This window comes from Gastrolobium bilobum, unplaced genomic scaffold (genome assembly GCF_033153095.1).
Source record: "Gastrolobium bilobum isolate Gb01-03AN ecotype WA unplaced genomic scaffold, APGP_CSIRO_Gbil_v1 utg12420, whole genome shotgun sequence".
In the NCBI taxonomy this organism is placed as follows: Eukaryota; Viridiplantae; Streptophyta; class Magnoliopsida; order Fabales; family Fabaceae; genus Gastrolobium; species Gastrolobium bilobum.
Window position 1 is genome coordinate 5,837 of NW_026895837.1, and position 60,948 is coordinate 66,784.

The window sequence follows — 60,948 nt, forward strand, 5'->3', positions numbered from 1 at the left end:
AGCACATTAGGATTTTATGCAGATTTTTTTATGTGTTTTTATGCAGAATTTAATTTTTTGTATTTTTTTGTATTTTTATTATTCTTTTTATTTTAGGCGGGCTGGCCCGTAGCCCGCCAACCCACTCATAAAACGGGCCGAATTGCTCAATTCAACCCATTTTTGTTAAAACGGGCCGGGGCGGGCCAGTGACGGGCTGGGGCGAGCTGGCCCGTATTGCCAGCCCTACGTTCCGACATGATGTCCGACACGCGGTCAACATTCCCGACACGTTGACCATTTCGACACGCGAATTGGATTGTGTCTGACACGCTCCAACATAGTCAAATGGCATTTTTCGTAAAAAAAATTATTATTATTTTTAAATTATTTTTTTAAAAAAATTAAAATATATTAATAAAGCTTCCACCTGATCATATCAATTTTATTTTTTTGTCTTTTTTCCCCTTAAGTAGATAAGAGATCATCTCAGCATCATTGTTGTCAATTCCTATTACGCTCTTGTTATATCTCCTTTTTTCTTTGATCTCTCTCTATAATCTGATTTGATCTCTCTATCTGATATTATCTCTCTCATCCCAGTTCCTATTGTTTTAGTAAAGCTTCCACATTTATAACGTGTTGATGAGTATTATTAATTTAGTTTATTTTTTGTTAAATTATTGAATATTAAATGAAATATACGCTATATAAATTAAAAATATTATTTAATATTAAAACATGTCCAAATATGTCGAAATTCATATTTTTTTAGGATTGACGTGTCGGAGTGTCGTGTCACGTGTCGTATCGGTGCTACATAGACGAAAACACTTCATCATATAAAACAATCCAAAGTAAAGACTAATACAGCAACTAAAGCAAACCTAGTTGAGAATAACATTGATGTTAACAACCAGAATAGTGAAAGCAGAAGCACTGAGGGTAGCATTAGAAGAATCACAACCCGTGCAAAATGGAGCACTGCACTTGCTTTGCTGCTCCAAACCATAGACAAACAAAAATTATTATTGAAGAAAAAATTGAAGTGAATAAAAAAAGGTTAGAGTCTGAGAGGAAGAAAAGGCACCTTAAAGATTCTGCCACTTCTAATCATTGTGGCACATCTTGTTCTTCGACGTATATGTTGCTTTGTCTGAAAGTGACTTGAAAAGAATAGAACTTTAATCTTCCTCCAATGACTTGAAAAGTAAAAGTAGGGAAAAAAAACGCATAACAAATTTAGAAGGATAATTGATCTTATATGGGGGGGGGGGGGGGGAACAATCGGTCCTTAATGAAAATATAACACTCAATTTTGATCAATTTAGTTATTTTAATTTTGAGATAGATAAAGATTAAAAATGTTGTTGTAAAAACAAAAATATGATTTGATATTTATAACGTCAAACACCGAAAATTGATTAATAATCAGAATCGGAAATGACAAAAGAGAAAATATTATTCTAAATTTTAATTATTATCATTATAATAAAAAATGAAAATTCTTTTTGTATGTTGTTGGAAAAAAATTATCTCATGCAAAACAAAAAAAAAACTATATACGGGTTGTACATAGTTATAATATTAAAACTGTTTTATTTTTCTCTTTTCTTAGACATTGTTGGCTGACATGGCGGAGTGAGAAAAACAATGTCTGAGAAAAGAGAAAAATAAAATAATTTTAATATTAACTATATAGTACTCAAAATACATATTTTTTTTTCATGAAATAATTTTTTCTAATAGCACGAGAAAAATGGAATACTAAAGAAAAGCGTAACAAACAATAAATGGAGTCTTTTACACTATTTTATACGGAGCACATATGCACGCATGACATATGTTTCTATGTCAATCCAAAGATAGGCAATACTATGCACTCACACGTGATTTAAGTCAATTTTAAAAGCATTAATTTGTTTAAATATTTTTAAACTAATTAAAAAGTATTTGAAAAAAATGAAAATCCTTACCCTATATCACAGATTCACTAAATGACAGTAACAACCTACGCGTGATTTTTTAATGCATGCAACATGCTATGTGAAATACATCTATCTTTTTAATATCCTATTGTTGCTCATCTACGTACCATTCTCCACCTCCCTTTTCAGCTCTTGATCTAATTCTTGTATGCCTAATGTCAGAAATAGTCATTTTTTTAGATAAAATCAAAATATTCTATGTTGTTATTTCTGTTTTCCTCTTTTTTCACCCTTTTGTAGTTTGTATCGTAATATATATATATATATAAGGGCAAGATCCTTTGACACCGGTGACAAGTTTTGAGATTTGACATCAAATCTTAACCGTTGATTTCCTTCAATCAACTGTTACAATTTTTGCCAATCAAACTTATTAATTAATTATTAATTCCCAATAAATGATAATCATTGATTGGAGGAAATAAACGGTTGGAATTTGGTGTCCACTACTAGAAAAGTCTCAATTTTTGACGAAAAATATTCCGTAAAAACTAAACATGGAAATTTTGACAGAAAACATATTCCATCGAAGTTTTCGACTAAAATAATATTTCGTCGAAAGTTTTGGACAGAAATAGTATTCTGTCAAAAGTTTTCGACGAAAAATGAATTACGTTGAAAAATTTTAAAAAAATATATGGTAAAAGAAATTACATTTGTGAATTTTTTGACATAATTGATTTTTCGTTGAAAACCTTTATAAAAAAATAAATGAAAAAATTATATTTTATAACATTTTGACATAATTCATTTTTCGTCGAATATTTTCGACGGAATTCATTTTTCGTCGAATATTTTTGACGAAAAATAATTTCCATCGAAAGCGTTATAAAAAAATAATCATAAAAGAAATTGTATATATGAACATTTCAACGAAATTCATTTTTCGTCAAAAATTTTCGACCGAAAAATAATTCCGTCGAAAACCCTTATAAAAAATAAATCAAAAAAGTAATATTTATGAATTTTTCGATGGAAATTAGATTCCGTCAAAAAATTTTGACGAAAAACAAAATCCGTCGAAAACCTTATAAAAAATTAAATCATAAAAGAAATTATATTTTGAACTTTTCGATGAAATTCATTTTCCGTCCAAATTTTTTGATGGAAAATAAATTTCGTCAATAACTTTTTAAAAAAAATAAATGAAAAAAGTAATTATATTTATGAATTTTGTGACAGAGATTGTTGGGTTTGTGCTCTTTTACTAACTAGTGAATTACACGTGTGATGCCCGGGAGAAAAAGAACAAAATATTTGTCGTCTGCCGTGGTTGGTTAATCACACTATAAACCTTATACTTACAAAAATTTGTGTTGTTATCTTGTTTTATATTTCAGGTGAAAAAAACTACAGCATTGACACAGAACTTTGCAAATGTCAACCATAAATAAAAACTTGTTATCCAGAGTGATCAATATTATGCAAATCAAATATAGTCATCTACTCGATGACTTATGTAAAAAATAAATATGCAATAGTCACAATTAGGTTTTTATATTTTATATCAGAGATAGACTTTCATTTATTACAATCAGATTTAAAAAATAATAATAAATAATTATTTTTTGCAAGAATTTGTGTCGTTTGTATTTGAAATTTTACAAATTTGTATTTAAAAATATTAAAATCATATTTAGAAAAAAAAAATTGGTAATCAGATTTAGGAGTTTAATTATAAAAGAAGAAAGATGAAATTTTAATTTAATTATAAAAATATGTTGGTGGACCGGCCCTCTGGGCCGAACCCAGTTTGCCACTTCTAACTATTAGCATGTAATATGTTTTTATATTTATCAACAAAAAAAGCTATTATAGTTGCGTCTATGTTTTTATATTTTATCTCAGATATTAACTTTCATATATTACAATTAGATTTACAAAATTATAATAAATAATTAATTTTTTTTTTGGAGTTGTGTCGTTAATATTCGGAATTTTGTAAATTTGTATTTACAAAAATTGAAATCTGAATTAGGAATTTAATTATAAAAGAAGAATAGTGGAATTTTAATTTAATTATAAAAATGTGTTGGCAGGCGGGGCGGGCAGGCCCTCTGGGCCAAGCCCAGTTTGCAACCTTTAACCATCAGCATTTTATGTAAATAATTATCTTTTTGCAAGGATTTGTGTCATTAGTATTTAGAATTTTATAAATTTAAATTTAACAAAAATTAAAATCAGATTTAGTAATTTAATTATAAAAGAAGAAGAATGAAACTTTAATTTACTTATAAAAATGTGTTGGTGGGGCGGGCCCTCCGGGCCGAGCCCAATTTGCCATCTCTATCTATTAGTATGTAATATATTTTTATGTTTATCCACACAAAAAAGACTTTTATAGTTGCGTCTAGGTTTTTATATTTTATTTCAGAGATGAACTTTCATTTATTGCAATTAGATTTACAAAATAATGATAAATAGTTATTTTTTTGTAAGGATTTGTGTGGTTAATATTTGAAATTTTATAAATCTAAATTAGGAATTTAATTATAAAAGAAAAATAGTAAAATTTTAATTTAATTATAAAAATGTGTTGGCAGGGGGACGGGCAGGCCCTCTGGGCCAAGCCCTGTTCGCAACCTTTTTGGAAATAATAATAAATAGTTATTATGTTAGTAATAATTATTTTTTTGCAAAGATTTGTGTCATTAGTATTTTGAATTTTACAAATTTATATTTATAAAAATTAAAATCAGATTTAGGAATTTAATTATAAATGAAGAAGGATAAAATTTTAATTTACTTATAAAAATGTGTTGAGGTCCGAGCCCAGTTTTGTCACCTATAACTATTAGTATGTAATAGATTTTTATATTTATCCACACAAAAAAGGCTCTTATAGTTGCATATAGGTTTTTATATTTTTTTCTCAAAGATTACTTTCATTTATTACAATTAAATTTACAAAATAATAATAAATAGTTATTTTTTTTAAGGATTTATGTCGTTAATATTTGGAATTTTATAAATTTATATTTCCAAAAATTGAAATTTGAATTAGAAATTTAATTATAAAAGAAGAATAGTTTAATTATAAAAATGTGTTGGCAGGGGGCGGGCAGGCCCTCCAGGCCAAACCCAGTTTGCAACCTTTAACCATCAACATTTTATGTTAGTAATAATTATTTTTTTGCAAAGATTTGTGTCATTAGTATTTTGAATTTTAAAAATTTATATTTATAAAAATTAAAATCATATTTAGGAATTAAATTATAAAAGAAGAAGGATAAAATTTTAATTTACTTATAAAAATGTGTTGGTGGGGCCGGCCCTTCGGGCCGAGCCCAATTTTGCCACCTCTAACTATTAGCATGTAATAGATTTTAATGTTTATCCACACCAAAAAGACTCTTATAGTTGCGTATAGATTTTTATATTTTATCTCAAAGATGAACTTTCATTTATTACAATTAGATTTACAAAATAATAAAAAATAGTTATTTTTTTGTAAGGATTTGTGTCGTTAATATTTGTAATTTTATAAATTTGTATTTACAAAAATTGAAATCTAAATTAGGAATTTAATTATAAAAGAAGAATAGCGAAATTTTAATTTAATTATAAAAATGTGTTGGCAGGCGGGGCGGACAGGCCCTCTGGGCCAAGTCTAGTTTGCAAGCTTTAACCATCAGCATTTTACGTAAACAATTATTTTTTTGCAAAGATTTGTGTCATTAGTATTTTGAATTTTATAAATTTATATTTACAAAAATTAAAATTAGATTTAGGAATTTAATTATAAAAGAAAAAGGATGAAATTTTAATTTACTTATAAAAATGTGTTGGTGGGTCGGCAATAAGGGCCGAGCCTAGTTTGCCACCTCTAACTATTAGCATGTAATAGATTTTTATGTTCATCCACACAAAAAAGCCCTTATAGTTGTGTCTAAATTTTTATATTTTATCTCATAGATGAACTTTCATCTATTACAATTATATTTACAAAATAATAATTAAAAAAATTTGCAAGGATTTGTGTCGTTAGTATTTGAAATTTTATAAATTTATATTTACAAAAATTAAAATCTGAATTAGGAATTCAATTATAAAATAAGAATAGTGAAATTTTAATTTAATTATAAAAATGTGTTGGCAGGCGGGGCGGGCAGGCCCTCTGGGCCAAGCCCAGTTTGCAAACTTTAACCATCAGCATTTTATGTAAATAATTTTTTTTTTGCAAAGAATTATGTCATTAGTTTTTTGAATTTTACAAATTTATATCTATAAAAATTAAAATAAGATTTAGGAATTTAATTATAAAAGAAAAAGGATAAAATTTTAATTTACTTATAAAAATATGTTGATGGGGCTGGTCTTCCGGGCCGAGCCCAGTTTTGCCACCTCTAACTATTAGCATGTAATAGGTTTTTATGTTTATCCACATAAAATAGGCTTTTATAGTTTCGTCTAGATTATTATATTTTTTTCTTGTAGATGAACTTTCATTTATTACAATTAGATTTAAAAAATAATAATTAAAAAAAATTGCAAGGATTTGTGTCGTTTGTATTTGGTATTTTATAAATTTATATTTACAATAATTGAAATCTGAATTAGGAATTTAATTATATAAGAAGAATAGTGAAATTTAAATTTAATTATAAAAATGTGTTGGCTGGCGGGGCGGACAGGCCCTCTGGGCCAAGCCCAGTTTGCAACATTTAACCATCAGCATTTTATGTAAATAATTATTTTTTTGCAAAGATTTGTGTCATTAATATTTTGAATTTTATAAATTTATATTTATAAAAATTAAAATCAGATTTAGGAATTTAATTATAAAAGAAGAATTATAAAATTTTAATTTACTTATAAAAATGTGTTGGTAGGGCTGGCCCTCCGGGCTGAGCCCAGTTTTGTCACCTCTAACTATTAGCATGTAATAGGTTTTTATGTTTATCCACACAAAAAAGGCTCTTATAGTTGCGTCTAGATTTTTATATTTTTTCTTATAGATGAAGTTTCATTTATTACAATTAGATTTACAAAATAATAAAAAAAAATTGCAAGGATTTGTGTCATTAGTATTTGGAATTTTATAAATTTATATTTATAAAAATTAAAATCTGATTTAGGAAATTTTTTATAAAAGAAGAAGGGTGCAACTTTAATTTAATTATAAAAATATGTTGGCACGCGGGTCAAGCAGGCCCTCCGGGACTAGCCCAGTTTTTCACCTTTAACTATCAACATTTTATTTTATGTAAATAATTATTTTTTTGGAAGTATTGGTGTGCTTAGTATTTTGAATTTTACAAAATTGTATTTACAAAATTTGAAATCGGATCTAGGAATTTAATTATAAAAGAAGAAGTATGAAATTTTAATTCAATTATAAAAATATTTGGTGGGCCGGCCCTTTGGGCCGAGCCCATTTTGCCACCTCTAACTATCAGCATGTAATTGGTTTTTATATTTATCCACAAAAATGGCTCTTATAGTTGAGTCTAGGTTTTTATATTTTATCTCAGTGATAAACTTTCATTTATTACAATCAGATTTAAAAATTAGTAATAAATAATTATTTTTTGCAAGGATTTGTATCGTTAGAATTTGAAATTTTATAAATTTGTATTTATAAAAATTGAAATCATATTGTTTTTCATTAATTCTAAGAGAAGAAATATGTGCACAAAAGTTCATTACCAAATGAAAAAACTCAATAACACATATCCTATTTATACACAAAATATTTGTATTTTTTATACAAAATATTTTTGTTTTTTTAACGATTAGTTTTTAACAAAATAATTTTTTTTATGCAGCATTAATGTGGTTAACAATTACCCATGTAGAAAGAAATGAGATAATAAATGAGCTGTCTGCAACCAATAATTGTCCAAATATTTTTTCACCACTACAAAGTTTAAAATTCAAAATTGAAATTTAAATAAAATTTGAAATTTAAATAAATATTTCAGAAAGCAATGAGTTATTTAATAATTTGGAAATTCTAATGTAGAAAGGAGTGGGATATTATATGAGATGTCTGCCACAAAAAAATGTTTACATAATTTTTATTTTTATTTAGTTACAAATTTCGATTTTATTTTATATTTACTTAATTTAAAATATTTGCGGGTTTTTTACAAAATATTTTTTGTTTTTTTAATGATTATTTTTTGTTAAAAAATAGTTTTTTTATGTAGCATTGACTAGGTTAACAATTACCCATGTAGAAAGTAATGAGATAATAAATGAGGTGTCTGTCACCAATAATTGTCCAAAATTTTCCACCACAACAAAGTTTAAAATTCAAAATTCAAATTCAAAATTAAAATTTAAATGAATTTCAAAATGTAAAATAAATATTTCAGATAGCAATGAGTTATTATTAATTTGAAAATTCAAATGTAGAAAGGAGTGCGATATTAAATGAGTTGTCTGCCACAAAAAATTTTCATATAATTTTCCATTTTATTTATTTACAAATTTCAATTTTATTTTATATTTATATAATTTAAAATATTTGCTTTTTTTCCAAAATATTTTCGTTTTTTTAACAAAATAGTTTTTTTTATGCAGCATTGATATGGTTAACAATTACCCATGTAAAAAGTAATGGGATAATAAATGAGTTGTCTGCCACCAATAATTGTCCAAATATTTTCCCACCACTACAAAGTTTAAAATTCAAATTCAAAATTGAAATTTAAATATTTCGAAATTTAAAATAAATATTTCAAATAGCAATGAGTTATTATTAATTTCCGATTTTTTTTTTGGTAAAATAGAGGGGAAAACCCCCGAAAACAATCAAGTCAAAACAACCCTACGAAAATTACAAACCAAAGAAAAATCTGTCAAATACAAAGGCAAAATAGCAGGGGGAGGAGAAGGAAAAAAACATAAATTACTCTCCATATGATGGTCCAATGGGAACTTGGATAGCCAGTCAGCACAACTATTGCATTCTCGATATGCATGTATCAAATGAACCTCCCAATCCTTTTGTAACCATGCTCGAATGCGAGTCACCAAACGAGACTCTCGAGCTACTCTACCATTCTTGGTGAGTAAAGTGATAACTGAGCTAGAATCACTTTCTAATAAGCAACGTCTCCAACCACCAGTCCAAGCTGCTTCAAGACCTTTAAGGACACCCCATAATTCAGCAACAAACGTTGAACATTGACCTATGTCATAAGCCAATCCCTGAAGCCAACAACCAGATTCATCCCTGATGACCGCACCACAAGCAGCCCCACCACCAGCACCCCTAGCTGCCCCATCAGTATTAATTTTTATCCATGTTGACTCCGGGGGAATCCAACAAACAGAAATAAATTCATGTGTCCTTCTAGTCTTAACACCATAACAGCTTAACCACGCTTGATCGTACTCCTTAACTCGCTGAGTTATATTATCGGTTTTATAAAAGTACCAATCAAATGCACCACCATGTATAATATTATTTCTCCACAACCAGGCATGCCAAACAGTCACAGTAAATACCAAAGACCAGGGAACATTAAAAATCCTCATCGAATCAAGGCTCAAATTTAACGAAAGCCAATTTTCAAATTCAGCAGTAAAGAATTCACTTACCATATCAGGATATAAAAGATCTAACCAGACATTTCTGATTCTTCTACAATCTCTGGCCATGTGTAATATGGACTCCTCAGCACCGTTACACAATGGGCAGGAAGCAGCAGACTGATTTAACATTGACAACATCTTCTTGGTTGGCAGACGATTATGAGCTGTCTTCCATATAAAAACACTGATTCTATTTGGTCCTTTAAACTTCCAAATCTGAGACCACACGTTGTTCTCTTGAGGAATTTCCTCTGAATGATTTGCCAAAGTATTGTACAGTTGCTTGATTGTTACCCCACTTGAACTAGGAAGATCCCACAATAATCTATCAGGCCCATTAGAAACATGAGGTGGCAGGTGACCTCTAATTACCTGAATAGTTTCCTGTGGAAGGCAATTGGACAATTCGCTGCAATCCCAAGATCCATCCTCTGTCACAAAATCCATAACTTTTCTTCCAAAACTTGCCTGGGGAATAGGAGCAGTAGCTTTACTAGCTAAATTACCTTCGTGATCTAACCAATTATCTTCCCAAAAATCAATAAGAGAACCATCCCCAACATCCCAAATCAGTCTTGGTTTTAGCTTATGCCATATAACACACATGAATTTCCACAATCGAGAGTGGCCAATCTTCGCAATGAATCCCTTATGAACATTATCGGTATGGATATACTTAGCCTTCAAGACTTTTGCCCAAAGCTGATCTGGATCATTAAGGAAAAACCAAATTAATTTTCCCAAAAAAGCTTCATTCATGATAGACATTCTTCGAAGCCCCAAACCACCTAAACTTTTTGGTTTAGTAATAGTATCCCAACTGATAAGGATGCATGTGCTTTTTATTCACCGAGTCACCCCAAATAAAAGACCTCTGAAGATGTTCCAGTTCATTGCAAATCGATTTGGGCAGCATGCTGCTTTGCATATTATAATATGGAATAGTGGACAAAACTGATTGTGCCAAGGTCACTCTGCCGGCTTGGGAAAGAGACTGAGCTTGCCAACTATTCAATCTCTCCTTCACTCTATCAACAATACTAGCAAACAGATTTTTAGTCACCCTCCCATGGTTGATCATTGCTCCAAGATACTTACCAATATTTGAAACTCGCTTAAACCCACTTCCTGCTGTGATTTTATTAGCTACATCCTCAGGAGTGTTTTTAGAAAAATACACACTGGTTTTTTGATCACTAACTTTTTGACCAGAAATTTCACTAAACAAATTCAGACAGCAGAGAAGGATATGCAATTGGTCCTCACTAGCTTCCAAGAATAACATAAGATCATCCGCAAATAATAAGTGAGAAATTTTTGGACCACTTTTCCCAGCTCTTATCGGTTTCCACAATCCTCCATTGTCAGCAATGTCTATAATATGGGAAAGTTTCTCCATAGCAAGGACAAAGAGATAAGGAGCCAAGGGATCTCCCTGTCTGATGCCTTTACTAGGCTGGAATTCATCTGACAAACTACCATTCCAAACCAAACTGGTTTTAGGGGAGGTTACAGCCGACATTATGAGCTTAGATAAATAGTCAGGAATCTGGACTTCTTCCAATACTAGTCGAATGAAATTCCAGTTGAGCCGATCATAAGCCTTCTCAAGGTCCACCTTCACTACCATAAAACTCTTCTTCCCTCTCATCTTCCTCATGGAATGGACTAATTCCTGAACAATAATAATGTTATCCTTGATATGCCGTTGAGGAACGAAACTAGTTTGAGCAGGAGAAATAACTTTAGCCATAATTGGTTTTAAACGGCTAACAATTAATTTGCTGATAACTTTGTAAATCACAGGGCAAAAGGAAATTGGCCGAAATTGGCTGATATAAACAGGCATATGGATTCTGGGGATCAAAACAAGAAGAGTAGAGTCTATAGATGCCAGAAGCTCAGGATAATTCCAAATCTGATGAACTAGTGAACAGAATTGACTTTTAACCATTTCCCAATTTTTCTAATAAAAAATTGCAGGAAAACCATCAGTACCTGGAGCTTTGAAGCCTCCCATGTTGAAATTTGCTTGCTTTATTTCCACCTCATTTGGAGTCTTGCTAAGATAAGTTTGATCACCAGAGGGAATAGATGGCCAGAGATTCCATGACGAAATCCATCTTCTCTCACAGACATCTTCAGAAAATAAAACTTTGAAAAAGTTACACGCCATATTTTTAAGCTCAAGAAGATCCGACACCCACACTTCACTATCATTCTTGAGTCTAAAGATTTTGTTTGAGTTTATCCTGACCACAGTACTTAAATGGTAGAATATTGTGTTTCTATCCCCATCCATTATCCATTTTTGCCTAGACTTCTGAAACCAAAAAAGTTCCTCCTCGTGAAGCACTTCTAACAACAAACTTTGGCATTTTTCTTCCAAATTCTTCAAAAAAGAAGTGTCATTTTGTTCTCTGTCATGCTGAATATTGGAAATTCTCTTCATAATGGAACTTTTCCTTCTATCAATATTGCCAAAAATTCGCTTATTCCATTCCTTAATATCCGGTACCAACCTTTGGAGCATATACGGTAAGTCAAATCCATGATCCCACTTAGTCTGCAGGAAATCTTTAAATAAGTGGTGCTCTTGCCAAGCAGCAAAAAAACAGAAAGGCTTCTTACCATTATTTCTGTGGTCCTCAAGCAACTTTGATAAAAGGGGATTGTGATCAGAAAACAATCTTGGAAGAGATGAGACTCTAGCATCATCAAACAGAAACCTCCACTCAATGTTGGCTACTACTCTATCTATTCGTTTATAAATTCTTCCCGTATTACCCCATTTGGGGCCTTGCCAAGTAAAGGGTGAGCCATCACACTCCAAATCAGCAACCTGGCACTCATTAAGAATAGAAGCAAACTTAGCACACTTTGAAGGATCAACTGCTACACCCCCTTTTTTCTCATGAGAGTAAGCAATTTCATTAAAATCTCCACCTAATATCCAAGGACCCATTATAGTATCACTAAGATTACGCAATTCATCCCAAAGCTTTTCTCTTAAATTCTGTGTAGGACTTGCATAAACAGTCGTAAAATCAAAAATCTTACCAATGGGAATTTTGATCTTGCAATGGATGGATTGAGAAGATGGAGATACAACTACCACTTCTATCTTCTTTGAGTGCCACATAATCCATATCCCACCAGAAAACCCTTGTGCTTCTTCAACTATGAGACTATCAAACCCCAATTTTTTCATCAATTTTCTACACACTTCACTACTAGTTCGAGGTTCCAACAGAACAACAACATCAACAGAGTACTTCCTTATCATAGTCTTAAGAGCACCACCAAGTTCTCTCTTAGCGGCCCCTCTAGTATTCCAGATGATAAAATTCATCAATAACTAGGTTGCATATCTGCAGGGTTTAGGGGAACCTGCACCACCTTTTCCTTTTGCAAAAAGCCTTCTTCATCTACACTAAAATCCAGTTCATTTACCTCATCATATTGACTTCTGTCCTCAACCATTGGATTTGGTGGTTTTGGATCCAAAACACCACCTGCAGATTTATGAACAGGTCCCCCTGCACTAGAAATCTGCCTCTGAAAATTATTGTTGGCAGAGATAGGAGGATTGGCCACATTACCCGAAGTTACTGTCTTAGTCAATGGCCTTTTAAGAGATGGACGAGTCTCTGTCATTGCATTCTTCATAGAAGATTTAATTATCCCACTCCCATTACCAATTGACTTTTTTCCAACATTGTTGTTACCAGACTTCACACTTTTGCTCTCTTCTCTACTTTGATCACCAGCAAGTATATATCGTGATTTTGTTTCCACCAAAGCCTCTGGTTGATGAGAACTCTTCCTGTTTTTTGGATTGAATGGAGCTCTGCGAGGGTGATTGGTACACCACCATTGTTCCTGGTTGAACCCCTGCATCTTCTTCAATTTCCTGATCTTTCAACATAATAAATTTGTTTGATGTCCATGTAATGGTCTTATCTTGTTTCTCTTTAGCAATTTCATTTTTGAACCCCTGGTTGCTCTTACTTCTTTTTCCCCTTACCACTTGCATCCAAGGCCCAAATTTAAGAGTTTCCACTTCTGCTCCCGAAGGCATTTCTCGTTGACTATATTGGACACCCTTATCCCATTCACTTTCAAGAGATCCTTGATTTGGCTCCTTAGTAGAAATGACCAGACAATTCTCCATTCTATGTCCATATTTGCCACAACCGTAGCAGATGAGATTTAAGCCCTCATATTCCACCCTCTTTATTTTTCCTTCCACTTTGTACTCCCCTTGAAGAGGTTTCGTGAGATCTAACTCAACACACAATCTCGCAAACCTTCCCCTCGCAAGAGATGTGGTAGCTGCATCAATCTTCACAAATTTCCCTAGCCAGTTACCAATACTTTTAACCAAATCCGTATTCACGTACTCAATAGGAAACTCAGGAAGGGGAATCCAAGCCATGACCCTGTTGATCGAAGCATGAAAAGGTTGGAAGTCTGGCTCCCAAGATCTAATTGCTAGATGGTGGTCAAAGATTACCCATGGCCCTGCCGAGAATGCAAACTCCATATCTTTTTTTTTCTCAAAACGAACAAGGAAATATTCATTCTCCAAGTCAGTCACAAAAATCCGACCCTCCCTTCCCCACATATTTTCCATTTTTCTCTCATGAAAATTAGAGATACCTTCTTACCCAATAGCTTCACGAATATAGCTTGATGCCAATTCTTCCAAACTCTTTTTTTAAATTCAGCCGACAATCTGAAATTCATCCTGCCATCAGCAACTTCCTCACACATAACCTCTGTATTGTCCTTCAGCTTTTCAGAATTAGGCTCTTCTGACCGTTCCTCCATTTTCTCTTCATTCTCCTTTACGAAATCATCTTCCCATTCTCCATTGTGGCGCATAAGGATTTCCTTGAAAGATGCATCTCCAGACATCCAGTCTTCCTCTCTTGGGACCTTGGTCTGATCCTCGCAGAAACCTCCATCTCCCCCCTTTAAAGGTCAAAATACTGATCATTTTAGAAAATGAATATTAAAACAAAAGATTTTATTGAATGCAGGACGTATAGTGATATAGTTGCTGCAATTACCAATACGGAACGTATAATGGTGTAGTTGCTGCATTTTGGTTCGTTTTAGATCCAATAAATATAACAATAAATGCCCCCTTTTATTTTTCAAATTAAACATGTTTACATCATTAATTTACGTAATAAGTGCTAATATTTAACAAATATTAAAAAAGAATTTAAACCTTGATCGTCGCAAGTATAATTACGTTACTAACATTTTTTTAAAGTCAATAGAGTTGTTACTTATTGCTTTGCTGGTCTTGCAGGATAGTTGGGAAGTTAATGGTTGAGAAATTAACGTTCATTCGTTCCTTCTATGTGCGCATTGTTTTGTCACTTAATTTCTATATTAGTCTAACTCGGGTTCAAATATTGCCTGTGTGTACTTTGAAAAGTGGTATAAAAATGGGAAATAAGAGGAAAAGTGTGCTACAATTAATATTTTCTCTTAATTAAAACAGCTCGCTATATTACAACTGAACAAACCAAAAAAGATGAAAAGAAAAACACAGAATAAAAGAATGATTTGAGATTTGTAGCAGATCATCCAATGATGTGGAGCGAAAGTGAGGAGCTTATGAGAATAAGGTCTTTAACGTGACATAAGTTCATGTGAATTGATTTCAACCGTTCATATACAAATTAATGTTTATGGAAAGCAAATTAAGATGGAGATTTACAAAATCATTTCATATGAATTTGTGTCGGGATCTATTCTTTCAACTTTTGGCATATTCCAATATAGATTGGAAAGTTATGGTATCTTAAAGATCTGCAGAGAGTAAAATATGTTTGCTCTCTGCAAGTAGTTCCTTTCATATGTTGTACATAACATGTGCTTGAAGCAACAAAACCGCAACCCATTGAGCCTCTTGTCCCACCATCTCAATTTGAGGGGTTGTATTTCTCTCAAGCTTCAAAAGAGATGTGCATCGGCTACCCAAGCTCTTCATCAATATTGCCTTTCCCATTTATTGGCAGATCTTTCAAGCTTTGCTTTATATGCTCTACATCAATTGTTACTGCTTTATAGGTTTCTCTAATCTCTATAGGTTTCTCCAATCTCTGGTCGCTTGTATAGCTCTTCCAAATTTCCTGATCTATATATCATCATGAAATAACTTAATGAACAGAAAAAGAAAAATGGGAGTCTTTGGAAGAATAATTTGCACTTTGGTTAAGATGCATACTCTACATGATGCATGCATATTTTGAAGTATCAAAACTTTCTTTTGTTTGTGGCAGCTAATGGTATTAATAAAAAGGAAAAAAAAATACTCACCCTTTGAGATAAAAGCTGAGATTGTTTGGTCACAGAATTCAAACTCATGTTTGACATGTCCTAGTCCTTGAACAGTTTTTAATCGTTTCATGCATTTCTTTTTCACGTGTTATCCGAGCAATCAAGCGAAAAGTAGACAATCTAAGGAGAATCCATAGTACATGCCATAAAGTGCAAAATAATCTCAGAAATGTGATTATACAATATATAAGAAAGTGAGCAAGAAAGCGTGAAAAGGAGAATCCTTGAAATGGTTGTGGAGACGCGAATGAGAAGCTTCGAGATTCTTGAGGATTTCAGAGTGAGAACGATCGATCCAGCGCTTAAGATCGTCAACACCTAAAAAGGCAGGGATCTTGAGGTCTGAGATGTTGTTCGGAGCCCTGTGATTGAGAGGTGGAGAAGAGCTGCTGACCATAGCGTTAGTTAGAACAATATTAGAAGACAAAGAATATAAAAAGACAGAGAATGGAAAAAGAAGACGAAGAAGATAAAAAGACAGAGAATGGAAAAAATATGTGCACGATTAGCAAAGGAAAATGTCCAGTAAAACATCCTATTTATATACAAAATAATTTCGTAAATTAAACTTAATTTTGCGTATTAAAAATTCAAAATTATTTTTTAAAGCTTCTAACAATTAATAGCTTATCACTACAAACAAAAGTAATAATATACAGATACAATGAATGAACCATAGAGCACAAACAAATACATGACGTACAGTATAAATGAGGATTTAAGAAAAATAAAGGTATGGAGGGGAAGTTACCTTATCCTCAGCAGCAAGTAAAAGGAAGATTTTTTAGAAGAATATCAAGAGGCTCAGTGTCGGGTGCCATCAAGAGGAGAAATGCCTCTGTTTAGTGTCTTTTTTGAGCTGCAAATACAAATAGATGTTTTATGGTCGCTGAAACAAAAAGAAAAAGAAAACGCAATGACACTTAAAATGGTACAACCAATGAAATAAAAAACAGAGGCAAAGTAGTGATAATACCTTCATCAACACCCTTTTTGAGTTGAGTTGCTTGTAGTTGGCAGCTTGTTGAACAACGACCTCAGAAATGCCTCTGCTCAGTGTCTTGGTCGCTGAAAAAAAAAAAAAAAAAGAAAAGAAAAAACGCAATAACACACTTAAAATGGTAGAACCAATGAAATGAAATAAAAGCAGAGGTGAAAGAAAGTAGTGATAATAATACTTTATCAACATCCTCTTTGAGTTGAGCTGCTTGTAGTTGGCAGCAATTTAAGTGATAAAAACGCAATATTGTCATTGTGAGTTGAGCATCGGCCAAAGGTAACCATTTTTGTTGGGGGAGTCGTTGATTTGATTGAATGAAAGAAAACTTGAAGAAAACATTCAAGTCAGATTCAATGAATCGTTCAGAAGGAAGATAGGATAACGAAAAGGTTACCATTTTTATGATTTGATTGAAGGGTGAGAATAGAAGAGAAGGGGCTAGGGTTTTTCGCGGAGAAGAAAAGGTGAAAGAATGAGAGTTATTAAATGAATCCCGCCCAATTACATACATCTTATTCATAGGCAAAGTCGTCATTTATTTATTTTATATAATTTGAGTGCTTGTAGAATACACTTCACCATTACTGATGCAGCAAAAAGTGGAAAAGTTATACAGTTGTCTGCCACCAACGAATTTTGATATTATCCCACCCTTTTTACAATTTTTTTTTTTGCAAAAAGTAAAAGATTTCCAAAAGAGTTAACTTTTCAAACTCTTCTCAAGTGTGAACACAAAGTTGAGGATGAAGGACAGAGCAACACGTTAGCAAAGTTTCCAATGGTGGGTTTAAGATTATATATATTAAGAAGCCCAAGTGGGCTAAGAGTATGAGAAGAACCCAAAAAACCTAGAGCCCAATGAGCTTAGGGCTAGGGTTTCTTGGAACCTTTATAAATACTATCACTTAAGTCATCAGCCTCATAGGTCAAATCGAACATAGAGGTAAGCGTAGATCTGAAAAACGTGCACACACTTCTCCTTTTCCTTTGAGAGATAATTTGGAAGGTTTACCAGAACATAAGAGATCTGTTCGTGCTTTGACACAGTAGTTCGTGAGTTTGTGCTGTGACGCAAAGAATCAAAGAGTGTGGAGCATCATCTCATATCCGCGCTAACAAGAGGTAATAATAAACTACGATGATCCTATACATCTAAACCACAATGGTCTTAAACCACAATGGGAAACAAAAGAAAGACAAAGAGAAGAGGATAGAGAGAGAAATATAGGAAATTGGAATAAACTGGACTGTTTTATTGATTTGGAAATACCCTTTAAATATAATTTCCATACTATATATCTCTATAAATATAAAAAGTAAATAACGATAAGCCTAACAATTCTAATTTAAAATAAATAGATAAAACAAATAGATAGACTCCTATACTAATAATTATAAGGGAAAAGTGTGTATAATTTTAAAGGATGTAAAATTGTGTCATTTTAAGAGAGAGAAAGAGATAGATAAAGGAGGAGAGAGAGTTGAAAAAAAAAATAAAGTTGTGGGTCCCACCTCTTTGTGAGAGTGAAAGGATGTAAGTTGTGTAATTTAAAAGTATAGACATTTTTCCCTAATTATAATTCAAGTAATGGATAAGGTTTCTAGTTTTATTTCATTAGATAATCCTTATAGCTTGAGAAGCATCCTTGTACGGTTGGGTTTGCGGGCCCAATCTTTACTATGGGTTGGGTTATAGGACTTGGGTCGATCGAATGTGTAACATTATATAGATTGGGGTTTCAATTCGTCACGTTGCATCAAAGAAATTTGGTCTTACAAAAAAATATAATTATGTATTATAGATAATATAATCATAATATTAAAAATTATTTTTTTTCTCTTCAAAAGGTTGTCGGCTAACGTGACAGAGAAAAAATAATAATTTTAATATTATAACTATATATTACCTGTAATAATAATTATAATTTATAACATAATCAGATTTTTATTCCTACAATATAACTCTTATATTTCTCATACAACTGCGACAAAAATGACGATAAAAAAAATGTTTATCTGGACACAGTAACATTCCTAGTTGCCATTGGGTTTGTCCTCCTTTATCATTTATTATTATATTATTTACATGTTGATCGTGATTATACCCGACAATTTAAGATCCAAAGGTATCACCCACGTGCTCTGAATGGCCAGACCGCATTCAAAGAGAAACTGTTAAACGTTCATTAATTACTAATTAATTTAATAATTTTTTTTTGGTAAGGAATTTAATAAAATAATGTGTTTTTTTTAAATTGTTTTGAATATAAGTTTTAGAAATTAATTTTGGGTTTCCAAAAAAAAAAAAACTGATTCTAGGAGTAAAAAAATAGTAAAACTTGTTTGAGTATAGTAAGATTTGAAGTTATAAAGAAATTGCATTATTTACAAAAATGTCATTAACGAAATTTCATAATTATGATATTGTCACCGTAAAATAATTTAAAATTTCTACTAAAATAAGTAAGTAATTTAAAATTAAAAAGAAATTAAATTTATTTACAAAAAATTCATTAACGATTTCTCATATTTATAAAATTGTCACCGCAAAAAAAAAACTTTTGAAAACATCCTTGGGTTATTCTGATTTTTTAATTTTATAAAACAAACAAAAATCATGATTTTTAGAATCATAACAACTCTCTCCAAACAAGTTTTCTTGTTTTAAATATGGGAAAAATGTTTCTGCAGTTAATGCAGATAATTTATCTGCATTTATTCCTAAAACGACGTCGTTTTGGTATTGAAATCTTAAAAAATTATAAATATAAAGACTATTATAACCCTGAAATAAATTAAAATTACAAAAACACCATGATTTCCGCCTCAAAACGACGTCGTATTGGGCTTACTGCAGATAACTTATCTGCAGTAACTGCAGAAAAAGTGAACCCTTTAAATATTAAAAAACTATTTTTGTCTATTTAATCAATCAGGCTCCTCTTCTGTTTGTCTGCAAATCAGATACAAAGATAGTAAATTTTGATGAGGTTTCAAAGCCTAAATTTTTAAGCTATTTTCCTTCATGGTGCATAATAGGAAATCTAATGGAGTCATTTGGAGTCTGTTTGATTGTATTCTGATTTTTTTTTGTTTTTAAAATTATTTCTAGAATAGTTAATGAAACAATTGTTTTCTATGTTTTTGTTTAGAAAATTAAAAGTTAAAATATAAAACAAAAACTCAGACATATTTTAATTCTAAAAACAAAAGAAAAACAGTTACAATTTTTTTTTATTTTTTTTTATCTTTTTTACAAAACAAGTCTTATCAAATAAGTTGTTTTATTCTTTGTTTTGAAGATAAAAAACCGTTTTTGAGAATAAATCTCAAACAGGCCCACGTTATTCACGCTGATCTGGTCTAGATTTTGTACCCGCCCCATTCGTTCCTATTTGTTGTATTCGTAAAAGGCATCCATGTTTTTATTTTTTTTGAATTATAAGGAAAGAACTAAATATGGTTACAAAATCTTGGGCTTGCTATACCCATACAGTCCTACTTAACGAGATTATTTTCTGTGAACTTGAATATCATTTTTTATGTGGTCCCTTAGTGTAAATAGAAAGGTAAAATTGGAAAAGAAAGAAAATAACAGAGATAAAAAAGAAAGAAAAAATTAATATTGTGAGAGAGAATACCAAAAAATTTAGTGATCCTGAACCATATAAAATATTTCCCTACTCAACAGAGTCTGATACTCTGGAGGTTCCTCTAACATATGGAGGTAAAGGCGTCCATATTTAAACTCTATCTTTTATATGTTGAGTGTCTTTTCTAAGCCTTTAAGATAAACCAAACTCGCAGGAAAGTGCTCTTTTGAAACTCCTGTTATTGAAGATAGTGGGTGATATTAAATCACTAAGAGGCTTGAACCCATGAATAAACCAGAAGGGAGTAGATGATCAGAATTATCAGTGTGCAATTAAAAATATTAAAAACATACTTACTTGATATGTGTGAAACAGACAGAGTCAGAAGAATGAAAAATGCAGTATCAGAGGAATAAAATCCGAGCCCACAGAACATGTCTCCTTAAGACAATTTGCCCCCTCACTGATGCCAAAGGTTGATGGACACTTGTCTCCCAGGATAGAACGGATTTCGTCTGAAGAATGATGGCACTACCAATCAACAGCCCAAACGAACACAACTGAATGCCAGAGGAAACTACACCGGAGTATGAAAAGGAACATGCAAAACCGGAAGGAGAAAAATTCCGGCAGAGTTTCAGTGCAGAAAAATTGGATCCATTTTCTGAAGGTGTAAGTGTCTATTTATAGACAACGTAAAGTCACGTTTCAAAAGGTACCTATTCGACGACGAAACAACACATCCGTTGGACACGAAAAGACACATTCGTTCAACACGAAAAGACACCCATTCAAGGATGAAACAACACGTCCATTCAGATGAAACAACACATCCTTTCGGATGAAAAGATACGTCTGTTTGTCAACGAAAAGACACACCCTTTCACTACCAAACTTCTTATTCATAACCAATATATTGTCTACACAATTTTTATATATATATATATATATATATATATATATATATATAAATTCCAACAATCCCCCACATGGATAAGAAGTCAAATCATCGTGACAAAAAATGCATAAGAGTATAAATGCAGAGTGTAATTTCCTCAACGAGAAACAACTGTATCGAGATAGGTGGAGTTACCTTTGAACCTTCTCTAGTGAAAACCTATCGGATATACTCGGTCAATCGGTGGTCTAGGTCGACTTGAACCGTCAACCTTTAGTGTATACCTAGACAATAGGAGTCACACAATTGCTTATCTAGCATAGTTGGTTCTTTGTTGTGCCCATTTTGGCCGTGGGACACCTGCCTGGTTCTGCGAGTGTTTTAGAGAATCGGCCTTTGAAAAATTCTCATAGAAGCGGCCCTCACTTCACACTCACATAGGTGATTTCTTTTGATGTAACTCACTATACATCATCTGAACACAACAAATTAAGAAATCATTAAAAGCCTAAATGCTTACCCTCATAATACACTGTCTTGTCTTAGGAATGAGTATGAGTTTAAAAACTCCACAGTGTTTGAACAGTCGACCATCACTTAGTTGTCTCTTTGAACCTAGTTCATGGGATCTCCACTCTTCTAGGTAGAGTTACCGCAATGCTCAACAATTGATAGGCCTTAAACACATTCCTTTTGACAAATTTTCGACCAACTCTCTAGGAATCCCTTTGGTTAACGGATCCGATATGTTCTCCTTAGATTTAACATAGTCAATTGAAATAATTCCATTCGAGAGTAGTTGTCTTACGGTATCATGTCTACGACGTATGTGTCTAGACTTACCGTTATACATGACGTTCTTGGCCCTTCCAATAGCTGCTTGGCTATCACAATGTATGCATACGGCTGGGACCGGTCTTGGCCAATTAGGAACATCCTCAATAAAATTACGAAGCCATTCGGCTTCTTCACCGGCCTTATCTAAAGCAATAAATTCTGCTTCCATGGTTGACCTTGCAATGCAGGTTTGCTTGGACGATTTCCAAGACACAGCACCTCCACCAAGGGTGAACACATATCCACTTGTGGATCTAGTGTCATTAGAGCCGGTGATCCAATTTGCATCACAATACCCTTCTATAACCGCGGGGTATTTCTCGTAATGCAAAGCATAATTCTGAGTATACTTCAAGTATCCCAAAACTCTTACCATAGCTTTCCAATGATTCTCATTTGGATTACTGGTAAAGCGACTTAACAGACTTACTGCATAAGCAATATCAGGTCTAGTGCAGTTTATAACATACATAAGGCTTCCCAACACTTGAGCATATAGCTTTTGTGTTGTAGCTTTACCAGTGTTCTTTAATAAACTCAGATTAGAATCTACAGGGTTCCTCACAGGAGTTATTTTCAAACTCTTGAATTTCTGAAGAACCTTAGCTACATAGTGAGCCTGTGATAAGGCCAACCCTGTAGATGTTCTATGGATTTTAATACCTAGGATAACGTCTGCTATCCCCATATCTTTCATATCAAACTTACTTTTAAGTAATTGTTTAGTAGCATTAATCATTTGATTATTACTACCCATGATTAACATGTCGTCTACATAAAGACAGACAATGGCAAAACCTTTTTCAGTATTTCGAACATAGACACATTTGTCACATTCATTAATTCGAAATCCATTTGACAACATATCTTTGTCAAATTTCTCATGCCATTGTTTTGGAGCTTGCTTTAACCCGTAAAGGGATTTTATTAAGCAACAAACTTTCCGTTCTAGTCCTGGAACAACAAAACCTTCAGGTTGTTCTAAATATATCTCTTCTTCCAGGTCGCCGTTTAAGAAGGCGGTCTTAACATCCATTTGATGTATTTGTAATCCATTCAATGTAGCTACCGCGATCAACATCCTAATGGATGTGATCCTTGTAACCGGTGAATAAGTATCGAAATAATCGAGACCTTCACGTTGCCTGTAACCTTTTACCACAAGCCTTGCTTTATATTTATCAATAGTGTCATTCTCTTTCATTTTTCTTTTGAAAACCCACTTACTCCCTAAAGGCTTATTGCCAGTAGGAAGATTTACCAATTCCCAAGTGTGGTTGGACAAGATAGATTCTATCTCACTATTGATAGCTTCTTCCCAGAATGGTCCTTCCGGAGACGTTATAGCTTCCTTATATGTTCGAGGCTCATTTTTCTAATAAATATGTCATAAAATCAGGTCCAAAAGATGTGGCGGTCCTTTGCCTCTTGCTACGTCTAGGTTCATCTTCTATATCCTCTACAGGATCAGTATCAATTGTAGCATCCTGAGGTATCACAACCTGATCATCATTATTACCACTTGATTCAGGTATCCTCTTATACGGAAATACGTCTTCAAAGAAAGTAACTTCCTTTGACTCAATAACCGTATTAGCATGTATATCTGAGACATCAGATTTATACACTAGAAACCGATAAGCACTACTATTAAGTGCATAACCGATGAATACACAATCAACGGTTTTAGGTCCGATTTTCAACCTTTGGGGTTTAGGAACCGCAACCTTAGCCAAGCACCCCCATACTCTAAAGTATTTCAGGGATGACTTCTTTCCTTTCCATATGTCATATGGTATGTTATTTGTCAAACACCCCCACACTTCAAGATAATTCAAGGTAGGCTCCCTACCTTTCCATATTTCATAGGGGCTGTTCTTAATTTTCTTGTGGGGTACTTTAGGGATTATTTATAATTTGTCATTAAATGACTTTCCCCCACAAACCAGACATCAACAATATCATTTCATTTAATGTCTGGGTCTTTTTCTTAGCAATCCTATTGGATTCTGAAGCATAAGGAGCCATCTTTTGGTATGTAATACCAAACCTTAAAACAAAATTTCTCGAAGGGGTAGCATACTCTCTCCACTAGATTGCTCCTTATGCCTTTAATTTTCTTACTGAACATTACCATAAAATAGTATACAATTATCATGTCATTGACAACATTTAAAGTCATCACATTGACTTTGATCATGCCATCACTACGATAGCTCTTTTGAGTTCACATAGTATCAAATATTTCACTAGATATAAGATTTTTTATATCCATCAAAGCACATAGTGCATTTTTTAAGCAATAATTATTACTTGCCTAAATCATAAAGTCAAACTTTCACATTTATAAGTCACGAGTTAATGGATATCGAACACCATCATATACCATCAAATCCATTAAGTGTACCATATACCATTGAATGGCAATAAATGCATGACATTTCACACATAATAATTAATATAACAAAACATTCATGTCATAAAATTTCTCATTTTCATACTATATACCATTAAATGGCATCAAATTTCACTGCATTTCTCATTGAACATAACCCGTGGCTAAAACACATATATAGGTCATTTATATCAATGCCCCCTTTAGAAAAAATTCCTTTAAGCCGTAATGCATCAATCAGTCATATATATACATATCAAAGTTCGACAGCCAAGCCCGCCCAACCTTGCATGTTCTCAAAATTTATAGACTGATAACAGAACCAGTCATTATGCGTATGCGCAAGGGAAGTTATTAGCAAGAGTTTTCCACTTCTAATGTAGAACAACAAACTAAAAAATTATATGATTCAATCTCAAACCAATTGAAAAGAATCCTTCCACACACATGAAATTTTTTTATATATAAAGTTATACACGCAACATGGTAAATCCTGGACATATCTATGTCTTTCATAGAAACCATTTTTTTTTTTTATAAGATAACTGTCACTTTAATATGTAGCCGTTAAACATGATGCTTATTTCAGCCATGAACATCCATCCCCGATATCAGATATAAAAGACAATGAATGAGACCAACAATGGATTCATCAAGTACAAATTAGCATTCGTACGTGTTTTGTAATCAAAAAAACAAAACTGATATCAACATGTTATGATACAAACATCAATGCATATATATATATATGCATGCATAAATTGATGCCACCATGGCCCACCACACATATTGATGCAAAAATTCCACACAGTATTGCATCCATGGCTGCCAAAATCATATCATTATAACAATAAAATAATGCCTCCAATAAAAGACACCAACAATGGATTAACCGTGAATAAGTGAAACAGGAAAAACACATATACACGGTTTCCGAAACCTGCCAAACGGTTTCTTTCCATCCGAATTGAGGCATTGCTTTATATCTTCTGATTCATAATATTGGAACATTTTTTTTTTTTGATTTTCGTAACATCAAAATCAGCGCATTACTTTGAGAAAAGTTTCAAACTAATATACAGAACCAACACTGTAGAACAAATTTCAAATTCTATTTGAAGGCAATTGGCACGACAATCGAGATGATATTGTGAAAAGAAATTAACACTGTTGTTCACGGTTTCAACTTTCAAAGGCCATGCAAATCATTTGGCACATTTACCGAGAAAAGCCAATAAAAACTTTTCAAGTTACGAATCAATATGGTATATATGCAGGAAAATCGCTATTCAAGTATCAGATTAATCCTATATTATCAACGAAAAATCTATACTTTCGTAATTAGATGCAGATTAAACGCATCACTTCCAATATTCAAACACAGATGAATATTCAAGGAAAAATCGATACTCATAAAAACTAAAATATATATTAATATTTATAAAATATCAAAATAAATATTTCACCATTTGAATGTTCACAAATCAAACACTCAACACAGATTATAAATTACATTTCTGTTACACAAACAGAAACTCCGATCAATCACACAGATTAATCTTTTAATTATATAGTAAATAAAAACAGTATATAAAACAGAAAACAGAATATACTGATCACGGGTTCAAAACACCAAATTGTCTTAAGATTGTTATTGAAGATAGTGGGTGATATTAAATCACTAAGAGGCTTGAACCCATGAATAAACCAGAAGGGAGTAGATGATCAGAATTATCACTGTGCAATTAAAAATATTAAAAACAGACTTACTTGATATGTGTGAAACAGACAGAGTCAGAAGAATGAAAAATGCAGTATCAGAGGAATAAAATCCGAGCCCACAGAACATGTCTCCTTAAGACAATTTGCCCCCTCACTGATGCCAAAGGTTGATGGACACTTGTCTCCCAGGATAGAACGGATTTCGTCTGAAGAATGATGGCACTACCAATCAACAGCCCAAACGAACACAACTGAATGCCAGAGGAAACTACACCGGAGTATGAAAAGGAACATGCAAAACCGGAAGGAGAAAAATTCCGGCAGAGTTTCAGTGCAGAAAAATTGGATCCATTTTCTGAAGGTGTAAGTGTCTATTTATAGACAACGTAAAGTCACGTTTCAAAAGGTACCTATTCGACGACGAAACAACACATCCGTTGGACACGAAAAGACACATTCGTTCAACACGAAAAGACACCCCTTCAAGGATGAAACAACACGTCCATTCAGATGAAACAACACATCCTTTCGGATGAAAAGATACATCTGTTTGTCAACGAAAAGACACACCCTTTCACTACCAAACTTCTTATTCATAACCAATATATTGTCTACACAATTTATATATATATATATATATATATATATATATATATATATATATATATATATAAATTCCAACAACTCCATCAAAGTTACAAATTTTATATTGATTTGCAGAAAGAGAGAGGAAAGAGCATAGGTTCCTCATTTTCTAAGTTTTTTTTTTACGTACGAAGTAAAACCACATTGTTTCCAGGGAGATAATATATTATCTCACGTGACAGATTAATCTTAAAAAGTTATTTTGATAAAGTTTATCAAGTAGAATAGTAGATCTAAATCTTAAAATACTAAATCAACTGACATTTTTTAAATATATTCATTTCATAAATTATATTCATTTAACATGTTTGTTTTTAATAAATATATATTTTAGACGTCATTTATCTCTCAATAACCTTTTTTTCACAATTGATACTAATTAATCTCAAATGCAGGGTAAAGTAAAATATAAGTCGCATGTTCGTGTGATGTACGAGTTTTCATGCTATATTTTACTGATTAATATATTTACTACATTGAGAAAGTTATATTAAAAAAAAAAAAAAAAAACTGAAAGGCAAGTTTAACTATTTTATATATATTTTAGATGCTCATAAGTCATAAGATACTTTTTAGTGAAATTCAATAATTTGTATGACATCTCCATGTGCTGTCTACGGAAATATAAAATTAACTGTGACTGTTTAACCTTTTGAAATAAATATGGTATCAAAGCTATTACAATTAAATATAAATTTTTATATATCTTTACGCTATTCATGCTCTGAAATCTATAAAACGTGTTCAATATAAAAAGCCAAATTATGTAATATTCACAAAACAACAAATTAGAGGTGGTTGAATGAGAGTTTTGTGTCATTGTTCAATGGATTAGTTGCTTGGCGCATAAAGCCCATTTTCCATTTAGCGTTAGCAGAATTAGGAGTCTATTTGATAAACCATGCATAAACATGCATAGAGAGAATAGCTCAAAATACCAAATGGTGGTAGCTTAGTTGGTGCATGGGAGCTGAGTAGGTGGGGGTAAGAGCATGTGTTCGAACCTCCCCAGTACCACCTTTGGGAAGGGTTTAAAGCCTTAATCCTGGACCCACCCCGAATCGGACTAATCGCGAAGTGATGAACCGATGGAATATTTCCAAAAAATAGAATAGCTCAAAATTAACTAAATCATTTAATCATGAAATTATTTTCATATGTACGTATGATTGAAGTTGCATAAAAATAGCAACTCTATATTTCTCTACAATTCTGTTTCTCTCCCTAATTAATCCTCTCTATAATCTTCAACCTATAGAGATACAAAATATTATTAATTTCTTATCTATATAGATTGATCAACTTGCAAACTTATTCGTTAAAAATTTAAAGAATCAGCTATATATATATGCTATATCATTTTCTTTGTTGCTTCGAAGACACGAGTCGTTGAACCAATATATCTAATGCTTCCTTCATCCACCAATGCTGACAAGCTTCTCTGGCTTGAGCAACAGTCATCTGCAAACGTGATTACAAAGAAAATTAAGCAAAATTGCATGTATACAAATTTTTAAATATATTAACATGCAAAGTAACTATAGAGCCTGAGCATACCCATATTCTTCTACGCAGATTTTTCTCAGGCCACAGATCAAGTTGTTCTTTGACAAACAAGGGGAACATGTGCCCTTCATAGTATATACCATGTCTTTTGCTAATGAAACTCCATTGCCCCAATTTACACTGCAATATGAATAGCAAAATTGTATATCAGCATCATTTGAAACCAAGTCCCTTTTAGTATTGCATAAAATATAAATCTTTTGGCAGCAAAAAAACAAATAATAATGGAAGAAAATATTAGAGAGGGAAGTGCCTAAAGTATTTCAGAATTGAAAAGTATCCAATACCTCAACGATTCCTAAGACTCCTGCTTCTTCAAGGGATTCCCTGCAAGCTGCTTCTTCAACAGATTCATCAAGTTCCCATCCTCCCTTTAATCAGAAAAATAGGATGTTAACTATTATATATGATGTTTGAGCTAACCAATGGATACCAAAAAGAAAATTCATATTGAACTACTATTAATTCAACGAGCAATTAAAGTACCTTAGGGAACATCAATCCTTGACCTTTCTGTGAACTAACCACTAATACTTCCAATTCATTGTTCATATTGCCATCTATCTCTTCTTTATATCTATAAGGTATGCATCTGCGCAAACAGAACATTATAATAACCGAGTCAATTAGTGAAACCAACAAACAATATAATGATAGAGTCATCAATCTTCATCTATTATAGATGACTAAGAAGGACCCTTTAAATTTCAATGAATGTATGCCTAAACAAATATCCTGCAGAGCTATATATATTAAGGGAACATTTCTCAGACACAAAATAAGACCTGAAAATGAACTCACCCAACAACTTGGCGTCCACCCATGTTGTTGTATCTCTGCAATTCCCTTCCTGAACGAGATACCAAGCAAACCATCTCTCAAAGACTCTAAATTTTCACTCACAGCAAAGACAAAAATTGAAGGAAACACAAACAACCAACAAAGAAAACAGGAATAGAGAGAAGATAGTTTAAAAAGAAGAAGAAAATAGGATAGCTCTCGGTGATTATGATCTATGATTAGTTGGAGATGTAAAAGAATAAAGGGTGGAGAGAAAGAGTGGCCAAGACTAAGCTATATATGGAAAACCTTGAGAATTTTGGTTGTTGGTTGTACACATCTTTAACATATCAAACGCGTATAGAATATAATAATGAAAAGAGGTCAGGATATGGAATATAGAATATTATAATAATTAAAAAAATGTCATGATATGGAATATATAGAATATAATAATGAAAACAGGTTAAGATTGAGGCTTCTGTGTCGTTTCGCCAACAAACTATTTTATTTTTTTTGCATTGGCATTGTGTTGTTAAGTCAACATTAAATACTTGACACTGCATTGTTGAGTGTATGATTAGATCAGCTAGCCAAAATGAACATTACTTAGTAGTGTGAAGTTTATTTTCTCCTTTGGGCTACGGAGTCTACACATCAGTATACACGGCCTTATAGAATCATGAGGCTCAAGTTGACTCTGGACAACACGCTCCCTCTCCAATATGCACGTGCACGCACTCTGCCTTCACTTTCATAATTGCACCCAGGAAGATTACTCACTGCGGTTTTGGGTCGAAAAGTAGTAAGGAAAATCGAAGGCAAGTACATAAAACAACAGGCGTGTTTGGTTGAGGTAATTTTTTTTTACCAGGCAAATGTAATTACTAGGGATCTGCAGAGAAAATGAGTTAGATAGGAAAGTTTTAAAAAAGTTGTTTGATTGGGCAAAATTCACCAACAAAATTGAGTGAAATTCTTGAATGTGTGTTTGATTGAATATAAAATATTGATGAGAAAACTTATTGAAATTACAAAATTATCCTTTTAAAAATAACCCTTTACCCTTTACAAAACTTATTGTGCAAACTTTACTCGGAATAGGATATTGTGACACACAAATAATGTTACGCACAATATTATGACCACTTCTTAACCGTTGATTTCCGCCAATCAACGGTTATCATTTTTCAAATCAAACTCATTAATTAATTATTAATTCGCAATAAATGATAACCGTTGATTGGGGGAAATCAACAATTAAGATGTGGTCGTAACACTGTGCGTAACATTATTTGTGTGTCACAATATCCTATCCCACTTTACTCACCTGTGAGGAATAATATTGTCAACGTATTGTATCACTACATTAACTTATTCTATTTTTATAGAAATACCATGTTCAAAGTAGCATTCAAGAACAGTGTTTTTCTTCTTTTTTAACATGTAATTGTGGATAGCAGAGGTAACTGACATTCATAGGTAAAAATTGAGAATCCGTGAACCGAACGTAGACAATTAACAAACTCAAAATCACTTGACTGGAAATATTCACGGAACTCCTGAAACAAATACTGCCTAGTATTTTTTTGTATATGTCTGAGTTTTGACACTGTAATCTTATTTAAACTACTCAAACCTTTCACTGTTAACTCAATATTTAAAATGGGCTATCTGTAAATTTTTTAATATTCATTTAACATCTAGATATTCTTAAAACTTTTTGTAGGCGGTGTTGTTTTAACTTTTGAATATATATCATTTTCTAATTTGATTAGTTAAAATCTGATTTTACCGCTTGAATTCTTAAATATTTAAGTTCTGATATAAATATTTACGGTTTTAAAAAATTATTTAAATGTACAAAATGCATATGAAAATATTAATCAGAGGTAATTTAAACAGGCAAGAATTTAATTGATAAAAATTAAATAAGCATGTATTTAATGCAAAAATAATTCTTTTTATAACAAAAGTATAAATCAAGTTGTTGCTTTTTCTTGTTTGGATTTGACAATAAGAGAATTATGCTAGTTGAAGCTAAATTAAGCATTTGAAAAATTAAATGCAACAAATTTAAATGTAGACACTATTTCTTTTTCTTTCATGCATTCTTAGTGCAAATGATCCAACTTCTAAGCTTACAAAAATAAAAATATTAAATAAATAATAAAGAATGAAAAAGGTCGGCTGAAATCTAACTTCTAATGTAAAAAATTTAAATTTCCGACCAATAAAATTATCAAATATCTATCTTTCACTCATGATATTAATTGGCATGATTTCTATTCAAATTTAAGAATTCTTCATTGATATAATAATATGTAAGAAGTTTTTTTTTTTTTGGATACATATGTAAGAAGTTTTTCTCAATGGTATCTTAACGACAGCCAACTTGTTTGGAAAACACTTCGTCTTGTACTCAATCTCAGGTAAATTTCAAAACACGCGTTTATTCCTTCATTTATTCATACAGGTCAACTTATAATGTGGTCGGCACTAGCATTCTAGGTTGACTCAAAAGTCAAATTTGATCAAAGAAATTTAAAATTATTTTAAAAGTTAAACTTTATTCTGTAAAAAAATACATATAAAAATTAATTGTTTGTTTTTATTAAATTTATATAACTACATAAGTGCGAGGATGAGTGTTAAAATGGACTCAATTTGATAGGTTGACCTGAATAAATCAACAAGATATGTAGATTAGGTTAACAAAATTCATGTTCAAATATAGTTTGATTCGACTCAACTTGTGGCAATATGATGATTCAATGTCAATTCTTTTATTAGAGAGCATGTAAAGAGTTTTATGCTTATCCTATTTAATGCAATTAAGTGATTATTTGATCACAAATCTAGTTTATGTTATGTTTGTTGGGATTTAAACTATAGAATAGATAAAGAAAATAAGATAGCGATGAAGCATAAGAATACAATTTTAAGCCTTGGAAGAGTGAATATTTATTTTTCTCCTTTAAATATATAAATTTCATGATTTTTTAACTCGGAAAATTTATACAAATAATATAAAATAATACATTTGATTTCACCTAATATATTAAGTTTTTGGAATAATTGATAACTTGACATATATAGTAAATGTTATAAAATTTTGTATAATACAGGAACTTTTAACATTCATGGAATTGAATGATACATATTATTATCATAAAGGATTATAAATTTAAAAAAAGTAAAGTTTTTTCTTGGTTTATTGTTTCTTATTTTTTAGGAGATAAATTTATCTATTACATACATATAAAAATATGCATGACTCATATTTTCTCTTTTCTTCTCAATTGGGCTCATATCCCATACACTTTTATATATGTATAGTGATAAATTTATCTTTTACAATAAGAAAATTATTATATTCATTTTTTAATTACATTATGACAATTTAGGCCCAGCTCGTCAAAAGTTTAGAAAACGCTGCATCATCGAAACCCAAACTTTGAAGGCTATTCACAGGCCTGTTGAGTTTGGAGCGTATTCTAAGAAATAGTTTCTGTTGGGTTGGTTCGACTTAGCCTGACAATATTTAAGAATGAATATACACGACTATATTTTCTTTAGACGATTTAAAAAAAAAAAAAAGTAATACTAATTTTTTAGTTTGAATCATGAGACCAACCCATTCGGCTTTGAATAACTTCTAGCCCAGCTGGTTAAGCCAATTTTCGTTAATACCAAGCCAGCCCAACCGGACAAAAGTATTGTCAACGAGTCGATCAATTTCACAACCCTACTAGTAATTAATAATAATACAAATATAATACCTTTTTTCTTATTTCCTTAATTACGAGCCCTCATCTACGAGAGTATATCTTGTCGATGTTAAAATTTCACATGATTTAATGGCCGACCCAGTTCAAACCCATTGCATGAGTGTTTGAGGAAAGACAAATACGAGTCAAGTCTTACTCTTGCTTTGCAAGGAGGTCGAGTCGAACCTATTATGTCTATCTTTCTTTTCACATGTATTAAATAAGTGAAGTTCAATTATTATTAATAATAAAAGAGATAGACATAAAAAAATTCACATAACCCTTTATGTCAAATTTTAACATGAGAAAACTCATTCTCCTCATATACTATTATGGTTATCCTACTCATCCTAACTTAATTATCCTACTTTCTTAATTCAATTAATTATGGAAAAAAGATTTGTTACATTACATGAAGGGGAAATATTTTTGCCTGCACTAACAAAAAAATGTGGATCCCATAATAGTTTAAAAACAAAACAAAAAAAAATGTTGGCACTTGGCAGGGATGTTTTCTATCTGTACAGGACGAGATTGATTTGTCCAGTAACAGAAGAAATACAATCTCCTTTAATTATCTGATAAGTAAATAGTAAGATATAATCAATAACAGACACGTTAAATATTTATATTTGTAGTATAAGGAAGATGTAAATAAATCTTAATCAAATATACCTTCAATTATTGGTAATTAAATCTCAATTAAATTAAGACAAAGTGATATTTTTATAGACATCCCCACCTTTTAATAAATATTCATACCATGCTAAACTTGTGTAATTTCTATATTTTTTCAGTTTCTCTTGAATTTTTTGTTGCCCGTGTTCAAGATTATACTAGCTCCGCCTATCTCTGATTCTCATCTTTATTTTCTTGCTATTATCATTGTTAAATTCCTACTATAATTTAATTGTCCAATTATTATGCTGTATTTAGATAAGGTAGTATATGTTGTACTTAAAAGTGAAATATGCAAATTAATACGTATAAGGTTTCAATCACATGCTATAATATTTTTTTTAAAAAATTAACATATATTTTATTCCAAATAGAGTTTGATTTTTTTATTCAATTTAACAAAAATAAAGGAGTAAATAAAAAAAGATAAATAACCACTTGACTACTTGACATAATTTTAAAGTTCACAATTTTTTAAACATATCAATGATGACTATTTGAAGATGAAGTAATATAAATTATTCAAAAGGCACTAAAATTATTAATTAGTTATTTATAATATATTAATTATATTTTTATGTCATCTCATACATGGTACGTATCCCAAGGTTCTTTACATGATATCAGAGCTTGACTGACTATAAGGTCACAAGTTCGATCCTCACCGTCCCCCACTTTAAAGTGAAATTAAAATAAAAGTACAAAAAGGTAAATCAAGAATTGGACCTGTGTAATATCCACGCTTCTAGCCCAATGGGTCTCGTGTGAGGGGGCATGTTGAGATATATAGTCTCACATTGGTTGTATGTGCAACTAATGTGGAGTTTATAAGACTTTGGACACTCTCACCCAGAGTTTTAAAACTCGGCTCGGACCGGCCGGTCGACCCGGGACTCGGTGACCCGGTGGGTTCCCCGGTCCGAGCGGGTAGTTAGACCGGTTATGCAGTCAGCCCGGATTGGACCGGTTGACCCGGCTGAAACCCGGCGACCCGACGACTCGGTTGACTCGGGTTAAACCGATTTTTCCTTCTTCTTTTTTTTGGTAAATTTTTTTTGTTGATAAGAACTCTTGAATTAAATCATATTCATATTTTATGATGAATATGATTAAAAGTAAGGTGAAAATAATAAGGTATTTTAGATTAGTGTAGTTCGTTTATGTAATTTAGTTGCATCTTATAATGATCTCATGAAGTTAAGTGGTGATAAACACAGATGGTCTCATGATCTCATCTCAACGGTCTAGAGCTAGAAACTTAGAAGTATATAATATTTGCTATCATTGAAAACCAATTTATTTTTTGAAGCTCATAGATAGTTTTCTTATGTGAATTTTTATTAATATAAGTAATATTTTTATATTTTTAATATGTGAACAGTAAAACCGGTTGAACCAGTGACCCAGTACCTTGACCGGTTCGATGACCGGTCCGAGTTTTAAAACACTACTCTCATCTTTTGAACTAGCTTTTGAAGTGATGTATCCCAAAGTTCTTTACAGTACAAGCCGGTATTAGTCGACTTAATACCGATACAAGTATATGACAATTTTGCTTATTTCCTTACGAGCCTTCATATGCTATTACGATACTTTTCCAATTTATTTCCTTCCAATCCCAAAATAATTATCTGATAAGTAAATATTAAGATATAACCATTAAAACACAAATATAAGTGTCCTATGCACAAACTACTATAATATTTATATTTGTTACTTGTTAGGGATGTTAAAACTAAACTAAAAATAGTCAAAGTGAACTAAATGATGGTTCAGTGCTTTTGGTCAAGGTTCAGTAGCAAGTGTTGGATAGAACAGGTGATTTGATTATGTAGGTCAACTGCTTTTATCTATTACCCATTTGTTTTTCTTTTACAAAGTTTTTTCAAGTTGACTGGTCTCCCAAATGAACCTATTACACGTTTATGAATCATTAACTAAACAATTTGATGAATGTTGCAATAGACCATACAATTTAATTTAAGCCCTCACAAATAACAAAGAATTTTGGGAGTCATAGCGGCACTACCGATTTGGCAGCCTAAGATTACTAGTTGCTGGCACCAAGGAATATAAAATAGGACAAACTATTTGAAAAAATCTTTAATGATTTGACCCAATTTGATATTGGAAATAGAAAACAAATTGCCAATCCGAACAACACTAGGAAAGTTTAAGCAAATTGAGAATGATTATATCATAAAATACAATTGAATGAATCAGACCTGTTTAGTTTCTATTGGGTGGGGTGGCTTCCCTCCTTGTCGTTTTTAGGTATCCTGGCAATGGATGGAGAGTGGTACAAGTTTGATTTGAAGCATTTTTATGTCGTGGAAACCATTCCTCCCTGTTGAAAAGGAACCGCTTATTAAGCGTGGATGGGAAACATATGTGAAATTTGCTGAGTTTTCATTGTCATCAATATTAAATGGATTGATATCTATCATTTCCATTCTAAACATGACGGGTTTCCTCCACGTGTTTCATCTACTTTCAATCCCAATCTTACGTGATTGATTTTTTTGTTGTATTTAGCTACCAAAAACGTAATATAGATCGAGGATCGTGATCAATTTTATTGCCATAATTAAATAATTGAGAGCTTGAAAGATACCTACATTAATTCTTTTTAAAATTAAAGAAAAGGCCTTGCACCTATATCCTTCTTTATCACATTAATTTTGCATATACCTTGTTACCAAAAAAATAAATAATAAAATATTGCATATACCATTCTAAAGAAAGAATATACCAATTAATTTATATATATGAATATATATATATATAACAAATCTAAAAAGATCTCAACTTAAAATATGGAATATGGATTTTTATTTTCTTAACTCTTATATGTAGCATTGCCAATTTACCATAAAATAAGATTTGTTAATTATGATTGCATACTGGAAATCTGGCGTTGAATCAATATTACATAGGTGAAAAGAATGAAGTTTGTTAATCATGGTTGTGTTGGTATTTAACACTTAACAGGAATGAAAGCAACATAAAATGGGTCATTTATATATTTAAAATATATCAATATATGGAAGGTGGTCGTTTTGGTAGGAACTAGGAAGTTATCTTATAATAGTATGATAATATTTGGGTAAATATTTTTATAGCCATTTTAATAAGGTTATCTACAGCTATTCTAAAAATTTCGTTGTTTTGATTAATGAGGGTGTTTCGATAATTTTAGGTGAATCAATGAATGATGTTTCTGTAATTTTGTTTATTTTTTTATCATATATATTTTAATGAAATATCTTTCATTAATTCACCTAAAATTATAAAAACACCCAACATTAATCAAAACGATACAATTTTTGAAATAACTATAAATAATCTTATCTAAAGTAACTGAAAAAATAGTTTTTGCAATAATATTTTTTTTTGTAGGTATGGATACAAATGTCTGTTTCAAATCCATCCAAATGGAGAAGGTAGGAGCCCTGAATAAACTTCCTATTTAAAATAAAATAAAAGATTATTTTCCTTATTTAATTTCTTTGAAAATCTGATATAATTTTTCCATCCGGGGTATATATATATCCTTCAATAGGTTTTCCTAAGACCAAACAATTTCAGTGAAATTTTCTTCCTGAAAGGGGAAAGCTTCTGTTTCAGACGTTGCAGGAGAAGATGGAGCACAAGAGCACTACCATCAGCAACAGCAACAGCAACAACGAGAAGCAGATAAGCAAAAGTGATAGAGAGGCCAATATGGGTCTTGCAGTTCACAGCCAAGTGATCAAAATTAAGCAAGAAATAGAGAAAATCAAGCACCCATCACTGCAGCTACACATGAGGCGTGTTAGCAGGCTTCGCTCCCCATCACCCTTGGGATTGTCAGAGAGGGCTATCTTAGTTGGTAACTCTTAGATTAGATTAGATTAGATGGATACAGACATGTGTATGTATATATGAATATATATATATATAAGATACTCCGAGTTTTCTTTTCTATATGTTGTTTCTTATAATTTTTGTGTTCCTACTCTATAGCTTCTATGTGCTTGTGGACTTTCTTAATTGTTCATGTTTTTGTTGGCAAAGTTTGGGACATGGTTTCTCTAAATTAATTAAAATAATTTCCATGTGCATGTGATTTTGCAAAAGACTTAATTCAATTCATGGTTTCGGTCTTCCCCTTTAGCCGTAATCGAGTATATGCAAGTCACAACGGATATAAACATGCAATTCATGGTTTCTTTTTGGTCCAAGAGTTTTTTTTTTTTTTTTTTTGTTCCTTCTGTGTGTCACGAGGTCTTGTAACTAACTATGCGGATTTAAGCCTCGTCCGAAGGCAGCGATTCGGTTGTAGTGGCTAAATTTGGAGAGGTTGGACCTCTCTTGGCGTGTGATATTTCCAACCTGCTTCCTTTTCTGAACGAAGATTGAATCTAACACGGAACATCACCGTTAAGCAACACACGTTCTTATGCCACGTCAATAAAAATTAAAATATCAAGCTCCATCCACGTCTTATTCGTGTGAGACTAAGAGAAAGAGAGAAGGACGAAGTGTAACTTTTTTTATTAATATTTGTTCAGCTGCAGTATACACATAGTATGAATCTGAACTACAAAACATTCCAATTTGCTGATGCAATTTAGAGAATAGATTATAAATAATAATTGCTGGTTAAAATGACTAAGAGCAAATTTTCACGTGTTAATAATCTGTTAGTCAAATCAAATTGTATTTTATAAAATTTTAAATTATTATTTGTTCATCGGTAGTTGCTGACATTTTATTTCCTAAACTACCTTTCTCGCTTAAAAGATTAAACATTCAAAACAAAATATTCAATGCTCAAACGTTGGAATATTCTAACATCATAATATTTCTCACTACAGAGAAGACGACTTTCTAATACTTTTTCATGCTTCATCTTAATTAGTAGAAAACTAACAATTCATATATCAAATGATTGAGTGCAATGGAATTGAGCAATGTAAGAGTAAAATATCAGGACTAACTTGACAGAAAACATAATTATAGTTAATAGTAGATTCTAATAGTTCAGTAAAAGATGGCCAAACCACGGAAACACATGCAGGATGCTAAATAAAGCAAGAGGATAGTAAAGAGGCAAGAGAATATTAAAGGGAGAAAATGAAATCCATTTTTAAAAGAAAAATGAAAGAAGAAGGAAAAGGAAGATGTAGGCGGTGGGGAAAGGAACAAGATACTCTCAATCACAAAGTGTTCACTATCACTTAGCATTCGGCAGTCGCTGTTTCCTTTGATGAGAGAAGCTTTACCCTCCTTGAGAGATTTCTCATTACATCTATAATCACAGATTTCTTTTGGATTCTGAACTGAATGGCTAACTCGGTTGAACCAGAAGCACCCTGCTTCAACAGTGATTCATCATCCATTATTTTGGTTGGAAAGTGTTCCAGTGCAATGACACACACAGCAATTAGGGTACGAAATACAGCTATGTCATTTGCAACACCAAGAGGAGCCTCAGCATCTAAAGACTTGAGTGTGTCGAGGTCATACTTCTGTACAGTTTCCATATTACTTGCTAGGAGTACTCTCAATGCAGCCAACAAGCGGCCCTCTACTATTTCTTGACCACCTAAGCTCACCTGTTACAACAAAACAAATAAATGAACTTGTGCTATGGGTGGGATGAGGAAAACCTTATGGTTGTTGTGATAAGATCATCAAATTATCATGCAAGTTGTTATTTATTTTGGCCAATATTTTACTAAAAAGGCATTTACGAACTGTGGGAAAAAGGGAAGACAAAAAATAATTGGATGTGATATTGACACATCAACACAGTAAACTTTAAATCTTTGCTGCAATATACATTAAGCTCATCCAAAACAGCAGGACACTTATGTAAACTGCAGTAGTAGTTTGATTTTGTTTTTATTTTTATTTTATTTTTTTGAAAAAAATAGTAATAATTAAATAGGAGTGGAGAAATTCATGGAAGAAACCTTGAGATCTGGAGCTTCTCCAGCCAGATTTAACTGAGATAAGATCAGTTCCTGCCATGGAGCAGGTGACGAGAAGCTTGGTGAAGAAACTCCAGCTGCCATGCTTGCAGCATCCAAAAGAGCACCATCATATTTGAGCTCAATACAGTCATATGGGTTTGAGTGTATCACAAATCCGTAATCAAGAAGGAAAAGATCATTGCTTAAACAGCCATAGCAGAGTAATAAAGGATCATTTTCTTTAATTGCTGTCTCAGCCACAACCTGAAGCAAAGAAATAATTACCCCGGGAAAGATAAATCCAGATTTAATTTGTCTCTTAAAAAGCATGATTGGGGAAAGGGGGGGAGGGGGTATATAGGAAAGGGTACGAGAAAACATGCCTTCACTTGCATCTTCATGCTATCAGTATCTTGTTCCTGAACAATTCTAGCATTGGGATTGAAACTATGATTGCACATATCAATTAGAGGGAGCATCATGGGTATGTCGGTGTGTACCCCATTTGGATGCTTGTTACCATATAACCGGAATGCTCTAGATGAGACTGCTGACATCGCCCATCCGATAGAAGATGCATCTACTTCTTGGTCACCAAAAGGATGCTTATCTGGTGTAAGACTGACTAAGGCACGCTTGACTTCTCGATCAAAATCAAGAAGAAACCGGCATCTTTTGTTTACCTGCCCCATGAAATCGAATTTTATTAACTGTCGTACTGCAGGTCAGCAAGGTACTCAAAATATTTGATAGATGACAAGACAGGCAATTTTCAGCTTCTGGTGTTGGTTACAGATATGTATTCAAGATTTCAAGTATTAGCTAAAGGGCTCAAATCAAAGTGCATATCTCTCATGTCCCCAACAGCAAAACAAAAGTAGATGCATTGGCAGAGTAAAATATGTTGGCTAGGCAGTTCAAATGATTTTTATATATCCACTTTACAAAACCAGAAAGTTTGAAATATAAGAGACAAACAGAAATGCATCTCAAAATTTATCAGTATATAGTTATATACTATATGATGCTAGAGCAACATTTTATATTGGAGATCAACAAGGTATGGTATGCTCATTTCTCTTGTCAAAATCGACAAAATCAATTCTTAGACTAGTAGTCTGCGGCGAGCTGAGACAATGAAAAATTCTATTGTTTCATCAGTCCTAAATGGCTTTATGTAATTCTAGAGTATAGTACCTGGTGAAGAAGAGGAGCGTACTGCAAGTTCTTTATGTCTTCCCCAGGAAAGAAGATAGGCACACTGTATGTTTCTGGGAGATTGCCGATATATGGCCACCAAAATGATCCAACTTTTGCTCTTTCTTGCAGAAGCTTCAGACCCAGTTTCATCGCCCATAGTTCCTCTGCCAAATGCTACCATAGTGTCCAATTTATTTACATTGAAAACTCAGTAGAGCCTCATTATACTGAGTAGGAAAGAGATGTCTACGTGCTAATATAAAATAGTTTACTCACAACACTGACATATGTAAACAAGGACTTATATTTGTTATGATCTATCTTATAGGTTTTACCATTACATTATAGCCAAATATTATTGGTGATATTGAAAACTTAGAAGATTGATGATACACTTCTAAGTTCTAACATCAAACGCAATTCTGACTTGCTCTCTATGCTTTAATTAGATGCTTCAAGCACATCCTTAACTTCTCTTGTATGACTCGGTGAAAAATGCATATCATATCTTTAATTAAGAAAAAATAAAAAAATAAATACCAGGAATTTGGCGCGCCAATTCAAGTAAGAGAGAGTCTTGAGAGGTAAAGTGCAAGGGAAGGTGGTGAGGGAGAACAATAAGGTCACTGCCCCTTGGGATTTCTTCCTTAGCGACTAGTCCCAGACCAAAACCATTGGAGTCATGTTGTGCTATCTTCACAGCACGGTGCACGAACCCACCTTCTCTCGTTACCCACTTTATCAGGTCAGGTGGCTGCGGCACTAGTCGTGATGCTGATGCCGAAGCGGCGCATGTTAGCGGACGCAAGTGGGTCAAAGAAGACATTACTGCCTTCGAAGTAGCCATAACCCAATCCCCTCTCTTCGCTGCTCTTGAAGACAATATCAGCCAAAACGATATCGTATTCAACCCTTTTCAATTTTTTTTTGTTGGTTTGTTTATGGGAAAAATTTGTGTTAAAGTTGTGTTAGTTATGAGTGAGAGAGAAAGAGATATAGAAAAAAAATAACGTGGACAAAAAAAAATAAAAAGGTGTGCCTCTTACTTTTTGTGAGAATGAAATGATATAAATTACGTTATTTAAAAAGGGCAAACATTCTTTCATTTGTTTATGAGAAAATTGTGTGTCATGTTAAATGATGTAAAGTTATGTTATTTTAAGAGAGAGAAAAAGATAGATAAAAGAAGAGAGAGTTGACAAAAAAAATTAAAGATGTGGGTCTCACCTCTTTATGAGAGTGAGTCATTTAAAAAGATAAACACTTTTCTCATTGTTTATTGTTATTTTTTCTCAAACAAATAACTTATAAACGAAAATGGTAAATTAAAATATAAACATTTTTATTTAAATAAAAAAAAAATACTTTCAAAATTATACTTGCTAAATTGTCTCACTGGCACCGCTTTGTAATTAGACTTGTGCTAGTTAGGAGTCCTCGTGAAAGACGAAAAGTATAAAATCATGGCAGGTGTATAGAGATAAAATTCATGACCGTTATGATGGAAAATTAGTGGAGATAAATTAAATTGTCAATATAAATATACGGACGTATATACTAGTAAAGAAAATAATTTTTAAATTGTGTTATAGCTTAAATGACTTTATGCTTGAATTCATCGGATAAACTTATTTTTCATGTAGTGTGTGAAATTCACATGCGTTACATATCAGGATCATTTGAGCTTGAGTTTATTTTTTTATAAATTTTCAAGTTCTTTTACATTAACCCCTTTTATTATTGTTATGGAATATTTTTATATCCTAATCACTTACTCAATGATCCCTTAAAGGATAATTGTTCAATTATCCTAACAATATAAAACAATAAGACTGCTAAGAATAGAGTCTCTATCCTGACAGAAAGGAAGTTAAATCCTACTACAATTGGGAGTTCTACACAAGCCCAAGAGGTAACTCTTATAAATAAGAGGTTAAAGACCCCAGGTACACACTCTGAACTTATATACTAATTCTGCCCACACTTTGCACACACCCACGTCTCGACTATAAGCCTATTGCTTGTGCGCAGTGATGGGAATATTGGTTATAAGCCAACCAAGATACCTATCCATAGGATATCTCTAAGCGCATACCCTTGAGATATCATTATACGGTTCAATAGAACCGAACATTGGCGCCGTCTCTGAGAATCGACAAATTTCGACTCCCATCCATTGTGGACACGCGTGGCATAGTACGAAGCCCCAAATGGCAGGCTATCTCGCGCGCGCTAAAATTGCTGAAACCACATATATATGAGGAGACAAACCCTACAGCAAAAGGGGCTTTTAATCCTCCGAGAGACTCTAAAATGGAGTTCTAGATCCAAGCAAATGACGATTTGACAAAGATTATCGTCGTCGCAATTCTTGATGGAGCAAGTGAAGACCTGGAGGTCATTAAATCATAAGGAAAAAGTTTTAGCCCAACTAAGGGCTTCAAATTTATTAGCTCGGACTCGGCCTTGAGCTCAGCCCAGTGGAGGGCTTCAAATTTATTAGCTCAACCTCGACATTGAGCTCTAATTCAGCCCAGCGAAGGGCTTCAAGATTAAAAGCTTGGCATCAGCCTTGAGTTTCAACTCAGCCCAGTTAAGGGCTTCAAAATTAAAAGCTCGGCATCAGCCTTGAGCTTCAACTCAGCCCAGTTAAGGGCTTCAAAATTAAAAGCTCGGCATCAGCCTTGAGCTTCAACTCAGCCCAGTTAAGGGTTTCAAATTTATTATCTCGGGCATCAGCCTTGAGCTTCAACTCATCCCAACTAAGGGCTTCAAACTTATTAGCTCGGCCTCGGCCTTGAGCTCAGCCCAACGAAGGGCTTCAACATTAAAAGCTCGGCATCAGCCTTGAGCTTCAACTCGGCCCAACTAAGGGCTTCAAGTTTAATACCTCGGCTTTAGCCTTGAGCTTCAAATTTACTAGCTCAGCCCCCAATGAAGGACTTCAACATTAAAAGCTCGGTATCAGGCTTCAACTCAGCCCAACTAAGGGTTTCAAGTTTAATAGCTCGGCCTCGGCCTTGAGCTCAAACTCAGCCCAATGAAGGGCTTCAAGTTTTCAAATTTATTAGCTCGGCCTCGGCCTTGAGCTCAGCCCAACTAAGGGCTTCAAATTTATTAGCTCAGCCTCGGTATTGAGCTCCAATTCAGCTCAGCGAAGGGCTTCAAGATTAAAAGCTCGGCATCAGCCTTGAGCTTCAACTTAGCCCAGGTAAGGGCTTCAAAATTAAAAGCTCGACATCAGCCCAGTGAAGGGCTTCAAATTTATTAGCTCGGCCTCAGCCTTGAGCTCAGCCCAACTAAGGGCTTCAAATTTTTTAGTTCAACCTCGACCTTGAGCTCAACCCAACGAAGGGCTACGAGCTTAAAAGCTCGATCTCAGCCTTGATCTCCAACTCAGCCCAGTGAAGGGCTTCAAAATTAAAGCTCGGTCTCAGCCTTGAACTTCAACTCAGCCTAAGCCATAGCTTCAGGCTCCGATATCAAAATAAAGACAGAAAAGGAGAAATGTGATCCTAAGAAAAGTATCACACCCCAATCTAAGATAAAAATGAAGACAAAATTGGAGAGACGTGATCCTAGCAAAAGGATGACATCCCGATCCGAAAAAGAAGAAGAAGAAGAAAGATAGGATTGGAGAAATGTGATTCTAGCAAAAAGGATCACACCCCAATCCGAGAAGACGAATTTGGAGAGATCGTGATCCTAGAAAATGATCACACCCTAATTTAAGATAAAATAAAAATCCAGGCGGCATATGATGTCGAGCTCATATTCAAGATTTTGGCAACAAAGCCAAATGACAAAGTTTATGGCCTAACAAGTCAGCCTCAAATTTAAAAGTCGTCCCTAATGAGGAGTTGCTTAAAGTAGAAAGCCACGGTATGCGAAGCCGGGCTCAAACAAAATATGGCAAAAAGTCTAGTCCAACAATAAATCCACAGTACGTTAAGTCGGGCTAAAATCAGAAAGGCAAAGATACTGCCTTCAAAAATGTAGACAAGGCAAAAGCCAAGTCAATTTAAAGAAAGCTACGGTATGTGAAGCTGGGCTCAAAATGAAGAAGGCAAAAAACTGCCCTAGTAACTTAAGACTACAACAACAAAGCCAAGTCGTTAAGATTTTGGCCACAAAGGCCTAAAAGACTGGCCTCAAAATAAAAAACCATTGCGAATGAAGCGAGACTCAAAATAAAAGCCACGATATACGTATCCGGGCTTAAAATCGAGGAGGCAGACTCGTCCTTCAATAATCTAAGACTATGGCAAAAGAAGCCAAGTCCGTCAAAAACAAAAAATGTCATGGTATTCGAAGCCGGACTAATCGTTCAAGAAGGCACGAAAGACCTTCCCAAAATTAAGATTTAGGCTGCAAGTCAAATCCAAAAAAGGAAAGTCGTAGTAAGAAAATCTGTGCTCCCTAAAGTACAATACACATTTGCAAAAGGTAAAATCCATGCTAAAAGAGATCTCGGTATGCGAAACCGAGCCAAATCTGGAACCACGACACTTAAAGCCAGGAAGTGCAAAGTCAGGTTAATTTTTAAGGAGGCACGAAATGCCATCCTAAAACTTAGGCGAACGCCTATATAAAAGACTGGCTATAAGCATAGTCAAAACTAAAGAGCCCCGGCAAGATAAGTTGAGCTCAAAGTCAAAAAAAGGCCAATACTGCCTCACCACTCAGAGACTTCAAGAGAAAAGAAGCCAATATAAAAAGCTAAACCAAGAAGAAGTAGTCGCACCAGACCCAAGGCAAGATCATAGTACCTCGGTAGGGTCGACCTATCAATCAAACTTAGGCACCCCAGCAGTCCGAGCTTCCGAACTTCCGGGTTGGGGGGCAACTGTTATGGAATATTTCCATATCCTAACCACCCACCCAAGGATCCCTTAAAGTATAATTGCTCAATTATCCTAACAATATAAAACAATAAGGCTACTAAGGATAGTGTCCCTATCCTACAGAAAAGAAGTTAAATCCTACTACAACTGAAAGATCTACACAAGCCCAAGAGGTAACTCTTATAAATAAGAGGTTAAAAACCCCAGGTACACACTCTGAACTTATATACTACTTCTTCCCACACTGTGCACACACCCACATCTCGGCTATAAGCTCATTGCTTGTGCGCAGTGATAGGGATATTGGCTATAAGCCAACCAAGATACCTATCCATAGGATATCTCTGAGCGCATACCCTTGAGGTATCATTATACGGTTCAATAGAACCAAATAATTATTAATAAAACTAATAAATAAAGAAAGAAAACACACCGGAACTAAGAGATTGTATTGGATAGAGATTTTAAAGGATTTTAATGAATTTTTTTTGACAAAAATATCTATTGGTATTCAACTAAGATTTTAAAGAGTTAAAAAAAGGTCACGCGGTATTCGATTAGGATTTTAAAATTTGTCCAAATGCAGTGATATCGAATCAATATTTTAAACAAAGAAAAAACAATCTTGTGATATTTAAAAATATGACAATTTTAGTGGATTTTCTATTAGTGCATACTTCGTGAGATTTTTTAATGAGAAGTATAAGTAAAATGCCTCTATCACAGTCTCACCCTAAACCTTAGAATTTCTTGAGATTTATCAATTGCAGTGTCTTCTTCTTCCTTTGGCGGATCGACCCGCTTGAAACTGGGTTACGCCATGAAAGCTTTGTCAAAGCTCAAAAACAATAGATTTTTGAGCGGTTTTCATCACAAAAACAGCCCGGAAACAATCTAACAAGATTCTAATATATAAACAATGCGGAAAAGACTTCTTATATTGCACGAGAAGCCTCATCTCCTACCACTCTCACTTCGATGTCTATGCTAATTACTTTTTTATTTTTTATTTTTTTCTTTAAGGTGGACCCCATCCCTTTCTCTCTCTGTATGAAAACTTGAATTTCTCATGCAACATAAGAAATTGCAAGCCCATAAACAATCTCAAAACAACATATTTTTTAAAGCTTTTGGAAGATAAAAAAATGATTTTTTAAGCTATGAGTCGCAATTTTTTTGACACAAAAAGATATAATTTTTGTATTAAAAACAATATAAAATAGTGGAAAAATAAGAGGAGAACAAAATCCCCCAAACCAATTTTTGTTTTACATCAATAAAATAATATCGATTTAAAGAAAGATTGAAACTCTCATAATATGAACCGTATGTTACGTAACACTGCATTCATGAACGAATTTTCTTCGCTATAGGAAAGAATCTCAAACAATTTTTGTGTCAATATATCATTAGAAACTTATTTTTCAAAATCAATTGAAAATAATTCAAGAAATTTTTTAAAGTTTCATGTAATAAAACCCAAAAATTCATATTCGAAAATTTATTAAAATACTCAATGAAAATATGCATATGATATATGGTTAAAAAACTATCATCACGTAGAAAAAAAATCACAAAGTTTCGAAGATCAATAGCAAAAAATTCCAAGCAAAATTTTATCATGAACTTTAGGTTCTATATGCAAATTTTGAATTATTTTAATAAATACAAAAAACTATGAATCTTATAATTATATATGCATAGCTCTAATACTAAATGAAGAAAATAATTTTCAACCCATTGTTAAACCTAAGAGCAGGGACGAGAAGATGCTAACGCGTGGAGGGCTAGTATAGGTATGTGGAGAGCTGCTGCTTAGTAGGACATTAAATTACTGATTGAGAAAATTATGTTAGGTTTTGGTTTTTATTAATATCATTGCATTTTTTTATTGACTCTTGTAATTTTGAATGCTAGTTAAAAATCCATACGATTTTTTAAATTTTTTATAAATTCATATTGTCCTTTCAAATCTTATAAATTCTATTAAAAAAATTTAAAATTCAATCTTATAAAATCTTAATTGAAGTCACTACAATTCTATATAGTCTTTTAAAATCTATAAGAATTTTTTTATCTAAAAATAATCTTTTAAAATCCTAATTCAATACACCCCCTAAATAATTTGTTCAACATCATTTTGAACTTGGTACATTTTTTTTAAACACGTTAGTAATACATAGATGAAGTACGTAATTATGTTATTTCTTTAAATATTAAAATAATTAATTCTAAAAATTATAATACATCGATTATATATTCTATATTATCCAACATACATCTTAGAGCCTATTTGGATCATCTCTTTTTTTTAAGTTAGAAACTGCTTATAAGCTAAAGTTAAAAAAAGAAGCTAAAAGCTGTTTGATGATTACATAAATTTTTAGCTTAAAAGTTACTTAAAAGCACATATATCAAGAAATCTCTCTCTATTTATATAGCTTTTCATTTTAAAAAAAATGCACATAATTCAAAAAAGCTGATAAGAGCTTAAAAAAAAGTTCTTCGTAGGAGTTTTTGACTTTTAGTTTTTTTTCTTTATTATAAAAAAAAATCTTTTCATTAAAATTGTTTTTCTCAAAATCTGTTTAACCTAATTTCTGTTTATAAGTAACTTCTAGCTTCAAAAGAAGATGATGCAAATAGTAACTTAATCTGGTTCAAAAACAAATCGAGGTCATGTAAATTTATAATTCCATAAATTTTTTGTATAAATTTACAAAGTTGAATTCAACCATGATCAATTTTTAAAAGAATTTTACCAATTTCTAGGAAGTTATGACATGCTACAAACGAGTTTGGTATTGTTCTCAAATTTTCAAATATCCATTTTCTGTGATATAGGTGATTGTATCATTGAAATTCTAAATTGTTCAATTATACGAACTATTCTCTCCATAAAAAAACAACAAATAGTGAATCAAACAATAGAAAATAGAATAATTTATGTACATTAAGATGGGAAAACAAAAAAACAAAAGTTATCTGGGACAAACATTAACGCCAAAAATTATGAAAAAGAGCGATGGATTTACTGTTTACGTTATACAAATTGGATCCCGAAACCTTAAAATCTATATGTCATTAGCATAAACAAAAGCCCTCGTTCAACCGATTACGGTTAAACTTTGGCATGTTCCCTACGGAGAAAGAAATGGGATATGATAATGGCGAATAGAGGCAAAGAATGTGTCAAGTACTTTCAGGTTTAACTCTATCCGTTGTATCATGGCGAGAACCCATCATCATCATCACCTTGAACTCCTCGAAATCAATCATGCCGTCGCCGTCGCTATCGACGCCGCCGATCATTTTCCTGCATTCCGCCAACGAGCACTCTTCTCCCAGGCTCCTCATGACCGTGTTGAGCTCCTCCGCCGTGATGGAGCCGTTGCCGTCGATGTCGAAAACGGAGAACGCGTCTTTCAGATTCTCCAAAACCTCATCGGAATCGACGCCTTTGGTGTTGAGCTCGATGAATTCTTGGAGGCTGATGCATCCGTCGCCGTCGCCGTCGACCTCGCGGATCATGTTGTCGAGCTCTTGTTCATTGGCGGGTTGGCCGAGGCTTCCCATGATGGATCCTAGCTCCGACGCGGAGATCTTGCCGTCGCCGTTGACGTCGAATTTCTTGAAGACTTGTTCGAGCTCCGCCGTGAGATGAGCGCGTGAACGCACGGAGAGTGACGTGGATCGGGAGGGCGTGGCTGATGGGATGAGATCCTTGTTGCGGTTGAAGAGGGATTTGAGACCCATGGCTTTGCTTTGAAATTGAACGGAAAATTGTTAAATGAAAGAAAGAAAGCCTTCGCTTTTCTTATTGTAGTTGTTTTGTTTTGGGTTGGGAAGAAGAAGAAGAACAATGAAGAGATTGGGAGAATCGTTAATGGTAGTGTTTAGTGGTCACGGATTCAATTTCGTATCTGATATTTGTCAAATATGAGATTTTTCTATTTTCGGAAGTGAAATTTAGGCGTGATTGCAGCATCGGAATCAGGACGTTACGTTACAAATTAGTTAACACTATTCCATATTTTCTTCCTTTTTCTTTCACATTTTATTCCCCCTTCTAATTTTGCCATTTTTTTTCTTTAAAGAATATTTTTAAAGAAATCTAGCCCTTTTTTTAAATAGCAGCAAATATGAAAATTTTATTTTATTATTATTTGTAGTTAACCAAATCCTAATTATGTCTTTGAGTCGGTTATGAGACTAATGCAGAATGCGAGACATGTCATAAATATTTAAATCTTTTCTAAAGGTGACACATGAAACGAGTGGGAAGAAGAAAGGATACAAATAGATATCTGTGAAAGCTTCTTTTATCAAAGTTTTCGTGATTACTTGATTTTTCAGCAAGACCATGATATGTTGCACCGATACTGACCCGAGACACGAGATATGACATGATACGACACTCTGACACGTTAATTTTAAAAAATATTAAATTTTGAAACGTTAAGACATGTTTTGATATTATTTAATATTTTTAATTTATGTAGTGTATATTATATTTAGTATTCAATAATTTAACAAAAAAAAATTAAGTTAAAATTATAATACCCATCAATTTTGCAAAGAAACGTAATACATCTCAAATGTTTGTATTAAACTCAATAAAATCGTAATCGTAATCTAACGAATATAATAGTTGGAATTCAAATTGCAACGCAACATAACTTTTGAATCTTTTTTGAGTCTTTGCAAGAAGTGTCGGAGTGTCGGTGAGTGTCGGACACGACACATCAGAATTTTTGAAGTGTCGATACTTTGTATGATCTTCCTAGTTTCGAAGTGCTTTGAGTGTGTTACATTGTGTGTGTGTTTGTTTGGGTGGATGTTTGTAAATTTAACTTTGAATTATTTCAATTTTAAGAGAAATTATATTTTATCACTACAGGCGTAAGTGAGTATGTAGTCTAACATTAGTCTACGACCTAGTCTATATAAAGTTAGTCTTGACATAATACATATAATTAAATAAAATAGACTCAAATTTTTTAAAAAATTTATTTAGGAAGTAGATTATAGATTTTTTTTCACATGCCAGACTTTTAAGACTACAGACTGACCTATATTATATTATTTAATTTAAATAAAATATATAAAACTATTATTTTAATAATAAAATAACATTACTTCAATTATTTTTAATTATTGAATATCTAATTTAAACAAACTAGCAGGCTTAGGTCAAAGGCTTTTACTTTTTAAATATAGGTCAGACCAGACTTATAATTTTGGGCATACACAAAATTAATAGATCATGTTAGACATAAATATTTTATATAAGCTTGACTTATTTAAGTCAAAATCTAACCCAACACAGTCCATTTACACCTCTACTTACACTAATAAATTTACCACCTCTTATTTCTTCTATTATTACCACCAAGAAATTATTATACCTTTACTCTTTGAGCTTCTTCAAGATTTTGACCTTAAACAAAATAAAAAGTAGAAATTTTTAGATATTTTCAGCGGTTCTACCGCCTCAACGTTCATCTACCCATGTATTTCTATTTTTCTGTTTGTGGTCTTTGTTTCACCTAAAAGAGAGTTTGGACTAACCTAGCAAAAGGACGTCATGCGAAAATTGGGCTTGACCCAAAAAATACTGGGCCAGACCAGTGAGCCAGGCCCACATTTACAACTGTAGGCCTGTTCTCAAAATTCACAAACCTTTTCTTTATTGAGTGTGTTTGGCATCTTCTGTGATTCTCGAATTTCTATTCCCATTTATCAGGTTCCAGAACAAAACAGAACAGTAGCTTCGGTTTGGCGTCCCACAGCTGCTGGTACAACACTCTTCTTTCCTTCTTCTGATTTTCCTATCTTTTTTCCTTTCACGATGCGATTTGTAGAAATCTCAAATATCGGCATTTCGAAGAACGATTTCGATTTGAAAACAAATATTGTTCATCTAAAATCTGATCTCTTAGGGTTCCGGTGATAAGTTCGAATCCTTGTGAATGTTGATTAACTTAAAACTGAACGAAACTTAATTGTTTAATTTGAAATAAATAGTATACTGCGTGATTCTCTAATGTTTTTCATTTCCAGGTTCCAAAAGAGTAGCTTCTGTCTTTGCAGAAATGGCTGCACTCTTAGCTCGGAAATCACTTCTTGCTCTTCGTACACGCCAGCTGGTAAGATTAATCTGATTTTAGATTCTCGGTTATTTGTGGAAAAGTGTTGGAAATGAAATAAAGAAGAAAAAACTCTTAATTAGATGTTGCTGATGGAGTTGAGAACACCAAAATTTATCTGAATACACTATATTTCTTCCCCTCCCTTCCCTCTTTTTTTCCTTTGATTCCAAGATTTGAACTGGATTCATTTTCTCTTTTTGTTTATATTGCCTGTTTATGTAGTATGATTTCTGACTTCTTTTCTTTTTACTATGCATCATTATAATTTGTGACGCTCTTAATAATTCTCAAGATATGAAAGCTTATTTGAATATACGGATAATTTTTATTGTAGGATGTCTAATGTATAGCTTAATACTTTCCCTCATTCTTCTGCCTGTTTAGGCTTTAGCAGGTCAAGGGCTACACAACCCCCAAAATTATAGCCTGCGATTAAGTGCACACTCCTACTCTACCAAAAAAGGTCTGTCATTTCTCTTACCATCCTTTCATACATATTTTTCTGTATTCTTATTGAATGGTTAGCAAGCAAAATTATCGAGAAATGTCTCGGTGAATTTTGATTGATTTCCTCACCAAATTGTTTATTGCATGTACAATGACAATCATGATCCAGTTTTTGGTTCTATGTACTGTAAAATAAATGAGCTACATAAAAGGTGATAATGAGATGGGTTTGCATGCACTAATACAAAATAAATAATAAATAAAAAAAATCCTTTGAGACATCTCAATTGGTTGAGCCGTAGGGCATTCAAGGAGAGTGCGTGGGTTCTAATCCCATAATGCACTCCACCTCCTTTTCTCCCTTCTTCCACACCGTGGGACTGGCCCTGTGGGTATCCCAAAGGGCCCACCCCAGTCCCCTTAATCACCCCTCCAAAATGCATCTAATTAAGTGGGTCAAGGAAATGACTTTTCAAAAATGGTTACAATGTACAAACATGACATCTCTTTAGCTTCACAAAACAGGATCTCCATCTGCTTTTCGCATGCATGTGTTACGTATGTATGTCCACATGATGCATATCATAATTTTGTTGTGTACAAACTGCAGAGGATGAAGAAAGGGAGCAACTTGCAAAGGAGATTTCGAAGGATTGGAGCTCTAGTATTTATTTGGGAGCCTTTCATTTTCAGTTTGATTTTTTCTTCTTTTATAATTTAACTAAATCATTGATGATGCTTTTGGATGACAGTTTTTGAACGTAGCATCAACACACTTTTTCTCACTGAAATGGTTCGAGGTCTAATGTTGACACTGAAATATTTCTTTGAACCAAAAGTTACAGTAAGTGTCTTCTTGATCTGTTTGCTGGTCAAGACTGTTGCAGCTTCTAGTTAAATGCATCACTTCTTAATGCAGATCAATTATCCATTTGAGAAAGGCCCTTTGAGCCCTCGTTTCCGTGGTGAACATGCACTCCGACGATATCCGACAGGAGAGGAGCGTTGCATTGCTTGCAAACTCTGTGAAGCTGTAAGGCTTTCATTCTTTATGCAATTAGTTTAACAACGACCCTTGAGAGTTTGCACTCTACCAAATGGCATTGACTGCTCAACAGCATTTTCCAGTTGTTTTAATGAACCGGACTACTACTAAGCTTGCCAACTTTTTTAAGGCTAATTCCTATATACCAATTGTATGTAGATGTTATGAAATGTAGCTTGTTGGATAATGTAGAAATAAATTTCTAGCTGTTTTTGACTTCAAACAACACATTGCACAAAGTGTAGTAGATAATGCCTTGCTAGGTCTATGAATCTATGGTAATTAGTTGAACCAGGTGTAGGAAAATGTGCTTGCAATCACTAAGAGATAGAAATCCGTCTGATTAAGAACTTCCTGTGAAACCTCTATTTAAGGACCCAGTAAACTGTCCAAAATAGAGCTGTTGAACCCTCTCATCCTTGTAGGCTGTAATAGGTAGAATTAACTATGCAGCAATAATAGTGGTTTTATTTATTATGAAACTTTGACATCTTTTCTTTATAAGTGGCACTACTCCGGCACTATCCCTCTGATGTAAGACAACCAGATCTAGTAGAGAGTAGGTATAAAAAAACAGGTATTTTTATAAAGGGAGATTAAGGAGTATGCATGGGTAAATTCAGTCTCAAAATATAGTTAGTGAGCCCAAACCGTGTATTAGTTACTAGTCCGTAAATAGTTATTGAATGAAGAGGAAACGGGGGGAGATTGAATGAATTCCGTGTGTTTTTTTGTTATACTACGGAGTAATGATTATATAACAGAAGAGGTTCAATGAACCTAGACACTACTTTCACACTTTGCTATTGACTTCCTATTTACCCAGTATTTTTCTTGATTATCATAAATGAGTGGTGCCTGCACAACTTCTTCATTTTTGAGCTCTTTAAATAACTTTCAAATGATTTCACAAGTAGCTGATGCCGTAGCTCGATGCTTTGTTTCAACACTTGAGCTTACAACCACATTTTATTTGTTACTTTTCCATTTAGTCCCTAACTCGAGTTAGGTTGTAAGTCCAAACCATGTAGTAGTCCCCGAATAGTGAAATCTAGTTAGTGCAAGTAAGTACTACTTGACTGACAAGTGATGCAAATTTTAAATTAAAACTCTCATTTACCTGAAATACTAAATTACCAGCTAACTCCAAATAACTTAGCTTTTCCCTGAATACCCTAAGTAATAATTACAACAAATGATCAATCTATTATATGTTTCCGTTGTCCTAATATTCCTTTTCCATGTTCTATTTCCCCTTCTTCATACTTTTTCTGTTTCTCACCCTCCTCTCAGTAGAGCCAGCAGCTGGATCGTTATTAGTGATGCAAATTTTAAATTAAAACTCTTATTTACCTGAAATCCTAAATTACCAGCTAACTCCAAATAACTTAGCTTTTCATGAATACCCTAAGTAATAATTACAACAAATGATCAATCCATTATATGTTTCCGTTGTCCTAATATTCCTTTTTCATATTCTATTTCCCCTTCTTCATACTTTTTCTGTTTCTCACCCTCCTCTCAGTAGAGCCAGCAGCTGTATCGTTATTAGTTTGTCTAATTGGATATTTTTTTATCAGATATGTCCTGCACAAGCAATCACAATTGAGGCTGAGGAGCGAGAAGACGGCAGCCGCAGGACAACTCGGTGAATTACCTTCCTTGTCTGCCTCCTCTTCTCCTTCCCATGTTTCTCATTCTTGCTCTCTTATCTGTCAAATCTTTCAGGTATGACATTGACATGACCAAGTGCATCTATTGTGGATTTTGTCAAGAGGCATGCCCTGTTGATGCCATTGTTGAAGGGCCAAACTTTGAATTTACTACAGAGACTCATGAGGTTCGTTTTCATTTCCTTCATATTGAATTGACTACTATCTGTTAAGTGCATGCCAGTAATTGTTTCTTTGCTTATTCATTTATTACTAGTGATATGTTTAACTGTTGCAGGAGCTTCTATATGACAAAGAGAAGCTGCTTGAAAATGGGGACCGATGGGAAACTGAAATTGCTGAGAATCTGAGATCGGAAAGCCTTTATCGCTGATAATTCCCATGTGATCCTTGACTGTTGCTTGTAACGTCTTATTGAGCACTGATAAATAAAATGATCAGTGAATGGTCTTAAAGAATTGTGTGGATTCGCGGTCGTTACATGAGTTTTTTCTTTTGTCAATTGTTGTATCGTTGGAAGTATACGAGGTTGATGACGTTTATCTTCTTGAAATCTTGAACCTATGTGGAAATAATTTAGAAGTTCAACGAGTAGATGCACTTACAGCTTACTAGCAACTTGTATCTTTAATTGATCTTATAAATGCGCCTGATTGTCCTTTTACTTCATTAAAGACATCTAGTCTTCAATGATTACGAGCCTGTATTAATTCTTGAGAATAGCAGAAACTTTTTTTCTTTTATTTAGGAGAAATTTTTAGACGGGTTAGGTGAAGCACAAAGGACGATTGCTTCATTCCATTTTCAGAGGCGTTGATGGCAGACCTACGGAGCTAGGCCTGATGGTAAGCCTATCAATATAGTATAGTTAAACAACTCTAAAAAATAAATGTTTGCGATCGTATACATGAAGATTTATTTTTTCTCAAAGAAAGTCGATGAGTTTAAGTTGAATTTACAAGACTTGGGGATTTTAAAATCAAGTATGATGTTGGGCTCGATGTTTAATCTTTTACAAAACAACTTTTTTCCCCAAGCATCTTTTGGTGCTTGTACTTCCAGAGTAAGCAAGTAAAAAAAATAAAAAAATCAAACTAAATAGAGATGATTTGTCAAAAATTAAAATTAGAGAGATCTGTAATCAAGCACCAGACTTCAACTGGGTATGTAATCATGGTTGATTGGGCTCGTATATAGATGTTAGCTTTGAGTTCTACCATAAAGCCCAACAATTGTAAATATATTTGTGCTTATGTTCGATTCACAATTATAGAATTACAACATAAACCATCAATTTCATGTCTCTTTCACCATATATTTTTTTGTTCTTAAATTTTAACCATGTATCTAACCAGCATAATGGGATAAAGGATTGTTAATTTGTTTGGGCCAGCTGAGGGCCGAATCCATGCCGAGCCCAAATCATTGGCATTTAGCAGAGCATAACAAAGCGTGCGCGATACGCGCCGAAGCAGAGGTCTTTTCGGTTGGGTTTCCCCTTGTGCAATCTATTCCATTCCATTTCATTTCATTCTACAGATATTTACCTAGTTGTAGTACCTTGTGCTCCAGTTTCAACTCGCGCTCCTCGTTGGCTTCTCAGATCAAGCATCAGGTATTTCCTCTTTGCGTTCATTTTCCTTCTCCCTAATTCCAATTCAATCTCGTAAACTATCAACGTTCTATTCTGGATCCTACCAAATCCTTCTTTTGACTCATGTTTTTTTTCCAAGTTCACTTGTATTTGGTTCAACTACCAGTTGTTTTCCCTTTTTATCCAATCTTCTCTTTCCAAATAATTGAACGATGATAGTGTTTCTACCTCAAAAGTGCATCTCCTTGTTGGGTCTTAGGGTTTCCTCAATTGCTTTTTTCTTTTTTCTTCTAATTTTGATTCAACTGATCGAGGTTCAAAAGTTTCGCGGATAATATTTGCTAAGTTCAGGAATTCCTTTTTTTTATTAATTAGGAATGTTGTTTCGTATTATATCTTTGTCTCTTTGCAAAAAGCTACTCAGATGCACATTATTATTGTTGTTGTTGTTGTTCTCTGCTCTGCACTATTAATTTTATGCCGTTGTCTCATCAATATCTTTTGGCTACCTTTGTTATTTGAGGCATATGATTTTTTACTCTTACAGGGAGCTTGGAGGGTTGATTCTCTGGTGCAACAATCAGTCAATAGAAAATGGTATGCTTCCCTTTTAAGTTAATTATCTTTTTGTTTTAGTTCCAACTGATAATTTATTTCAGCTGCTTTGTCTTTCCTATAATCTATTTTTTTTCCTTGTCTCATCACCGTTTATTGTACTTTTACCCCTTCTAACATGCTACTTTAATTAGTTTCTTTTATTCTTTTTAGCTATTCTAGTTGTATGCGATGTTGTTGATGATGATGATATTTGATATTTGTTGCTTATTCCAATTTTATGTTCTGCCTGCACACTTGTCACAGTTTTTTGATGGATATGGATATCATGGGACATCATTTGAGCAGACATATCGATGTTACCCTGCTTCCTTTATTGAAAAGGTTAGCATTCCCTTCGTGCATTCATTTTTATTCTTGTGCAGAAACATAGAATGTTAAACCAAATATTTCATTTTTATTCATTTTTCCCCCTCTTAATCCTGCAGCCCCAAATTGAAAGTGGTGACAAAAGTAAGTTTCCATTTCCATGCTATATCTGGTTTTTGGAATATCATGTTCTATTTGTTCCTGTCTAATGTCAAAATTAATTTCTTGTCATGCTTCAGTTATAATGCCTCCGTCTGCTCTTGACCGTCTAGGTTAGTTATGTCGCTGTTGAACTGTTATATATTTTGCTTATTTTTTTCCAGGTAATAAATATCTAATTTTTGAGTTTTCAATACTAATATCAGGTTTAATTTGCAGCATCTCTGCATATTGATTATCCAATGTTATTTGAACTCCGGAATGATGCTGTTGAGCGGGTTTCTCACTGTGGGGTTCTAGAGTTCATTGCAGAGGAAGGCATGATATACATGCCATACTGGGTAGGCATTCAAAAGTAATTGTTTGTGAATATGCTTATAAGCTTGTTTCACTAGCATGGTTCTTCTTTGAGTTTTGAGTTCTTTTAATTGACGCCGCATCTTCATGAGTACTTATACAGATGATGGAGAACATGCTTTTACAAGAGGGTGACATTGTTAGAGTGAAAAATGTGACACTTCCAAAGGGGACATATGTTAAGTTACAGCCCCACACAAAAGACTTCTTGGATATTTCCAATCCAAAAGCTATGTGAGTTGATGTTTAGAATGTTTTGGATATAAGTTTGATAAAGATATGATATTTCCCAACTGATGAGTATCTCTCGCAAGGATGAAATTCTGTGGCTAAAATGTGTTTCTCCTTCCAAATTAATATGTATGTGATTTGTGATGTATCCTTTCATATCATCTTTTCAAGAAATTCATGCTGCTTGATGTTATGTCAATTTTTTTATTGTGATCATGGCTGTTCACCAGTTGCACCCAGAATCCTGGCTTAAACTTTGATACGATATTAGATTTGTTTATAGTCAAGACGTCTGCAACCAAATTAAATCAACTTGGTAGCTAGTTGATAGCCAGAGCAAAGTGAACTTGAGGGAACATTTGACCTTGTCTTCACTGCTATGCCCTGTAATATACATTATTATGCAACTGCAGTGTGTTATAGAATTTTCTGTGTGTTGGAAATTTTTTTGTATTCATGCTCCTTAATATGTGGTATGTAATCTTAAATGTGTTTAAGAATTAATTATTTCATAGAATAGAACTATATTTAATATGGTTTAGAGCTAGATCTCAGTATATGAATTCTTGTCCACAAGTGGTCCAGGGACGTAGTCATTTCTCGTTTCTTCACATCCCAATTAGTTATGTATTTACTTTCACACACTGACTGGGGTAAGATCTTCATGTAGATATTTGACTGTATTTTTTCATGCAGATTAGAAACAACATTGAGGAATTTTTCCTGCTTGACTACTGGAGATAGCATTATGGTGGCTTACAACAACAAGAAATATTACATCGATATTATAGAAACTAAGCCTGCCAATGCTATAAGCATTATTGAGACTGACTGTGAGGTAGACTTTGCACCTCCCTTAGATTACAAGGAACCTGAAAAGCCCATTGCACCACTTTCTACTGGCAAGGCACCACAGGCTGGTACGTAATTGACTGGCTAATGTTTGTCATTTTTGTCTCTTTTCTCACTGTTTTGTGGGACGGATTTCCTCGGCTTTCTTTTTGGTCTTGTTGCTATATATGGTATTGAAAGCTTTTTTATGCAGTTGAATTTATAAATAAATTATAGATAAGGTATCAGAAACTCCTAATAGAGAATGGCTGCTGACCTTTTGTCTGCAAGTTGGTTATGACTAGGTTGCATTTCTTTTGGAACTTGATATTCTTAAATGATTACTGTTAATGACTATTGATTCATATTTCTGTAGAGTTGACCAATATTGGTTCATTATTTTAGTTGGCTTGTCTTTTAATTGGGATTCGTCCAATCTTCACTGAATGTGAATGTTATGTTTGTTTTTATAAGTAGGAGCTGATTCTGTTTGAGTTTTTCCATGGTATTGTGGATAAAGAAATATGTGACTTTTGGAACTTTGGAATGCGGAAAATGTAATTATCAAAAGTATCATTTGGTTGTTGAACATATACTGAGATTTGAAAATTTTGCTGTAAAAATATGTTATTGAAGTTGAAGGTCGTGTTTACATTGCAGTGATACTCCTCAAGGCCATGTTATTAGTGCTTTTTTTGTTATGAAGAGTGACAACTCTTTTTTTTTTTTCCTCCTTACAGTTGAGGAGACTCCTGCTGAAACTGAACCCAAGTTCAACCCATTTTCTGGAGCTGGGAGACGCTTGGATGGAAAACCTTTGAATTATGAGCCTCCTCCAGTTTCTTCTTCAGGGTCTAAGGACAAGAAACCTGATGTTCCAAATGTCAATTCACAGTCTTCTGCAGCTTCTAGTTCACAAAGTAATGCTCGTCAATCTCAGGGAAAGCTTGTGTTTGGGTCAAATGCAAACCGCTCTAAAGAGACAGAAAAGGTAATTCTGCTGCTTGACTGCTTTTTGCTAATATTTCAAATCAAATGCTTACTGTTACCCTCCCGATTCCCCCTATCCTTTGGATGGTAAAATATGGACAGCTAAGCTCTACATCTTCTGCCTTTGCAGGCGAAAGAGTCAAAACCAGAGCCACCCAAAGAACAAGAAGAAAGTAAATTTCAGCCTTTCACAGGGAAGAAGTATTCTTTACGGGGCTGATTAATATCAATTAAATGCTTTTTAACGTTTATTGTAAGTACTTAGAAGTTACCGTAATTACTTGCGAATGAAGCTCTTCAAGAGGTTTGCAATCGTGTCCGGAAGGTAACACTTTATCGGATTCTTATGTTGCCTATTAGGAGCAAAGGGATGCAAAAAATAACACTAGATGAAATAGCATGAAAAAATTGGCTTTATATTTATATGAATTAATGTTTTGAACCCTTTTTTTGTTCGTTTTCTGAAGTTTTAAGTCTTGAAGCTGGATATGCTGCTATGCTCAAGTCTTTTTTTAATGGTTTGATTCCTCTGTTGTAATAACAGTATTGTTGAAACCCTTTGCAATTTCATATTTTTTAAAAGATAACCATACACAGATGTGATTATTGTCTTTTCTGGCTAAAAACAATTGGTAAATATGGAGATGAAGATTTCCATTCAAGCAAAAAGGTCTTCGGCAATAGGAATCTTCAATAGTTATGGATACAATTCACAATTGATGACTGTTTAACAAAATCTTCGTTCAGCTTCTGAGGTGGCAACGTTCTGATTGAAGAGGGGAACA

General features: G+C 33.2%; 6 protein-coding genes across 9 annotated transcripts; 2 read left to right on the top strand and 4 right to left on the bottom strand.

The window, feature by feature from the left end:
- Positions 1-11,478: 11,478 nt before the first annotated feature.
- On the bottom strand, positions 11,479-12,864 carry LOC133296287 (uncharacterized). Its single transcript, XM_061495240.1, has one exon. The coding sequence runs from the start codon at positions 12,862-12,864 to the stop codon at positions 11,479-11,481; it is 1,386 nt and encodes a 461-aa protein (XP_061351224.1).
- A 15,267-nt stretch (positions 12,865-28,131) lies between these two features.
- LOC133296294 (nudix hydrolase 17, mitochondrial-like) lies at positions 28,132-38,550 on the bottom strand. Of its 3 annotated transcripts, XM_061495251.1 has the most exons (6): positions 38,526-38,550; positions 29,330-29,405; positions 29,015-29,120; positions 28,816-28,899; positions 28,520-28,648; positions 28,132-28,423 (listed from the first exon to the last, which is right to left on the bottom strand). In XM_061495251.1, the coding sequence occupies exons 1-6, from the start codon at positions 38,548-38,550 to the stop codon at positions 28,319-28,321; spliced, it is 525 nt and encodes a 174-aa protein (XP_061351235.1). In that variant the 3' UTR covers positions 28,132-28,318. The 3 variants fall into 3 exon arrangements, with proteins under 3 accessions (XP_061351235.1, XP_061351236.1, XP_061351237.1); XM_061495252.1 differs by lacking the exon at positions 38,526-38,550 and having other exon boundaries at positions 29,330-29,542; XM_061495253.1 differs by lacking the exon at positions 38,526-38,550 and having other exon boundaries at positions 29,314-29,373.
- A 196-nt stretch (positions 38,551-38,746) lies between these two features.
- On the bottom strand, positions 38,747-41,763 carry LOC133296297 (uncharacterized). 2 transcript variants are annotated; one of them, XM_061495255.1, is made up of 5 exons: positions 41,457-41,763; positions 40,914-41,080; positions 40,100-40,399; positions 39,717-39,980; positions 38,747-39,356 (listed from the first exon to the last, which is right to left on the bottom strand). In XM_061495255.1, the coding sequence occupies exons 1-5, from the start codon at positions 41,761-41,763 to the stop codon at positions 38,979-38,981; spliced, it is 1,416 nt and encodes a 471-aa protein (XP_061351239.1). In that variant the 3' UTR covers positions 38,747-38,978. The 2 variants fall into 2 exon arrangements, with proteins under 2 accessions (XP_061351239.1, XP_061351240.1); XM_061495256.1 differs by having other exon boundaries at positions 40,914-41,090; positions 41,457-41,596.
- A 6,951-nt stretch (positions 41,764-48,714) lies between these two features.
- LOC133296298 (probable calcium-binding protein CML25) lies at positions 48,715-49,685 on the bottom strand. Its single transcript, XM_061495257.1, has one exon. It carries the CDS (start codon positions 49,514-49,516, stop codon positions 48,953-48,955), a length of 564 nt encoding a protein of 187 aa, XP_061351241.1. The 5' UTR covers positions 49,517-49,685; the 3' UTR covers positions 48,715-48,952.
- A 1,793-nt stretch (positions 49,686-51,478) lies between these two features.
- On the top strand, positions 51,479-55,751 carry LOC133296291 (NADH dehydrogenase [ubiquinone] iron-sulfur protein 8, mitochondrial). The gene is made up of 9 exons (XM_061495247.1): positions 51,479-51,558; positions 51,824-51,909; positions 52,297-52,375; positions 52,970-53,023; positions 53,112-53,203; positions 53,279-53,392; positions 54,985-55,052; positions 55,133-55,244; positions 55,355-55,751. The coding sequence occupies exons 2-9, from the start codon at positions 51,856-51,858 to the stop codon at positions 55,448-55,450; spliced, it is 669 nt and encodes a 222-aa protein (XP_061351231.1). The 5' UTR covers positions 51,479-51,558; positions 51,824-51,855; the 3' UTR covers positions 55,451-55,751.
- An 802-nt stretch (positions 55,752-56,553) lies between these two features.
- On the top strand, positions 56,554-60,717 carry LOC133296288 (uncharacterized). Its single transcript, XM_061495242.1, has 10 exons — positions 56,554-56,692; positions 57,219-57,268; positions 57,533-57,610; positions 57,715-57,739; positions 57,835-57,867; positions 57,974-58,095; positions 58,215-58,345; positions 59,039-59,262; positions 59,914-60,164; positions 60,294-60,717. The coding sequence occupies exons 2-10, from the start codon at positions 57,266-57,268 to the stop codon at positions 60,381-60,383; spliced, it is 957 nt and encodes a 318-aa protein (XP_061351226.1). The 5' UTR covers positions 56,554-56,692; positions 57,219-57,265; the 3' UTR covers positions 60,384-60,717.
- The last annotated feature ends 231 nt before the right edge of the window (positions 60,718-60,948 follow it).

What these genes read in the sequence shown, in the direction of transcription:
- LOC133296287 (XM_061495240.1), bottom strand. Translation starts at nt 12,864, where the DNA reads ATGAATTTTATCATCTGGAATACTAGAGGGGCCGCTAAGAGAGAACTT.
- LOC133296294 (XM_061495251.1), bottom strand. Translation starts at nt 38,550, where the DNA reads ATGTTTAATCTTTTAAGCGAGAAAG. An exon ending in GGTGGACGCCAAGTTGTTGG is followed by an intron (nt 29,121 to 29,329) that starts GTGAGTTCATTT and finishes CTGTTTGCGCAG; the next exon opens with ATGCATACCTTATAGATATA. An exon ending in GAGTCTTAGGAATCGTTGAG is followed by an intron (nt 28,649 to 28,815) that starts GTATTGGATACT and finishes TTCATATTGCAG; the next exon opens with TGTAAATTGGGGCAATGGAG.
- LOC133296297 (XM_061495255.1), bottom strand. Translation starts at nt 41,763, where the DNA reads ATGGCTACTTCGAAGGCAGTAATGTCTTCTTTGACCCACTTGCGTCCG. An exon ending in ATTGGCGCGCCAAATTCCTG is followed by an intron (nt 41,081 to 41,456) that starts GTATTTATTTTT and finishes AGCATTTGGCAG; the next exon opens with AGGAACTATGGGCGATGAAA. An exon ending in ACGCTCCTCTTCTTCACCAG is followed by an intron (nt 40,400 to 40,913) that starts GTACTATACTCT and finishes TTCATGGGGCAG; the next exon opens with GTAAACAAAAGATGCCGGTT.
- LOC133296298 (XM_061495257.1), bottom strand. Translation starts at nt 49,516, where the DNA reads ATGGGTCTCAAATCCCTCTTCAACCGCAACAAGGATCTCATCCCATCA.
- LOC133296291 (XM_061495247.1), top strand. Translation starts at nt 51,856, where the DNA reads ATGGCTGCACTCTTAGCTCGGAAATCACTTCTTGCTCTTCGTACACGC. An exon ending in CTCTTCGTACACGCCAGCTG is followed by an intron (nt 51,910 to 52,296) that starts GTAAGATTAATC and finishes CTGCCTGTTTAG; the next exon opens with GCTTTAGCAGGTCAAGGGCT. An exon ending in TTCGAAGGATTGGAGCTCTA is followed by an intron (nt 53,024 to 53,111) that starts GTATTTATTTGG and finishes TTTGGATGACAG; the next exon opens with TTTTTGAACGTAGCATCAAC.
- LOC133296288 (XM_061495242.1), top strand. An exon ending in GTCTGCTCTTGACCGTCTAG is followed by an intron (nt 57,868 to 57,973) that starts GTTAGTTATGTC and finishes TTTAATTTGCAG; the next exon opens with CATCTCTGCATATTGATTAT. An exon ending in TGATATACATGCCATACTGG is followed by an intron (nt 58,096 to 58,214) that starts GTAGGCATTCAA and finishes GTACTTATACAG; the next exon opens with ATGATGGAGAACATGCTTTT.